We start from the raw sequence: 72,089 nt of genomic DNA, 5'->3' as shown, positions 1-72,089 counted from the left end.
GAGCCACATCCCCAGCCCTATTTTATATTTTATTTAGAGACAGGGTCTCACTGCGTTGCTTACTGCCTCACTTTTGCTGAGATTGGCTTTGAACTTGTGATCTTCCTGCCTCAGCCTCCGGAGTTGCTGGGATTACAGATATGCGCCACCAAGCCTGGCTATCATCCTGATTCTTGAGATCAGGCCAGAAAGATTCTAGACATGTCACTCAGAGTAACAGGCATGAGTTTATTAGTAGGTATAGAAAAGGGGATAAAAGGACACTCTTAAGGGAGAGAGTGGGTCTTCTCAGAGAGGAGAGGGATGGTGTACCCATCCTGCCCTCCCTATTGGGAGTTCTAGGGAAGTTTCCAAGTCTGACTTTTGACTGACAGCATGGGCCACCTCCCAGAGGGAATGGCATGGTGCTCAGAGTTGGAGTTTTTAAGGAAATTAAGTCCCCTGTTGTTGCTTTAATTTTCTGCCCCTTTAATCCCATTTAGTTTTCTTTGTGAGGGTTTTGGTGTTTTGGCTATCAGGGAGATGAGGGGTTGTTGACATAGTTTCCATGATAATGGAGGACCCTAGAGACTTTGTTACATGAGAATATGATGACATGGACCAGAAATGGTAGTGTTTCCTAACTGAGACCACGGGAGATTTTGACATACCATTTCCCCATCTTCCAGGTGTTTGTTAGATAAAGCTACCTGTGGGCTTCCCCCGCCCCCCCAGTTCTCCTCATTGTCCTTCCCCTGCTCACCCATTCATGGCTAAGTATCTACCTAATAACCTTCCTCTTGTCCCTGTCCCCACTCCAACACTGAGTGGCCAAGTGCTTCTCTGGGTACACCCTGTTCCCCAGGAATACTATCAGAATACTGATCACATCAAGTCCCAATGGCCTGAGGGCTCTACTAGTGTTTCTGGGACACATGTACCTTCCAGCCACATCCCTCCACCCCCTCCCTGCCTCATGGAGGCATTTGTTGTCTGTATTCATATCCTAGAGCCATGACAAATTAAAATAATCCAAAGGTAGTCTCCCACAGTTCAGGAGACTGGAAGTTCAAATCATAGTTGTGGCAGGGCCTCTAAAATCTCTAAGGGAGAATCCTTTCTTATCTCTTCAGCTTCTGCTGGCTCAAGGGTTTTTGTTTCTCCTACTCCTTGTCTTGTGACTGCATAGTTCTAATATGTCTCATCTTCTGTGTGTCTCCTCTCCTGAATTTTTTAAGAACACTTGTCATTGGACTTAGGACCCACCCAGGTAATCCAGAATAATTTCATCTCAAGATCCTCAATTACATCAGCAAAGACACTCTCTCTCTCTCTCTCTCTCTCTCTTTCTCTCTCTCTCTCTCTCTCTCTCTATATATATATATATATATATATATATATATATATATATATACACATACACACACACACACACATACACACATACACTCACATTCACACACACACACACACACAAGTTGTAGTTGGACACAATACCTTTATTTTATTTGTTGTTATTTTTATGTGGTGCCAGGAATCAAACACAGTGCCTCACGCATGCTAGGCTTGCTATCTACCACTGAGTCACACCCCCAGCCCCTGCAAAGAACCTTTTTCTAAAAAAAAGTCTCAATACATGTTGGCGGTTAGGAGGTGAATTTATCTTTAGGAGTCCACTTCCCAACCCACCGTATTCTCCAACTGCAGAGACCCCTGAGGGATCATCTCCCCAGCATAGACATGTTAGACCACATGACATGATGGTTGAATGTCTAGATGAGTCACTGAGAATTTGTTATCTGGTCACGTGGCAATGATTAGGAATACCCATGGCTAAATTCGTTCTCTTTAATTTTCATTTTCCTGTGCTCACACGATTCCCTTTCTCTGGAGTTTTCTTATCTTTCTTTCAGTATGGGGGATGGAACCCTGGGGGCTTCGACCACTGAGCTACATTACCAACCCTTTTAATTTTTTATTTTGAGACGGACTCTCATTAAGTTGCACCAGGCTGGCCTCAAACTTGGGATCCTCCTGCCTCAACTTCCTGAGTAACTGGGATTACTACTGCACCCAGATCTGAATTTCTTTAAATGTTAATTTTTTGGGAGCCTTTTAAACCGCTCACTGAGTGAAACGTTGAGGTTGATATGGAAGAAGCCTAATGGATTCCTTGTCCTCCCGGGGCCATCCTTCCTGATAGGGAAGACACAATTGCTTGTCATGATGAATGATAAAGGAAAGTGGTGGCTTCGGAAAGGGAGCAAGGTTAGGCTCTGTCAGGCTCAATTTCCTGAGCTGTAAAGAGAGAAAGGAAGGCTGTACTCTGAAGTCAAAGAGTTTTCAACACTAGCTACTTCTCTGTAAGTCTCTGGATGGAGGTCAAAATAATCAAGGAAAGTTTCACGAAGGCCTTGGATCCTAACCGGGCTGTTAAACTAGACAGAGCTTCAACAGGAGGAAGGAAAAGGGGAGGACAGTCCATCCAGAGCACGGGGACAAGAGGTGGGTGAGCATCATGAGGAAGAGGCACTTGCCTGCTCTCCAGGGAAGGAAGAACTGGCCTTGGAACGGAAGCTCAGGGTCTGGAGTTCTAAAGGGCAGGAGATCAGGATGGATAGGATCGCAGTTGTGCAGGGCCCAGGAGGCCAGTGTGCAGCCAGTGTGGAGGCAGAGAGCTATTGACAGAGCTTCCAAAGCCGGGAGGAGTAGGTGAGGCTACAAAAGAGCCACTTGTCTTTTAAGGAAAGTGTCAGGACACCAAGAGAAAAGGCTAAAGACCAGAAACCTGAAGCCAGTGAAAGAGGCAGGTGCCCAGGGTATGGAAGGGTGGCACCTGCATTTCAGGCAGCAGGGATATTAGAGACCTGGGTGAATTTTTGAATTATTAACTGGTGTATACTTTAAAAAAAAGTCAAATAACAGCAAAGTAAAGAGAGTAGGAGACACCCCAGAAATATGAACCCATGGGAGTTAAGATTTAAAAAAAAAAAAGATGAACTCACTTTGGGACATGTTGTGCTGTGGCAATGTCAGGAGATTCAAATAGAAGTGTCCAGCTGTTTGTTAGAGATGCCTCGTTGCCACCTTGTCACTGTGGAAGCATTGTCTTGTCACAGCCCGGCCTAATGGGCTGTCTCTCTATTGCTCCTGGGAAGGCAGCCTCCTGCTAAAACTTCACAAAGGCATCTTGCTCTTATCTTGAGTGTGACCTTTCCCTTAGTTTATAATATCTACTCCTGAATCTTTTGTTGTGTTAGCATCTATTTTCCACTCTCTAGTGACTGAAGAAGAGGCAGGAGGGGAGGTCAGGAAAGCTCCTGTTTATGTATTTGTTAACTAGATATTTATCAAGCACCTATTTTGTGCTAGGCACTGTGCTAGGTTCTGGGTATCTAAGAATGTGTAAAAGAAACCTGGTTACCTTCATGGCGGGCAGAGCAAGGGCAAACTAGGTGACATGCAAGAAAGGGAAGCTCAGGATTCTGAAGAGTATGAAACAGCGATTCCTCAAGAACTCAAATGCATGTTCATTTCAGCTCAGTTCTTACAGGGACCTCTGAACTGATGTGAGTTGAAATTGACTCATGTTAACTAAACTCATAAGGCATTAATAGATATAAACCTTGTTTGTTAATTTTCATGAGAAATTAGAGTATCTGTCACGTAGGCCAGAGATTGACAGCCCTGAGGTGCTGACTCATGCTAACTAAGCTCCCAAGACATGAATATATGCAAGCCGGCATGCGGGTGTGCTAATTTTCTATGAGAAACAGAGTCAATCTGTCAAATAGACCAGAGATTGGCAGCCCATCCTCTCTGTGTAGGGGGCTCCCTGGAAAGCTTGATTATCTCAGGGTTTCGTAGCGAGCCTGGGATCAGAGGAAAGAGCAGATAGTTACATGACCTGAAGATTTATGGACCTGAGTGTTCATCTCTTCTGGGGGTAGGCTCAGTGGGCTTGCTGGGGAAAGGGGCAACGAGGGGGCTGAGCCCATGGTAAACTTTATGCGTCTCTCTGCTCCAAAGCTCATTAACCCTTCCGATTCTTATCCTCTCCTGCTTAGGATTGACCTATTTACTGCTTAGCTTTATGAAATCGATCATTTGGGTTGATTTTAGTGATTTAACCCCAGGAATGCCACCCCCATTGTTCAGGTTCAGAGTGCCAACTTTCTGTTCTGCTGTCCTTAGGCCTCTCCACACTCACAAGCTGATTTAGTACCTTGATGTCATGGTCTTGGTGTTATGTGTCATGTTCTTTGTGTTCTGTGTCTCCCAGAGTTCACCTATTTGAAACCTAATCTCCGTTGCAAAGGTGTTGGGAGGTGGGTCTAATAGGAGGTATTTTGGTTAGGAGGGCTCATGAATAAATTAATGCTGTTACCGTATGTGTGGGTTAGTTGTTTCAGGAGTGGGTTCCTGGCAGAACCCTTCCTCTCTCTCATGAGATGATGCAGCAAGAAGGCCTCAATAGGTGTGGACCCCTCTACCTTGGACTCCCAGCTTCCAGAACTGTAAGAAGTAAACTTATATTCTTTATAAATTACCCTGTCTCCAGTGTTCTATTACAGCAGCACTTGTCAGTAACAGCTCTACGGAATTAGGAGAAGCTGAATGCAAATCAACCTTAGGAAGTGGGGTTTTTATGAGGTGATTATAAAAAGGTAAAAAGCATCATTTAAATCATCCTGCCAAGGTTAGAACTCCTGCCCCCCTCTGCTGGTGCAACATCTGCTGCTGGGGTGGGAATATGCTCAGGCTCTGGCCTTATCTACACTGAATACTGCTTAGTCTGTATACTTGATGTTGTGGGCAGGTACTGATATGACAGAAACCACAAAGTAGATAAATTATAAACAAATATAAGTTTATTTGGCTCATGGTTCTGGAGGTTGGGGAGCCTAAGATCCAAGAGTCACATCTGTGAGGGCTTTCTTGCTGTGTCAGAACATAACAAAAGGCATCACATGGTGATAGAGCACATGCATGAAGGAGAACTTTATTAAAGGACTTAATTAAAAAACTTTATTTAAAGGCAGTAAAGCCATCTATGAGGGCAGACCACTCATGGACTAATCACCTCATAAAAACTCCACTTCCCAAGACCATCGCATTGGCAATTCAATTTCTCTGAACTTTGGAGGGGACATTCAAACCATAGCACTGGCCAAAGACATCCATATCTCATCCCTGGAACATGGGCACATGGACCTTCAAGGTAAAGGGACCTTGCAGATGTGACTGAGGGTCTTGGAACTGGGAGACGACCATGGACTGTCTGGACTTGATGTAATCACAGGTCCACATAAAGGAAGGAAGGAGGCAGATGAATAAAAGAAGATGTGAGGATGGAGCAGAGGTAACACATTAAAGATGCTACTGTGCTGGCTTTGAAGCCGGAAGGAGGGATTTTGTGCCAAGGAAGGTCATGGTCGCTAGAAGCTGGAACAGGCAAGGAAACCAATTCTGTCTTGGAGCCTCCAGAGAAACAAGGTCTTGCTGGCATCTTGATTTCAGATACTGATAGATAGAACTATATGGAAAAAAATCATATTATTTTACACCACTAGATCTGGGGGATGTTAAAACAAGAAAGGGTGCAAATCCACTTGGCTTTCCCTGTCTCCAAGACCCACCTGATGGCACCTGCCTTTGAATGTCCCCTTGCTCTGCCCACATCGGAGAAACTCTTAGTGTGAGACAAGTCACCTCTGTGTGCAAAGCAGAGGGTCTTATTTCTCACAGAAAAGTGCAGCATTAAAATCCCCAGCTCATTGCTGCCTGTGCATAAGTGGTGATTCCAAACCTGGGACCAAAAATACATTTTCACTGTCCCTGTCACTGTCTGTGTCTGACACAGGCCTCCTGGGGCACTGATGAAGAGGCAGGCTTCCTTTGAAGCTAGTTGTGCAGATCATCTCTACAGGAGCCTAAAGCAAGATGAGAGCCAGGCCCAAGATTCTCATCATGATGCAGGTTTCGTATCAAAATGCACAATCAACCAACTGGAACAGGAAATAATTAATCAGGACATTACAGAGCAGTTAAGTATAATTAATTCATATAAAAGAATGTGAGTGTGCAGTTTTCACTGCCAGAGTGATTTTATTTCCCTGCAAATTTAGTTCAAGATAAACAAACATCAGAATAATCTTCAGATTTTTCATGACTCATGGGTTATTTCCTCCCTTTTAGTTAACAAAAAAAATTATTAAATTCATATACCAACACCTCTAAGTTGATTGTATTCTGGAAAAAGAGATTGTATTTTCTGTTTGTGGTTGAGTGGGAAATTAACTCTATCATAGAAATCACTTTTCACGTGTGTGTGTGTGTGTGTGTGTATGTGTGTAGGAAACTCAGCACTTGGCGCTGAATAAAACCTGGACAGGGAAATTTTGATGTCTGCCCAAACATCTTAAAAATCTAAGAAGAATACATAAAAAATTTATGTGGTGAAACACCACTGGAGAAAGTGGCTTGATCTCAAGGGTACATTTACTGATATTGTGTGGGTTTTCCTTTCTTTTTTATCTTTTTAATTTTTCTTTTCCTCCCCTGGAGCAGGGAGCACTTTATAAGGAAAGAGGTGAAAAATCTAAGGCACCATGAGCTGGCTGTAGGAACAGCGTTATTGGTCTTCAACCTAGTTCTCCTGTCGTAGACAGGATACTCAAAAAGCCAAAAGGACGTGCCCTGTGAGCAGGGCTTTATATGGATGTTAAAAAATTCATCCGTAGGAATGTTGGAGGGGATATTTTCTCCCCTTTGTGGCTCCAGAGAGCACAAGGTGCACTGTCGAGCTGGAAAAATAGAATCGGGTTGGTGTGATGGATGGTTATTGTTTAGCATTGCAGATCTATCAAGGCCACAATAGGGGAGGCAGGTCTCCCCGACAGCTTTCAACAGACCACTGGGCTTCTCTCCCTCTGATGGATTGCTAGAGGGCATTGATTTACTTCCCTGGTTAACTCCATCACAAATTACATGCAAAGGGCTGCCTGATCACCTCAATCCTATAATAATGTCCTATCATGTGATAAATAAGGACGTGCTCTGATTTCTGATCCACTTCGCAGTATAATGATGCTCCAGTTTCTTTTGAGTCTTAATTCTTGCAGCTGGAATCAGTCTGGTTCCCAAGAACTTTACTTTGATGTCTTCAATCTCTACCTTCACTGTAGGATGTGGCTTTCAAGATGAAAGTTATGATCCACCTATGCATTTTGAAATAAATTTAGTGAGTCACAACCGGCATTTTAATGCTTTTTTTTTTAAACAAAGGAATAGAATAGAAAAGAAAGTACCAGAATATATCACACACAGCAAGGATAGTGTGTGAAACTTGAGTTTCAAATAATATGTGTGTTATCTGTATTTATATCACACCAAACACACTCGTCTACACACTTGCGGGTTTGTGTGTACTTGATGAAAACTTGTCAAATTGGACCAAAAACGTCAGGAAGCTTCTGCAGTATGTACTGGATCATTCTGAGCCCATGTCACCTCCAGGGTAATGTGGAAAATGGCTAGAGCCCCAAAGAAAGGGGCAGGTGGAGATGTGCTAATAGTGGCTGCACTGGTCCCTGCTGCCTCAGACCCAGTTGAGGTGCCCATGCTCAAACACTGGGTCTTCCTCTGGATGCCTGACACCACTTTCCTTTTTCACTATGTGTGTTCCTGGTGTGAGTTTCTATTCGCTAAATGGACATAACATGATTGACTAACTAGAAGACCGGCAGAATCTCTAAGGACTAATACAGAACAAGAGTGTGTGGGCAGAGGGGAAAACCTGTTGGTTAAGTGCCACAGCTTCTCGTTGTGCTGGAGTAATGGATCTGCGTGGAAAGTGCTGCCCTGTGATGTCCTAACACAATCTTGAGCAAGAGCGAGATGCAACCACATGCTGCATTTTAAGGTGTCTGTTTCAGGGTTCCAGCTATACACAACTGAACCTGATGCTTTTGTTCTAGAAATTCCTGCAGTTCTCATTCCCCTACTTTGGTCCCCCTTTGGTTAACTGAAACATAAGTATGTATAATGCTTTTTTGTTTAGGTAAAGCTGTGTGGGCACACGGCTCTCACAACACCGGAGAGTGCTGTGGCTTCTCCTATTACTTGGACCAGCTCAAGGAAACTGCTCTTCCTTTAATCAAAGGCATCTAAGACTGAACAGATAGCAGAGTCAATATCTCAGGTTCATTATTTTTCATGTGTATTTGTGGGGGAGTTTTAGTAAATGGGACTTTCATTTCAAAAATGCTGGTTATGACCTGAGAAGTCATCATCAATAGCTCATGACATCCAGAAACAACCAGACATTGGTCATCTCTTGAGAGAATCAGGAAAAATCCATACTACATCTTCATAAACCTCCAGTACTAAGTACCAATGAATGGGAAAGAAAAGAGAAAAGGACACATGTTAAACAACGTCATGGGGATGTCATCAATGCCGTGCCCAAGCACAGGAAACTGCCTGAAAAACAAGAAGACCTGCATCCTTTAACATCAATAGCAACAATAAGAACAAAATAAACAGGGAAAAAGACTATTGGACTTATTTAGATGCCAAAGCAAATAATCTTTCAAAAAAGAAAGGAGGGCTGGGCGCAGTGGCGCATGACTGTAATCCCAGCGGCTCAGGAGGCTGAGACAGAAGATTGCAAATGCAAAGCCAGCCTCAGCAATGGTGAGGTGCTAAGCAACTCGTGAGACCCTGACTCTAAATAAAATACAAAATAGGGCTGGGGATGTGGTTCAGTGGTCTAGTGTCCCTGAGTTCAATCCCTGTTACCAAAAAAAAAAAAAAAAAAAAATTAAAAAATAATAAAGAAAAAAAAAGAAAGTAGGGATATAGTTTTTTTTTTATTATACAAGAATTATTAAATGGATATTTGATGCTATTAAAAAATTTATCAATACATCTTTGGGGAGCTGTGATGACTTTTAGGGAAGTGTGATGACGTTATCATAGCTGTTTTCAAAAAGGGTGTCCTTGTCCGTTACAGAAACATACTGAAACATTTACTGATGAAATGCTCTTACATCTGAGATTTGCTTCAAAACGATTTCGAGCAGAGAGGGAATTGGGAGTGGCAGAGGGAGTAAGATAGGCCATGAGTTGAAAATACTGAGGCTGGGTGAAGTATCTACTCTATACTTTAGGTCTGCTTGGAATTTTTCCTCATCAGAAAAGTGTGGTGTCTGTTTCCTTGAGGTACTTGTTGTTTTAACAGCATGTTGAAATCACATTGCACACCAGGTATTGGGTAGATGGAGACAAATTAGCCCTCTGGTTCAACACCGTCATTGCTTCCCAGTTCCTCTTCCTAAGATGTCATTGATTTTAAGATACACAATTATTTTAATTGCAGCTTTTGAAGTCTCCAGACTTGAAGGTCAATGCTCAATTGGATTGAAAGAGGGGAAGAGAACGAAATTCTACACTAAAAATTATACACTGATTTTAAGACACATGCTGATTTTAGGCTATTCATACTATGTATCTTAGAATCGAGGAAGAAAGATAATTTCTATTTTCCTTTGGATCAAAGAAAATATTTGGCTGTAAATATTTGGCCATGTTGAGCCTAACTGTATGTAGTTTTTATATTCATGTATTTCTTTTTTTCTCTAATGTGTCAGAATCTAGCTGTCAAGTTGAAAGAGGTCAATCTGGTCTTATCGTCAGCAGCTGTGCCTCAGTCATCAGGAAGATGCTGACACAGAAGTAACTTGGTTATGGTCTTTAGGAATACAGTTGTAGAAATCACGTTTGCAGTAGGTTTAAACTATTTCCCAGAAATCAAGGGGAATTCAAGCGTCTGAGAGCAGAAAAGCTTTCTCTAGCACAGCCTTCCTTGGCACAGCCATGGAGAATAGAGCCGGGGCTTCAAGCCAGAGGAACTGGTTGAAACCTGCCTGTGTCTGTTACCAACTCTGTGACCTTGGGTGTGCTTCTTTTTCTCTGAGCCTCCTGTGCTTCACAAATAAAATATGTCTGAAGAAACCTGCTGTTGTGTGAATAACAGCATACCTAACATGCTTGGTGTAGTTTTTAGGATATAGTAGAAGCTTAAGTTTTTATTCTACTTCTTACAACATCCTGGATTCCAAAGTGAGGCTCCATTGGCATCTACTCTGTGTGGAAGATTTGGACCCAATCTTTTGACTGGTACTTACAGTTAACTGCTCATTTTTTCAAAGCAATCTTTGGTGAATTCATCGTCCAAGAATTCATGAGGGTGGTATCTTAGCTCAAGCTGCTATAGCAATATCCAATAGACTGGGTGGTTCTGGAGGCTGGGAAGTCCAAGATGGAGGTGTGTCAGTTCCCATGTCTGCTGATGGCCTCCTTCAAATAGCTATCTTCTTGCTGTATCCTTACATGGTGGGAAGAGAGAGTTCATACCTCTTCCTCTTGTTGTTAGGGCATTAATCCCACCAAGAATGCCCCATCTTCCTTAATTACCTCCCAAAGGCCAAAGGCCCTATTTCTAAAATACCATCACATTGGGAATTAGGAACTTGACATGAATAGGCAGGTGGGAGGGGACATGGTTAGTCAGTCCACAGCAGGGGAACTTCTTGGTTCAGACACAGAAATCCTGGGACTTTCTCAGGATTTTCTCCAGATATGATTCATGCTCAGCAAACAAGCATCTCTGTGGCTCATGTGGCCTTAGCCTGGGAGGCAGGGGAAACTGTGTAGGTACCCAGTACATACAAGGTGCTCATCAAATAGGTTGAATGAGTGACTAAAAAGAAACATTCTAGAGTCCACGTTCTGGGCTATACTTTAATTCCACTAATCTCAATGATGTGAATTTTTTATTTTTCTAGGATGTTTATACAACACTCTCTCCTTAACGTCAGGGGACATGTTCCAATAGCTCTAGTGGATGCCTGAAACTAGATAGCACTAAATCCTACACATACCATGTTTTTTTTTTTTCTATACATACACACCTATGGTAAAGTTTATAAATTAGGGACAGCAAGAGATTAACATTAATAATAAACTAGAACAATTATAAGAACACACTATAACAAAAGTTTTGTGAATGTGTTCTCTCTTGCTCTCTGAATATCTTTAATAGTGCTCACGCTGCTTCTTCTTGTGATGAAATGATACAATGCTTACATGATGATAGAGGTGATGTGAATGATGTAGGTATTGTGATATAGCATTAGGCTACTGCATAAGGGTTACTTGAATACCAGCACTGTAGAATCACAGTCAATTTGTTAACTGAGATGCCTACTACACAACTAATTTGTAGGTAGTATAGGTAGTTGTATATGCTGAACAAAGGGATGATTCACATTCTGGGTAGGATGGTGCAAGATTTCATCACATTCCTCAGAAAGCAGCAGGATTTAAAACTTATTAATTTTTAAATTTCTGGAATTTTCCATCTATTATTTTTAGATGGGGTTGATCATGAGTAACTAAAACCACATAAAGTAAAACCATGGATAATAGGGATACTAATATATACCCTGTATACATCATGATATTACTACCCCAGCAGAGTGGACTAAGTTCCACTTTAGAGCTAGGAAAGTATTTACCTTCTCCTCCAGCTCTCCTTCTTGGGAACTGGACCACACTTGAGGGCCAGAGGCAGAAAATGGGGGAATGTCTGGTCATCCTCATCCCCAAATAGCTGGTGTTCTCCTGAGGAATCCAGGACCCAGTTTTCACAATCAGCCTGCATTGGCAGAGGCCATTCTCTCAGGCTGGAGGCTTCTCTTCCTGCTGTGCCCCATCTGCTAGATGAAGTGACACCTGAAGGAGCCCGTCAGCCAGCTGAAAACTGGAGACCTGGTGTACGTGTGCATATTGCTCTCATGCTGGGAGGACAGGGAAGGGGACTTGTGGAGGGTAACTTTGCCCTCCCCAGGGAAAAGAGCAAGAAAAAGCACCTTTCCCCTTTCTAGACCCTTTGGGCAAATTATTTACCTGCCTGAATCTGAATTTCCTCATCTCTATGAAAGATGGAGAAGACCATAACAGAAAAATATGTTATTTGTATTCCAAGCAAACTAAAGGTTAGTCTCTCAAACCCTAGCCTTTGAAGACTGATGGATGAGATTCGTTAAGTTTGCTGCAGGTGGTGAAACAAGCAAAAGCTAAAGACACAGAACTCTTGCCAAGGTAAGGCGCCAAAGCAATCCCATCGCAACCTGGGAAGGAAGAAGGTTTGGAAGAATAGTTGCAAACTATCTGCCGATTTCCATCCTCCAAGTTTTCCAGGGAAAGACAGCAAAATAAAATGAATGCCTTTAAGAGCCAGGTAGGTAATGTATATGAGTGGTGCGTGCTAGGGGGTTGTATAGTAAACCTTAGCAATAGTCCTCACTTTCAAAAAGATACTTTCTCCTTTTGTTGGTAAAATGCACAGTCCTCTGGGTATATGTTTTGTTTTCCAACTTTTTGTAGATTTAGGAGCACAGAAATAGTTTTATACTACAAGCAAAACACCAAAATACAGGTTCAAGAAGCAACTGTGGAAAGAGCCATGGAGAATTGGGGAGCATGTCCTCTTCCCAAAGGGGCGGTGTTGTGCAACTCCACCTAACCAACGGGGAAGGGGTAATGTGTGCCCAGTAAAGCCAGATCTTCTACTTTTCCATTTAATAGAAGATGAAAATCCAGATTTTAAAAAATGTAGAATTCCTGCTTTTATTTTCTTTTTTTCGTTTCTTTTAATGAACAGGTTTGTAAGAACAAAATAAAAACTTCCTGTACACGAAATAGAACCAAACTGCTGTGCCTCATTTATACACAAGGTCCCTGCTGAATTTTGCAAAGGCATTCTGGGCAACTCTCCTCATGCTTTGGAATCCTTATGACTAGGAGACCCAGGTCTTTGAACTTGATTTGGGCCTGGTGTCCTCAGGGGATGCCCGGGGCCTGGTTCAGGCTGGACAGAGGTGTAATTTCCCTTTTTCACCAGAATTCCTTTCTGGGGTCTTTATATCACCTGGAGGTAGGAGCTAGGGTGCTGGCTTCTTCTGTAGGTCACTGCCTGACCTCTGCCTGGGTAGAGGGTAAAGAAGAAATGCAGTCATGGAGTTCTGACCACTTCATGTGGGAGGGGATGGATGATTGGCACTGGGATGAGCAGTTAAAGAATCTTGGCCAGCTCCTCATTTTATACAGAAATAAAGTGAGATGCACAAAGCTAAAGTATACAGTCTGGGCCTACAGTTGATCAATGACAGCTGAGGGCTGAGATGCTCTGTCTGCTGTATGGTGTGGTTCCTGCCTCCACTATGCATGCCCAGCCTCTCTCAACCTTCTCCAAGGTTTTATCAGCATTGAATTAACTCAGTAAACTCCAGATCTGAGGCTGGGGCAACTGGGTAAGACCAGAGGAAAAATGAGGAATGTGGGGGAATTTGGACCACTGTTTCCTCCCCCCCCTCTGGATATGAGCAGAATCCACACACAATCTATCCAGTGAAGAGTCTGTTGCTTGTTGATAGGCACCACAGGCACGCCCATGGTGCCTATCAGGGACCTACGATGGGTACCTGGGACCTAAAGGCAGATCTGGGGGGTTTTAGCACACATCTCCACAGGTTTACACAGTGCAGCTCTCTCTCTGGCTGCTAGGGAAGCCTGTGCCATGGCTTTGGGCACTTTTAGCCCCACCTCCCAAGGCCTGCCCCTCCTGGAGACCAGAGGGTTTCTAGGTGCCTGAGACTCAAATAAGTGCACTTCTCATGCCAGAGATGGATCTGTGGGCTTGATGGAATGTGTCCTGGCTTGTCCTGTGATTTCTGACCTATAAACAGCTCATCTTTTTTTAAATCAACACCATTGGCTTCTACCCTTAAAAAAACAACCTCAAACCAAAAAACTTAAAAAATGGGGGAATGTAAGGATTTAATTTTTTTTTTCTTTTCCAACTTATGAGTGGGGAAAAAAGGAGTAACATTTTTTGAAAATCTTAGTGATATTCCACTAGGCACTTATGTACTATAGAAGAAAAATCTTAGGCACAATAAAATTGTAGAGTTTATTTAAGAAGCAATTCATGAATTGGGGAATACCAGACAGAAAGAGGTGTAGCGTTCTTACAACAAAGCAGCAGAGTATTTATAGGGAAAATCCGGAAGCAAAAAATAAATTATTTGATTAGTTGTAGTTTAAAAATTCCCTTTTTTATTTTACACTGTTGGAAATTCCCTCATTACAAAATCATAAGTTAGTTAGTTGCTCATGACTAAGTTTCAGTTTTATTTCTAACATTTTTAAGCATTTACTAAAGATGACCCAAATTAAGTTTTGCAGTTAAAGTAAGGATAAGTTATTTTTAATGTCTTATTGATTTTATTTGCTCAGGAAATGTTCAGGCCCAGTTTGTCTTTTATTTTATTGATTTTTAAATTATCTTTTATTTTTTAGGTCCTGGGGATTGAACCCAGGGGCACTTAACCACTGAACTACATCCCCAGCTCCCCCCACCCCCCACCTCCTCCCCCTCACCGTTTTTGGTTTTGAGACAGGGTCTCCCGAAGTTGCTGAGGTTGGCCTTGAACTTGGGATCCTTTTGCCTCAGCCTCCAAGCTGCTGGGATTACATGCATGTGCCACTGCATCCAGCTGCCTTTAAATTTGGTTTAACAATACCTCATATTGTCCTGAAAACATTTCCAGAAGGAAATAAAAATGTTTTTAATTCTTATTTTTACTTTTTCATAGGAACAAGTGAAGGGATTGAGGTTCATAGAAAGTACGAAATGTTCCAAATTTCTATACTGCGTCTTGGAGAGCCTGTTGTCTGGTGGATCCTGTTTGGAGTGGCAGGCTCTTACATGGTGTATGGCCAGAACAAGGGCTCAAAAAGTAATTGCTGATAATGCTATTTCCAGGGCGAATGAACCAGTAAATGATCTTTCAGAGAGGGGGGAGGGGAAAACTTTGTGAGATGAAGAAGAAAAGAGAGAAGGCTGCATAATTAACAGTGAAATAAGAAATGACAGTGATTTATATATCATACCATCTTTCTTTCAAGGATTTTGCAGTATTTGACATGTTATCTCACTTGTCTTTTCACCAATCCCAGCAATATTCTTGACAAGTGAGGGGGAAATGAAGCAAGAAATTATTCAGTAAGGGCCAAACACAACTCCAGGGCTGGACTCCTGGAGCCTGCTCCTGGCCCGGGTCCTTCTTGTATCCCCTGGGCTCTAGGGAGAGGGCCTTATACCTCGTACCCCATCCTGTCAGCTCCTCTGAGCTTCTGTCATTAAATTCAGCATGGAGGATTGACTAAATTTGGGGGTTTTGGTTAATGGGTAGTTAGAAAGAAAACAACTTTGAAAACTGAGTGTGGGAAGGTATCTAGACAAAGCAGATGGGAAAAGCCCCCTAATGCTGTCTTTTCTACCAAACTAACCTTGAATGTATGCTGCAATGCCTTAGAATATTGCAAGAAATTTAGCCAAAAAGAAGCAAAATCTCAAGTAAATGCCTTGATGGGATTTGTGTATTGCTCTTATCAGAAAAAATAACATACTAATAATTTTAGCTGTAGATATGATATAGGCTTTGCTTATATTGGCCCAATATGGTATCTTTTCATTAGAACCATAGAATAGAAATCAGAATGGAAGTGGCATTAGTCACAATTCTTCTTAGGAGATTTCTATAACCAAACTGGGGAGCCCTATATGTATAAACTGAAAGCCAGTGGAAGTTTGTATGAGACTCTTAAATATAGTTTTGCCACTACCCATCTTAAGAACTCTTCTGAGACGCAGAAGTCTTGATTAAATGCAGACGACAAGATGTCCTGAGTTGATTTTTCTCATTTAACATTAGACTTTCTTGATTTAAGCAGCTCAGTAAGAAGCAAGACATAATTGGGTCTTGCTTTTAATTAAACATACATATATTTATTTATTTACTAGTTCCACTGAGATATTGCTTAATTTTCATTAATGCTGTTGACTTTTTCTTTCTGTAGAACATTCCAGTTAATCTTGCTTGGATGCAATTAGTTGTCCTGTGTTTATCTTGCTGGCTGTGTAGTTAATTCCAGTATAGAACAAATTGACATATTTTTCACAGCTCAGAACATTTTTCCCACTGAAAATTCGTTGATAATGTCACTCTTCACAGTGCACTTTTATTTCTGCGTGGAAGGAAGTAAGGAATTGATTTGGAGGAAGAAAGGAGAGGCAGGTATCTATAAAATAGATACATTTGTTAGATAAGAATGGCAATATTCTGAATGAAGGACACAAGTGTCCACTTTTTGATATAATTATAGTGCTGTGATTGACTTTCTGTATCACTTCCTCTTCCTCAGAGACAGATGATGGACTAAGAAAGAACTCTAGCATAGTTATTGCATTTCTAAACACTGAACAGACACAAACAGTGAAGCATCTTTTAATGCAATGTGACATATTGATTCACTACACATCTCTGGCCAAGATGGAAATCCAAGCTCAAATGCTGACAGATTAGGACAGTTCAGCCTCCCTCTCTATGAGAATACATAATACTGTAAGCATTCAGGGCTTAATAGAAAACCATGCCTTCAAATGAATTTGTGGCCCTTAACCAGGTACTCTCCAAATCAAGTTTCTGCACTCCACTCAAAGAATGCAGGCCAGTTAGCTGCATGGTGTTTTATTCCTGTTTGAACTGAGCACCATCCCTGGCCATATGAGTAGGCGGAGAAAAAGTAAATAGAAGCCACTTCCAACTCACAGCATGCAACCAGCTGCCTTTCTCCTTTATTTATTTATTTATTTTTTGGCATTCTACAGCCACTGAAAAGAACTAACAGAGCAAGGCCTGTAGTTATTTCAAAGAAGGGAGGAGGCTGATTATAGTATAACCTGGGATCAAGATATCCCCCAGCTCCATGAAAGGCTTCCATTTGCGAAATAATATTTATGGAGCCTCAATGTTTTCAATATTTTTTATCTGCACTAAATCTATATGCTTGGATTTCATTTCTGTTGGTTATTAGCCTAAAGACAGCTTTAAGTTCTTAATCACAGACTGTCTGGCATGATTGGAGGGCTTGCTCTTAACACATTTTCAGAAGTCTTGAGAATCAATCATTGGCATGAATGAATAAATGGATGAGCTGAGTAATGTTGGCAGGAGTGGGGTTCCAAAGACAGACAGGCTCCTTCCCTTTCACCTTCTTCGCATTCAGGGAAAGAGTAAATAGGCTTATCTGCTGCCTAATGTCATCTTCTGTCCTCCAGTTTCCCTAAGGCAAGTAGGGGGTATCCTAACAGGAATATTGAGGTTGGAACAAACATGTCTATATTTTAGCCATACTTGTTATTTTTACACTCTTGGTCATTTCATGTTCTATTTGCTTCTCTGATCATAACTCAACATAGGAAAACATATATTTCAGTATATGTTATGCTCATCTCTATACCCCTTCATGCTAGTTTTTTCTACCTTGGCCCGTGTATAAGAAGAAAAAGAAGTAACTTGTGAGCCAAGTACTGAGCTACTTTATTTGCCTTTTCCCATTTGTCTTCACATTCTATCTCAATTTTTACAAATGAAGATGCTGAGGCACAGAGAAGTTAGCTAAGTTGTGCAAAGTCACCTAGCTGGTAGGGCTAGGGTTCTGGCACCTGCTGAGCACAGTGTCCTTAAGTGCCTGCAGGTAGAGTGGGTTCCGAGGTCTCCTATCAGGATCTAGCAGGGAAGAGATCTAGATGCGGAGGAAGCTACCTTTACTACTAGAAGAAGAACCTATTATCAGGAAACATTGAAGCCCCTGTGGCCTCCTTTCAAGGATAAGAGCAAATGTGTGGGACCGCCCTTTGGGGCACTAGTAACTGGGCTGCTGAACAACACTGTGGCTATTATTGTTTTCTGGGCTGACACTGGGCCCTTCTTTCTCTACTTTCAGGCTAATAATTAGATTTAAATCCCTGACAGGATTCTAACCATCACCCCAGGGGTTCTAGATTTCTTTACTATTGCTTACAAAGATTTCATTAAAAAAAAAAAAAGCCCTTTGAAACTCTAAGTAAGTTACACTCAGCAATAGCTTTTTAAAAAATCTATTATCTTATTGAGTCTTTTGAAGAACACATGCTGCTCTCTCCCTCCTCACCTGGAGAGGCCATACCTTATTTTTAATCTCCAATTGGAAGAATAAAAATACCCTGGAGGAGGGGGGCAGGTATACTCATAAAATGTTTCATCAGCTCCTGTGCCACTGGCAGTTGGATCTGGAAAGAATCCAGGGTCTCCAATGTGTGGGTTCAGGAATTTTGGTTTCATTTTTAAATCTATATTGGTTTTCTGTGTATGGTGAAAATTATTGTGATGGCTTTGTTTCTCAAGGGAAACATGAAAAAAGAATCCTTTATATGAGTAAATGAATCTCTCAACCTCTGTGTCCTGATTGCTTTGAGCAAAGCAGTCAGAGACCAGGCTTTGCTTGAGCCGTTTACCCACACTGCTCTGCTCTCCTCCCACGCCCATGCCCTGGAGCCCACGAGCCTCAGAGTGCCTGTGATCCTGGGAAGCAGTTTCTCTCAGTGGCAAGCGTGACCCAAATGGAACTCTTTAAGTCCTTTGAGGAACAGGATAGAGCCACATAAATAAGCAACAAACTGGCTCAGGTGGGGGTGGAGTGGTAACACCAGCCTCATTAGCACACGTTAAAGCAAATGAGTGGCCTCCCTGGAGGCCCCTTCTCTCAGGAAGAATCTGTTCTGAGGCCTATCACTTCAGGACTCCTTTGTATTAGGTAGAAAGTCAGCCTTCAGCAGATGGGTGGTGGGGAGATGACTTATTTTAAAATAAAGGGAGATAACTTACAGGAAGGACATCAAACATACATATCAAAGTGAGTCCATTAGTCAAAGGAATGAGAATCACAAGACAATTTTATCAGAGTGAACAAATATCTGAAAAAATGGGAATTGATATGTCAAACCTCCCCCAGCCATAATTATAACCCCCTCTTATGACCAGGTCATCAGGACCGACCCTCACAAAGAAAATTGCTGAGGGCTATACAAAATAACAAAGGACAATCACAAGCGGGATTATGAGAGAATAAGGCAAGAACAAAGGGATCTAAACCCCTTAAAAACCCATGCTCTTGTAAGAGCTGCTGCTGTTTCCCCCAGAGGTGGTCTCCTACTCTCACCCTCTCTAATATTCCTGCCTGTTACTCTGCACAAGTCATCTGAAATCCTTCCTGCAGGATTGCAAAGACCAGACCCTGTGGATTCCTGAGGTCACCTGGGCTCTGCAAACTGGCTCTACAGTGCTTTGGAGATTCCAGCTGCTTTGGAGGAGTGGCAAAAATCTTGTTGGTTTCTCTATTTTAAGTCTAGTCTATTCATAAAATAGAGAGAAACAATTCTACCCAGAACATCAAAAGATAAGATGTGGTGAACAAACTCCAGCCAAACCCTTTAGCCAAATGTTTTTCTTAAAGAAGGTATTTCATACTTTTCCAGAGACACAAAAAATAATACAAGAATATTTAATCTTACTAAATGTGATGCTTTTGAAAAAACTTAACTGGAATTGTTTTGGCTATGACTTCAAGTACAATTCTTTTAGACAAGTAATAAATGCCTCCACGATCTACCAATGGTCTTAAAGAATAAAGGTTCCATCATTTTTTAACCACTTTCTTTAATCAAGAGTAAGAAAAATTAATACTTGATGCTTTCAAATATATTCCTGCACAGGATCCAGGGTACTCTTTTCCATTCCATTTAGTCATAGTCATTACTAGAATAATTCCCATCGATAAGCTAGGCATATCTAAAGGTGTGAGGAGACATGGGTTCTATTGAGCCCAGGATTATAAAATATGAAAATTCAAGATATATGTCTAACCAATCCAACTATGAAGTACACTTGATTAACACTGCAATAAGGAAAGGTTTCTTCAGGTAACCAAATATATGCATCTGCTAACTTGCCAAAGTGAGGCTTATGAACATCACATTCTAAAAACGTCTGGTTGATCTGGGGGTGGAAATTCCTTGGAGAGTGAGAAACATTCCTAGAAAGAGCTGCCTAGGAGGTGGGGTTGGAGGTGAGCCACACAGGGCTCTCACCCAAGGCGGTGGGATAAGCTGTTCCTGCTAAGGGAGGAGGTGGCAGCTGTGGAGAGAGCAAGGGTTCTAGTACTTCCAGCTGCCCTGAACATGCCAAAATTATATTTCCCCACAAAAATCTATTGCATTCATGATGATGTATGTACACGTAAGAGTTCACTCTAAATTTAGTGCATCTTAACTGATACACCCCCCAAAATAGAGAGCTCCATGGAAATTATATACCGTATTTTAAGCAACATGCTTAATTTTTTAAAACAATCCATTTGTTTAAAAGGCTAACAGCTTACAGGATGTTGCTTTAGCATGCTTTAACATGGAGAAATTTCTCTGGCAACCCAAATAAAATCTGGAAACAAAACTATAAGATTTTTTCTTTTTTTAAAGACAGATCTCTGATCAAATATTATTATTATTTTTTTCCAGTAGAGACTTCCAGAAAGCCTAGTACTACTATGGTACGGGTGATGTAATAGCTGCTCATTAAAAGAGCTGGCAATGTTGTTGCCATTCTGTCATCAAGACTGACAGCAGACTGCAGTTTTCAGACTTAGAAAACATTTATCTCCAAATTAGAAGAAATGCTTACCCGGAGTTTCTCATCATCCAAATTGGGGAACTATACTTGTTTTTTTCCACTCTCAGAGGTGAGAAGTTGCTGCCTGCTAACTACATGACTAAATAAGTACTTGCTAAGTAAGTAGTAGAGTTCTGATTACTTCTATTCGATCCATAGTGCTGTCTTCAACATTAACTAATCAGTCAAATTATCCATAATTTAGGGTTAAATACTTCATTTCCCACTGATTTGATGGATGGATATGTGAGCTTAAAGCTTAAGAAAAATAAAGACTGGGTGTGTGAGTTCTGAAATAGCCAAACACTGCCACTCAAATCCCCAAGCTACTGCCAAAATCATGTCCTACCTGGATGATGTTACCATAACCTATTGTTTACCAAAGTTGTCAAACCTGATGCCTTGGGATGGAAAGGTGCCACACAAAAGTGAAATCCAGCTGCATTTGGAAGCCTACAGCTCCGTGGGAGTTCTAATCAGGCTGAGTACAGTTCTGTGCAAGAGAGAGCAGTTTTCAGTGCAGGAGGTAGGTCATTAAATGCTTTCTGAACCCCATTAGTTACTCCTGCTGAGAATGAAAACGTCCTTGTAAATGCATAAAAAATTAAATTGCCTATGAGGTAAGGAAAGAGATGGTACTCTGCTGCCGAATGTTATTTTCCATTCACATGGTCTACAATCACACATAAAATGCAGAATCATAGAATATAAATCTGAAGGGATGCAGCACTGACTAGGAATCCTGTGCCTCAAATCTAATGACATCTCAGCACCTAGGAACCATCCCCTATCTTTGCTTCAGGTGAACTTGTCCTTGCCTTCCACCCCCACTCAGCACTGTGTGGGTGCTGCAGATACAGCTTCTACTGAAGGCTAGATCTGGAAGTTAGGCTGGTCCAGTCACAGCAAGTCTCAGTGATCCAGAGATGGCATTGATACAGTCAGAGGCCCTAGGTGCAATCTCGAGTGGACAGGACCCCTTTGTTTTCCTTTCACCCTCTATTCTCCTTGACTAGGAAAAGGTGGGTCTGGGACTACAGTTAGTCATTTACCACCGCAGAAACCTGGGAAGGAAGGCCATATGGAGGTGAGAAAAGTGGGAGGCTGATGAGATACTGGTTCCCTATGATTTGGTTTGGAGGTCCAGAATCCAGTTGTGCATCTGAATTTTTTGGCTACATTAGAGTGTGTGTGTGTGTGTGTGTGTGTGTGTATTTTCTTTCACTTGCAGTAAAAATAATCCTAACAACCAATTAAAATGGATAACATAATAGTTCAGTCCTGGCAGAGGCTTATCTTATTCCATAGGCAATCACAGTCACTGTGGCACAGGCAAGAGGCTTGCCCAGGTCCTCTGCTAGTTAGTAGTATTGCCAGGACTAGAATCCAGGTCTCTTTCTTTCTCATGTGATGTTTTCACTATACCATGGGGAAAATTAATTAAAAATTATCAAATACATTTGACTTCTTACAACTTCTAATTAGAACTTTGCTCCAGCTAAAAGTTTATGTATTGGGTACTACATTAAAAAAAACATCTTTGCATTGATACATAGAATATGGACAAATTGAAGGTATATTAATGAATTAAATTTCTCAGAAATGTTCATGTGGTCTGCTGTCGGAATAGAAACAGCCCAACAAAATAGCTTAAAATGTTTTATTAAGTATATATAATATTACAGGGTAATATTTACAAAGTTATGTCTTTTTTAAATAAAAAAAGAACCTTGGCAAAGGTTGCAGATATTCAAAGCTTCAAACAGTGATAAATTGATTTAATACATATAAAAAAAAGAAAAAACCTTTAACAGTAACACAGCTGTAAAACAACTTTGGTCTTTAAATCACTGCAAAAAAATGGCTACTGACAAAGAGCACAACTTTAATTGCTATGCAAAAAAGCCCCCAAGAGAGCATCTAACACATAGCAACACCAGAGTTCTCTTTATTGAGAATGGTTAATGGATATTTGTATGATGCAGGATCTACTTCTTAACAATGGCTTTTTGCAAATAATGCTTCATTTAATAAAAACAAAAATGTTTCCCTCTCTCAACAATCTTGATAACAACACTTTGAAGATTCCACTGCTGTTGTCTTACAGAGAAGCTTATTACAAAGGCTTGCTTTATTTTTTTCCTTAAAAGACTGGATTTATGGAAAAGCTGGTCTTACAGGATCATAATTAAGAGCTATCAAAGTTAAAGGCAGGAAAACTTCCTGGTCACTGCTCATCTCTTCAAAGTTAACTTGGATTATCCCTATTAAACTAAAAGGACCCCCAGTGGGTGATGGCAGTTAGTGATTTTGAATATAAGACACACATGCAAAACTAATATTTCTAAATAAACCCTCAATCAAATAAAACACAAAGAAAATGTAAAGAGTAGCCAGACAATTATTTCTCCAGTTTCCAACAAGAGGTAAATAAAGGTATGTATTTCCAGACATAAACCACCTATCGCCACTTTTGAACACCCTTTGTAAGATGAGAGACATCTAGAAGGTGATGTAGCCTTTTTTAAATTAATGAGATGAAGGAGCAAACTTATCACTTTTTGAGCTTTATTAGATCACAATTCGGTCGGACACTTACTAAATTGGCAAGAGAAGTCTGAAAAGAGCAATACTCCCAATTATGGGATAGCCAAATTAACTCTGATATTCTCAAGAATTTTTAACAGAATGGACCTGAAATTTCCAGGTTAAAAAAAAATCATTTCCCTTTAAGGTTTTCCGAGCATGTGCAATTTGTCAAAAAAGAAAAGTCTCTAGCTCACCCTATTAAAAATAGTGAGAAATCGAAATACAGCCAATCATCAAACTTATGTACGGAGTATCTAATGTCCGCAGAACACCGCACACAGCAGCAAGAGAGAAAGGAAGAGAGAGAAGCTCTTGCTATGGAAGCAATTTTAAAATCCAGTGAGAAAAGCAAGACAAAAAACCCCGACATAACTAAAGCCAAGATAAATGAAGTACTAAGGAAGGGTAAGAAAGAGATGAAAGAGGCTGCTAGACAGATGAGGACAGACTGCAAAGGACAGCCAGTGGGGGAGGAAGGGCTGGAGCAGTATGTATTGAAGGAAAAGAAAAATGTGATTTGGCCAAAAAGGCTGAAAAGGTTGTTGCAGAAAATGACAAATGGTGTCACTTTGAGAATGTAGAATAAATAAAACCGAATGGAGAAGATGATGGCAAAAATTGGGATCAGGGAGTAAAAAGCATCTTATGGGGCAAAACAATCTATGATGCTCAAAACACTGTTAGCAAGTTATATCTGATGTGACAGAATTGGGAGCCATTACAAGTCTGATTTAAAGAGAATAAACTGTCCCAATGATGCCCAGGCAGAAGGACTGCTGCTGCTGTGGTCCCTTAGCTGGAGAAGAGGATGGTTAAGAGCAAGAGTTGATTGCGTCTGGCATTTCCCCTGCTACCTCGAGTGGCATTGTCTGGGGCAGTGAACACCTCAAAAGGCAGGTAGCATCAAAGAGAACACAACAGATGGTCAGACTTGAGACTGAACCCCAAATAAAGGAGAGTTTACAACATATTAAAAGGTACAACTTTAGTTCATTAAAAAATTTTACTATAAAGATTTTCATACCTGATTTTCTTAATGGAGAATAAGAATTTGGATCTTTTTCAAGTCCATCTGCTTTTTTTGCTCTTTTCATCAAAACTAATTTCTAAAGTAACAAACGATATTAGCAAAGTGCAAATATTTTCAGGAGAAGAGCAGCAGGAGCCATTAGATTTGTATAAAGAAATACAGCTCCCTCTCCATAGACTAATATTTTGGACAGCTACTCAATCAGGGAAGAACTGTTTTGATAGTATGTTCAATTTTCTGAGGGGCCTCAGCAGGTTATAAGTTTAGGTCTGCCATGGGCAAACCACTTGGTCCCAACGTGAAATATGACAATAAATTTGGCATAAAAGAGGCACATGGAAACATCCAGGAGACTAAGAAATAACTATCAGTGATGGCACTACGAATATGAAAGTCTCATTACACAAACAGGAAGAATCACTAGTATTTTTAGAGGGCATTGGTGAGCAGTCAAAAAGCTTGGCGAATTACCTAGAAGTTTTTAAAGTTTTAAGTGATCAAATATTTGCATCAAATATAATTCCACCTGATAAGGACCTTTTGTTTTTAAATGTTTTTATTAAAAGCACAAAGTCAGCACTGGCTCTCCTGTAGGTACAGCACTTCTGTCCCTACAGAAGCAGCAGGAGCCTACCTTATACATGTGCACATACAAACACACATCCACAAACCAGGTAAAAAACGAGTGCTAAGAATCTAAAAGTACTCCAGGCGATCACACTGTCAGAACGTTATTTTTTTCTTCTAACTGGGGTAGGAAATGTGGTTCTGTTTTACTTTTCAATCTCAGGGGAGGGGGAGCAGGAGGCAGGACTACAGGAGGAAGCAGATGAGTGGTTATCATGCAACAGAGACACAACAGGAGGAGCGCCCCCCTCGAGGGCTGGCCCACGGCCTGATGGAGACACACAGAAGGTTGCCATGCAGGAGACTCACAGTTCAGATTTCAGTCTTGCTTTTGTCATGCCTCCAATCAGAAAATAAGTGAAGAAACACCGTAGAGTTTTGCCTTCAAACCAGAGGAAGGGAATACATATGTTACAACCATAGCTATTTTTGCCGAAAAGTGTGAACACAGTGCTCTGAAAACAAGTCTGGCTCCTTTCTGCAACTGATGCTACTGCGTCACTGGACCATGTTCAGAGAGGAGAAAAGGTGCTACATCGGGTACAGCAGAAGCGAGTCAGAGGAGGGCAAGGAAGGGTCCCAAGGGTTGTGTAAATTAAAGAAAAACACACCCGTCAATAAAAGCAACCCATATCTGGGAAGTATCTGTCACACTGTAGGCTGAAGGGACACTCTGCGAATGGCAACCCCCAAGAATGAAGACCCCTATATCCAGTGACGTCATAGCACAGGTAAGTGGCATACATGATGTTCCCAACCAAATTCCTGTCTCCACTTAAGTCACTATTCCCGACCCAGAAGTGGCAGACACCTTATTCAGCTAACAGCCTAACTGCCATGGATGCTGGGAACCTGAGTTTACTAAGCTTGGATGGAAGCCACTGATTTTCACAGATGTTTCTGGGTGACCATCAGGTTAGTGTTAGGTCATTCTCACCCTGAACCAATTTAAACCCAGAGTCCAGAGGCCCGAGGATATGGAAAGTATCATCCTTGGAAGTTGCTCCCTCTACTTTTGTCCCCAATTAAATAGAAATAACAGAAAATTGGATCTCAACCGGGCACACGACACAGATCATAAATCTTTTATTAACTAAATTACAGTTGTTTTGAATAAAAACTGTGATAATCATTTACGGGTCAATGACTTATTTTCTCTTACAGACGAGTACCAGTTACTTTTCTTTTTTTTTTTTTTTCTTCTTCCCAAGAGTGAATCATCAAGGCCGGGGTCTTTAAATACAAGTGTACTCCTTCAGGTTCCATGACTCTCCAAACCAGAGTCCTTCACTTCACTTCAGTTACTCTGGAAAATTGAAACACGAACATATGGTCACTACTCATGTCTATTTCCTGTGCATTAAGAAGTTGATGCATTTTTAAAATTTGGAACTGTTTTTTAGATACACAGTATCTTCAAAATAAAGAAAATATGTCTACAAAGGCCATAGACAGAAACCAGGCAAATCATTAGCCTTTTCAGTTTTGGTAAATAAAATGCAGTCAATGCTAAATGAAAATAAAAATCAATAGTCTGATGATCTCCCTTTGTTGGCTGAGTTAAAGAAGCCAAAATATTGATATTTCAAAGAAAAGAATACTAATCCTAGAATAATATTCCATTACATTCACTTTAAATCTACACAATTTGTCTAATGTAAGTGAAATAAACATGATAGGTACAGGTAGGAGGAACACCCTAGGCAGGGACGGGGACCTCTTTCCAGAAGGGTAGATATGCTAGGAGCATCAATCAGGCGGGTGTCAGCAGACAGAACCCGCCAGAGAGACATCCAGAAAACAAACTCTGACCAGCTAATATTAACAAAATTAAGCACATTTCAAAGGCCATCATAGATTTCATCTGCTATGAACAAACAAAAATTCAAGGCAAAAGTTATATTTTAAGGGAAAGTTCACAAAGAAAGATGCCACTCAAGGATCTTATACTGGTTTTCTGAAAATGGAGAAAAGTTTAGTTTCTTCCTACAGAATGACACCACAGTAGGAGAGAACAAAGGAGTTGAGAAGCCAGAATTTAAGCATGAATAAAGATGCCATAATTCCAGATACGGATCTTTTCAAATGTCTTTTAATTTCTTCCTACTAACTATAATTGTTTTAGGAGCTAGGGACTTGCATAACAAAACCTGATTTAAAGGCTGTGGTACAAACCTACAGAAATGGGATCATTCAGTGGCTCCTGGGTGAACAGAAGCCTAAACATTGTTTTAAATTTGGTTCAACAATGACTGGAGTGTTTGAATCTTATGCAAAAGTTTATTGTAACCAGGGGAACAAACCCTCCTGTGTTAAATGCTGTGCTGTTTAGAGGTGAGCGGGCAGGTCATAGGCTTTTGAAACTGTAAAGCAAATCACTGACATAATCAGGGAATGATTGCAAATATCGAAGATGTGAAGACATTTTTGGAAATAAGGAAAAAATATAAACACAGTTACTAAATGCCAGTGGACCTGAAGATTGCAGCATATGCAGGGAAAACCAAAATGAACGCTAGCAGCACTTGATGTTTCAGATTTGGTTATCTTTAAAATTTAACAAATCCAGGTCTTTGAAGTATTCCATGAAGATTAGAGGTTATATTAGTCTAGAGTTCCAAAAATAGAAGTGAAAGTGGGAGTGACTAAACATTGTTCTTTGCCTTTCTCTGTAACCCTCTACCAAAAGGTCAGAACCAGCTCCTGCTTGGAAAAATAGAGATATTAAGTCCCCATGGTTGAGATGCCACAAAATCACCAACACAAGCATAAAAGAGACTCTGTCAAAAATGATAAAGATTTGTGCCAGATTATGTCTGTGCCTTATAAAAAGCATTTTTAAAGTTAGATACCAGGTGCTGAATCTGAAACATGTCTTACAAAAAGGGGCGATTTCACTTTGCTCTGAGCCATGTGACTGTGGACTCTGATTCTTGAGGCCCTACAACTCTTATGTTTAAGTTTTTTAGCAAAACAGATTTAAGTTTTATCCATCAAGAAAGGTGGACTTTTATGATTTGACAGTGTCCCTTTTATTTAAGAAAGTCATATTTTCAAGAAGTATTTTTATTTCTTTTCAATATCCACATTTCAATCAATCTGTAATTACAGGAATATTTTATACTTACCATCATTCATCATTCCTTTTGATTCTTTAAACGCTAAGGGTTAGTAACAAGCCAAAGAGGCAGTTAGTAAGGATCCACAATTAGAAATCATTTCAAAACAAACATGCAGCAACAGCATGCCAACTATTCTACAATTACACAGCCAAATGAACTTTAAGACTATCATTTTTATTGCAAAGCATTTCTGTGGTTCACACCTACAGTATCCACTAGGGAAACAGATTCAGTTGGGAATACAGTTTCAGATCTACATAGACAACAAAATGTTCTGGTCTGGTCTCACTACATAGTGATGACCTGCATTTTTCTGAAGTTTACAAATTAGAAATTGGGAATAAGATTCTCCTCTAAGGGGGTGCCATGGCACTTTTCATTTTGGCCCCACATAAAAGGGCAATGGTGTTCTTGCCCAAATACCACTTGGCTAAGGTAAACCAACTCCTTGAGGGACAAAGCATGATCCTTTTTTTCCCAGAGGTGAGAATATTACAAAAGCAATACTCCTGATTCTTAATGAATAAGCAAAGAAAAAGAGGACAATGCAAGGGAAAAACCAAACCAAACCAAACCCTAGACCCCTCTCAAGAAATAGATGGGCATTCTAACTTTTTCAAGGGCCATTTCAAATTATGATCTGATAATAGATCAAGAATATACAAGTTTGTAATAACTACATACCATTAAGTGGTTCCTCTACAGCTTTCTGTAAAATATTTAAAATATATTTACATAAAATATAATTTGTTTCATGTCCTTATATACTAAAACTTACATATTCTAACATTAAACTATACAGTAAACAGTGAATCCTTTCATCTAAAACCAAAATAAGGCAGTAAGGGCTGAAGCAAAGCTCGCCAAGTTGAGCTGGTAGTTTGGTAATAATTGTATTATTCTCTTAATATGCTTTTCCTATGCAGAATTTCCTACCACACCCACCTTACTCAGTTCAGAAAATCCTAACTTCTCACAAAAATATTGAAGTGCAAGTATGTACACAGCAATAGCAGAACAAATAATACAGTTAAGCAAGAGAATGGAGCAAATCAGAATCATTTTCAAGTTGGCAAAATGAACTCAGCAATGGGAGAAAGAAAACTGTTAGGATTTAAAGGTACAGCGGTTGGGTTTTTTATTAAGAGGCACTTTAGAAACCACTGGCTGCTTGTGACCGGGTAGCTATGGCAGTGATCTTTTTAGAATAAACAGCCGAGGTGAAACAAACACACCCTGAGCCAGCCTGCCCCTTTGGCATGCCTGCGGAGGCTCCTCAGACTCAGGAGCACTTCCTGCCACAGACAGGAGACTCTCTCTGGGAGTCCAAGTAGATCCATCATCAGTCTTTATAGGAAGCTGAGTATAATATAGTCCTCTCTAGATCTTATTTCCATAAAAGAGCTCTGGGTCTGTCATTGTGATGAGTCTATATTTATCAAGATAGTTTTCTCCTCATTCATCCTCTCCTAAATTTGTTCCTTGTTTTTGGAATTTTCTCAGAGAGCTTATTAAAATATCCAAAGTACGGTGAAACCTGCAGTATAGTTTTCAGGAAGAAAAATGTTTATAAAATGGTGTGGGGTAGATAGTAACTCAGATTTTTCAGCAATATTTACATTCATTTTATAAATTATGATTTTAATGATGTCAATTTAATATAAATTTCTCTTCCTCATTAAGCCTGAAACTATCGTTTTGTGTATTTACATCAAATGGATCCAAAAGGTGAGGTAATATATTGGAATCAGCTTCCTTCTGATGGAAGAAATAACAACCATTATTCCTACTCATAAACTTTCCAATTCTGGATATGAGAAGTCAGTACAATTTTATATAATAATTTATTCCACCCCATTAATACTTAAATGAGCAAACATATGTTTTAAAATAGAATTGGACCCATTCACACAAAGGTCATGAAACGACTTCAACATTTTCTTAATTTGATGTTACATGAAACAGAGAGCAAAATAGTTCAATATTCCAATTATCACTCCTCAGTCTAACCCACCAAGAGATCATTCCCAATTCATTTAATAAACTTTAACTTACCCTAGGAGCTTGTATAGTCCTCTGATTAGAAGCTGATATAAATAAAAAAATAAGAATATTAATTTAATAAATGAAACAAATTAAGGCAATGAAATGTTTATTTTTAAGATAAAATGTTCAGGGCTAAAACTAGAGGGTGCCAGAGACTCCAATGAAGGAGTTCCAGCTGTGATAGTCTATTCAAAAATACAGAATATTCTTGATTATATGCATTGAGAGAAGAAAATGAAGCGTTGACCCACCTATATCGGATAATAAACACACATGTTCTCTCATTTGTGCATGCCATCTCGCCCCCCAAATCAGCCATTTGCTACACTTCTTGGTGGAAAAATGCTGTCATCCATCATCCCTACCATGGGCTTGCCATCTCTTCCTATTCCACCCAGGCAGGACATGTCAGAATGTGGCAATGACTGGTGTCCCCTCTACTCCACGTTCTTTGGCTCCTTGCTCTCATTCCCCGTAGCCCAATCTTCCCACCTCCTTCAAAACCTTCTCAGCTTTCAAAGCTTCAAATGGCTAATAAAATAAACATTCATACTCCTCTATGCTTAAAAATTTATTCTAGGCAGCTAGAGGCAGCCACACTCAAGCCCTCCCCTATATAACTCCTTCTTAGCTTTTGAGTTGCCCTTTTCAGTTTCCTACTGGAGAATTAAGAAAGATGAAGGAATACAAGGCAGGAAGAAAAGGACAAAAGAGAAAGGAGGTACTTTAGTTGGGTAGGGGAGAGAGAGGACTGCCTTGAAAAACCAAAGAGGATGCCCAAGAGCAGCTAAGTCCTTCATACCAAGCACGGTCCCACAGTTTCAAAATGTCAGCTAGCAACATTGCCGGGTCATCCAGGAGTAGGGTTTTCCTACTGTATTATATTCTCTTACTGTTCTTTCTTTCTTTCTTAATAGAATTTCTCATTTCTCTCTCAGTTTAAGAAATTCTGATTTCTCACAAAAAATATTAAACATGGAAGTAGCAACACAATAAATCATACCATTAAACAAGAGATGGGAGCGAAACAGAATCATTTTCAAGCCATGTGAACTCAACTCAGTAATGGAAAGAAAATGTGTTGGGACTGACAGGACTCCACTGTGACCTGGACTGGATGACAGCACTGGACTTGCTCATCAGCAGTCAGGCAGCCCCAGTACAGCTTTCCTTCTCCATGCTATTTATCTCCTACCACTCCTCACCCCAAACCTATCAAGCTTCTACAGCTGATGGGAAATGGGGTGGGTTCTGACCCAAGGTCAGCCAATCTAGAGGCTAGCCGACAAGGCTCACTCAAATAGGAAAATGGTACCTGACTGGCCAGGTAAGATTCTCACTCCCCCTGGAATCCAAAGGGAAAACAGAAGAAAAGACTAGAAAGCTGGTGATGGGAAGGGAAAATGGAAAAGAAACAAAGTAAATGAGAACTCAAAGCTCAGAGTGATAGGTAAGAAAAGCTATCACTGGGAAGACGTGATTAGGATAAAAAAACGGGGACACAATGGAGAGGCTGAGCTACCTGGCTAACAGGAGAAGAGCCAAAGGCAGAGGAACTCAGGAACCATAACTGACAGAAAAGACACCAACTAACTCTTGTTGCTAAGGGGGGAGTGATGAACCAGTAAGAGGAAAGGTGCTGGAGCTGTCTAGCTGCCGAACTGAACACTCCCCCACCCTGTGAGGCCTATTATCTGTCTGCACTCTGGACATCCTCTGCTAGTGCAACATGTGGGTAGACACTGACCTCCCTCACTGTGGCAGCACTTGTGTCCCAACATGAAAGCAGCCTCTTTAAAGGATATAGAATGAAATGGTTTCGATACATTCCATTTAGCAGCTTCCCAAATAAATAAGCAGAATTTCATAATTTTGTTGGGGATATCAGGAGAGTGTCATGAATAGACAGCTTACTTCAACTAAACCATGCCTTATTTCTAAGGATTTTTTGTTTGTTTGTTTCTTTCCCACTGAGCCACATCCCCAGCCCCCCCCCCCTTTTTTTTACATTGAGACAGGGTCTTACTAAGTTGCATAGAGCCTTGCTAAGTTGATGAGGCTGGCCTCAAACTTGCAATCCTCCTGCTTCAGCTTCCTGAGCTGCTGGGATTACAGGCATGTGCCAATGTACCCAGCTTACATCTAAGTTTTATAAAGGACAATAGAACTAAACAGCTATCTAAATTTTTGATTGGTAACAAACATGAGGGGGTGGTCAGAGACAATATTTTAGAGTTCTATTTTTGGGCTCATCAGAATTAGTATTAAGAATAGCTAAGAACTCCCCCCCATTACATATAAAGAATAGTCTAAAATTCTAATTCCCATGAGCAAGAAATGTCACATTTGTCTAGACCATTCTGAAAATAGAAATCTATGAATAACAGTGATTCAAAAGGACAGCAATCAGTTGTGATACCTCTAAGAGTATAAAAGTAAACAATGCAGGTGTTAACTTCACCTGAGTTAATACCGTCCAATGGGGCTACAACACATGAGCCAAAAGAATGATCATGACTAATCTGCTATCATGAGCAAAGGCCAGATTTTTTTTTTTTTTTTAAATTAAAAGCCTTAAACATTCTATCTGGGCTGACTTGATTAAATCTTCTGCATTAATTGTTATCTAAAACACCTGATCACTTGACATAAACATATTTCCATGTTTCAAATTTTTCAGAAACACTTTTTATAGTGATACCATAAACACTTTTCCTCAACAATGGCCAGAAAATACATCTGAATATTTAAACAAACACAAATATCTATTGACTGACAGATATTGTGCTTCTGTAGCATTCTAAAATATCTGAGATGTGTGGTAAATATGTTTCTGACTTTAATGAGGCTAATTGTTCAAAACAAATTATATGACCTCATATTAAACTAAGTGGTAATGGCTTTAAAAACAAACAAGTGCTTTTACCCTTACATATAACAGACATAAGCATCCATTATACTAACAAGTTCAACTTTAGTGAGTTTAGCTGGCTCCTTTTAATCTTTTCATATTATTGTTCACAGTGTCTTATCTCACTTTAAAAAACTAAAATGCTTTCAGTAATAAGAAAAAAATGCAATAAAAAGAAGGACTTAGTGAAAGTCAAAATCCTATTCTTCAAAATAACAAGGCTATAAAATTTACATTTGTGAATAATGAAAAATAAAAAAATTAAAATTCTCACTTTTAACTCACTCTTATAGGGCTTTTTTTTTTTTAATGATCTGAGGCTTTTATTACATTTAAATCAAGATGCATTCATTTCTAAGACAGTGCATCTGCAATGAGTAAAAATTATTTTTGAAATATTTACAATTTTTACTTCCTGATACCAATTTGCAACATTAATGCTATATATATTCAGATTTAAACAAATTTATATAAGCAAAACACATTAATCTTCCTAGTCTACCACATTATCCAAAAAGCAACTTTCCTGTACCTTTTCTCTTCTTGCCTTTCAACTGACCGAAGGTCTCTCTCTGCACTCTGGCATCAGACAAGTTGATTTGAAAAGTTAATTTAGGATATTCTCAAAATATCAACAAAATTGAACTAAATTCTTAAAATCAATATAGTATATTTATACAATAAAGTATGATAAAGAAAAATAACCTGGGGTCCGTCTAGGGACTTTCATTTTAATTTAGAACAGTGACATTTTTAATGATAGTGGTTTCACAGGCTTCTTAGGGATGTAAGCAATGGAAAGAGCGGGAGAGCAAGGCCAAAAGGTGGCAGCTAAGCAGTGTCCACTAAACTTGAGGCAGCATCTCCAGACCTGATGGCAACTGTGCTGAACACCTGCCAGAGATGGAAGGCAAGGGCAAGCAAGGGAACAAGAGGGGGCAATACAGATAGTGAGGGAAAAGCAAGAACACGGAGCCGAGAGTCAGTCAGTGACACCTGTGAGTACTGCAGGTTGCATGCTGCGTGAGGCAACGAAATCAGCAGGGCCACCCCTTAAGAATCAGACACATGGTGACTGGAAGATTTAACCAGGGTAGACTAGCATCACCAATAAGACATTCACCATAGCAACCACGCAAATGCCAGTCTGCTTTAGGTGTCTTTCTTATTTATTTATTTAGAGGTTGGGGGTCTTTTTAAGTTGCCCAGGCTGGCCTCAAACTTACAATCCTATCTTAGCCTCCTAAATAGCTGGGATTACAGGTATGCACCACTATACCTGGCCTTTTAGATGTTTTGTGTTTTATAAACTTATGTGGCATGAAATTGGGAAATTTCATTGAGGTACAACTAAGACTCAAGAACAAATAAACTAAAAATAGGTAGATTTTGATAATGTATTTTAGTTGTTTATCTAATAAGCATTAATTAAAGGGGACAGACAATATATAACAGAACCAAATTAATTATAGGTCATCAGAAGCTGAAATTCAGAAAGAAAGGTAAATTATTTTTTTAAAGTATTATGCAAGCTATATGGGAAGCTTCTTGACTCTATCAATTCTATTAATTTAAAAACAAACAGTAAGTTTCACCTATTGAAAAGCAGAAATACTGACTTTTCTATACTATTAATTTGCAACTATTGATTCTTTTGATAGGTGGTGAAGAGTTTGCTTTACTTTATAAATAAAAATCAGATTTTTTTTTAAAAATGGAAGCTGCTACAAACCAGATTGAAGGCAACATCACTAGCTTAGATAAAAACAATCCTAGTGTTAGACACCATTAAAAGCGAATGACCACTTTCTCTCTCTCTCTCTCTGTGTGTGTGTGTGTGTGTGTGTGTGTGTTTAAAATAAGAATGTATGCAGAAACCTGTTGTTTGAAAACTGGCAGATTAAATACCAAGGTTAGAAAAAAATTGAAGCTGATTCCATATACGTATTATGAATTTATTTTAAGAGTGGTAAAATCCTAAGTTTAAAAAGTTACTGCTTTTATTATATTGGTTTTTACCAAAAATATTTTAAATGTGTGCATTGGAGGTCATCACATTATTAAATACAAAAGTAAAAGACTTTGATTTTCAGTTCCTGACACATTAGGGGAGTCCCTGTGTATACACAGTACACAAGAAGAATGGCAAGTGACATACAGGTTTCTGCAAAAGAGCTAAATCACAGGAATAATGAACAATTAAAAACCCTGTTCTATTAATTAAAATGGATCCTTCAGAGATCTCTCCCTTTACTTAGGATACACACACACAAAAAAATCTATACATTCTAATACAGAAAGAAAGCCATTTTCTTTTAAAGTAGTTCACAATCCAAACTCTTCATTAATTCATATGCCTTCCACCCTCTTTAATGAGCCTCATTTTAACTGTATTTTCTCATTTTTGGAGTTATCAATACATTTCTGGAAGAACCAACTAAAAGCATTTTTCAAGGTATATATCTGAAATTATTGACATAAGCTAATAAAAATAGGACTAACTTACCCACAAATTTCATATAAACTAGTCCAAGTAATTCTGCTAGAGCTATGATACCCAAACCTGAAATCAGAAGAGGGCCATGCACTGGTATACACGCTGTAAAAACAAATGAAAATTTCTATTAGAAATGCCTATAAAATAACTGAATTTTAAAAAGAAATCAACAAGAACTAATAATGTCAAATTTTAGGAGAGTAATTCTTGTTCTAATAATCAATAAAAATTATCTACATATATACAGAATAAAATTATTTTCATTATTATTAACTCGGTCACTGAAATAACTCCAAATTATAATAAGAAAAGCCCTCTTTTGCACAACACACATCTTATCTTATCACATGAAGACTAATGTAAAATAGCATGTAAAGTCTAAGACTTCAGTCAACTAGAGCCTGGTTATTTTAAAAGTTCTTCCATAATTACAGGTATAAAAGTTTGTCTGCTAAAACAATCAGCCCATAAGCCACATATAGCCAACATTCATAGCAATAAAAAAAATATTTTTTCCTCCAGTATTTCCTTGGAGGAAAAATAGGAGTTAAAAAAGAAATGTTCACAATACCAAATATTGGCAAATATGTGGAGAAACAGTAAGTCTTTTTCATTGTTTATGAGAGTGTAAAATGGTGAGTTGAGCAGTTTATTAAAAAATTAACCATAACTTAACATATAATCCAGGAATTGCACTCCTTGGTATTTACCCAAATGGAGTTGAATTATGCCACACAAAACATGCATCTGGATATTTGTAGTAGCTTTATTCATAGTCCCCCCAAAATGGAATGCAACCCAAATGTTCTTTCACACATAAACAATGGTATATCCACACAATGGACTAGTAGTTAGTGTTAAAAAGAAATAAGCTATCAAGCTATGAAAAGACATGAAGGGAATGTAAATTCATGTTTCTAAGTTAAAGCAGCCCATATGAAAAGGCTATATACTATGAGATTCCAACTCTAAGATATTCTAGAAAATGTAAAACTATGGAGATAGTAACAAAGTCAGTGTCGCCAGGGATTTGCAGGGAGAGAGAGATGAACAAATGGAGCACAAGGGATTTTTAGAGCATTGAAAATATTCTGTATGACACTACATTGGGGGATACATGTCATTTCACATTTGTAATAACCATGCAACACCAAGAGTGATCTGCAATGTAAGCTATGAACTTTGGGTGATAATGATGTGTCAACATTGGTTCATCAGTTGTAACAAACGTGCCACTCTAGTATGGGACGTGGAGGGAAACTGTGACTGTGTGGAGCATGCCAAAGGGGCAGGGAGTACCCAGAAACCCTATGGCACTTTCCACTCAATTTTTCTGTGGATCTAAAAACCGCTCTTAAAAAAAAAAAAAAAAAAGAAAAAGAAAGAAAGAAGAGCTCTGTTCAAGAAAAATTCAAACTGGGAATACAGGAGAATGAGACTCTTACCCATGATACAGAGACATAGTCCAACCACAGCGAGCACATAGCCCAACACCTGAGTGATCAATATGGCAATGGTAAAGGAGGTCATCCCAAAAGCTAGAGGAAGGAAAGGGATAGAGAGAAGTACCTTGAGGATACCGATGAAGCAATCACTCCTGCCTGCGTCTGGTGAAACCAAGAGCAACATCCTATGCCCAATGACTGACTGCACTTGTTAGATGGTGGACTCTTTTCCAGAGCCTAACCTTCCACACAAGTCAGCTCCAGACCCACACATTCAGCAGCCCTTTACTGTCGCAGGAGTCTGAGCAGGACTGATGGTTTTTACCCTAAATCCTAGATCAATCCTGCTTTGACCACACTTGTATGCTTTTATCCATAAATGGCTATCTGGCATGGCTTCTCCACATGCACAGAAATTTCTCTAGTGGAGCGAACCACTCTGCAAACATGACTGCAAGCATCGTGACCTCTATCTTGTGCATCTTGACCTGTGGTTTTATAGTGAATGGATGCATTTACTATGTACAGTGAGCCAGAGAGAGGCCCTAAGGTCCAGTGTTAAATGTGACTCTTTAATTATAACCAAAATAGGTTAGCAATTTGCTTTTAAAATGCAGAGAGAACAATGCTGATTATAGTTGTGCCATGGTTTACCTGTAAGTAAAAGGAACATGTTTCTACCATTTGCAATTTATAACTTCATCTTGTAATATTAGTCTTTTTTAATGTATAGGGTTAGCAAATAAAGAATGTGTTGAACACCTACTTATAACTATAAAAATCTGAAATCAGAGTATGCAGATAATCATTAAAAACTATGCAGCATAATTTAAATTATAAAAACTGGCATCAAATAATACAAAAATCAGTATTCACAAAATAATTAACTGCCTTAATGATCTAAGATAGTCTTAAATCAATCTGCGCAGGGAAATCACTAAGAATGTAATGGAAGTTCTTTTAATAAACCACTTCAATTGAACTGTTAAAAAATATAAGAAAAATTTCACCAAAAGTACCGTTTTTTAATGAAAAAAAGAGACAAAAATCATTCTGTAAGAACAAATACCTACCTGTCATAAACACATTGTACTGAAGTAATATTAATACCCCTGTAGAAATTACGATGAAACCAAGTCCTGAAGCATTCTTTACTGAATATTCTCCTGTTAATAAATAAAAACATTTAAAATATTCTCATATATACTTCCTATTCTTCACAAGTTAAAGTACTTCATTTTATTAAATATTTTAACCTCAATAATACTATTACAAACTGAAATGTTTTCCCCAAAATTCATTCAAATGAGTAATTTTTTGAGACAAAGAATATAAATCTCACATGCAAAATCCTTGAATTGGCTCTATCTCCTCCTCAACTATCTAACAGATTTCCAATGAGATATTCTGTAGTCATCTCTTGTCATTCCCTTCCTTTGCTATTTTCCATCTGTCCCAAAGTCAAATCAACTGCTCTTTCAGGCTCTTTTCTGAACTTATCTCCTTCTCCCCATGCCCTCAGTACCTCTGTAAGTAAATACAGGTGCTGATTTATGTTTTTAAACATCACACCTACACTACCGTCTCCTGTAGAAACCACAATAGTGTGCTGAATCTACCACTTGGAGTCCCAGCCTGTCTCTGCTTTTCTTCATGTGCTCCCTGCCCTTCTTTCCCACTCCCACTCCCATCCCCCCACACACAACTGTCACTTTAGACAGACATGGTTCCCACGTTCTTTCCCACTTCCACATCTTGGTCAATACAAGATGGTGGCCCTGAGGCTATTTCCACTTTCCAATCCCTAGAACCTGTGAATATCCCCTTATATGGCAAAAATAAAAGCAAGTTCCATTATATGGCCAAAGATACAATTAAGTTAAGGATCTTGAAGGAGCTTATCTTGAATTATACCAGTGGGCCCAGATTCCAATGACAAGTGTCCTTGAGGGAGTGAGACAGAGGGAAGTTTGCCACAGACACAGAGCAGAAGACAGGAGAAAGAGGAACTGCAACCATGAGGGAAGAAACAAGCTAAGCAAATGCAGAAGCTAGAAGAGGCAGGAAATGGACTCTCCCCTAGAGCCTAGGGAGGGAATGCTGCCCCCGTGACACCCTGACTTACAGCCAGACTTATGGCCTCCGGAGTGGTGAGAGAACTTCTCCTGTTTGAAGCCACTCTGTGTGCCATAATCTGCTACGACAGCACTAGGAAACGTATACACCCTGACCCCCATGTTCCCCTTACATCGACCCTGCATTTCCTCATAGCAACTGTACATCTTACCTGGGACAAAGAGAATGGCTCCAACAATGACAATTGTAGTGAGCAGTAGTCCAGCGATAAGTAAAAGGATGATTTTCTTATTTGTACAGTTGGATTTATATTTAAGTGCTGAAAAATAAAACGAAACAGAATTCAATCAATCAATAAACTCAATCACATGTGAAGCCATTTCTGTAACCTATAAGGCGCAGAGACAAACTGATAACTCACTGTAACTGAAGAACCTCTGAACAACAACTCCTTTAAGTCACCTCACATCTTTTCAAAAGCCAATGGATAATTAGGGTAATGGCAGTATACATGTGGATGCTTAATACACAGGTGACACTTTATTCCCTACACTTTAAAAGAATGAAGTTACACACGCTAACTTTCTCAACTGAGGCATCATTAACTTTGGGGGCTAGTAAGTTTTTGTGTGGGGGATGCTTTGTGCAGTATAGAATGTTATGCAGAATCCCTGGACTCTATATTATGAGATGTTAGTAGCAGTCCCCTAGTTATGTCAATCAAAATGTGTTTAGACATTGTCAATGTCCCTTGATGAGCAAAATCACCCCAGATGGACAACACAACACTGATACACATAATGCTGATGGGACAAAACTGGCTAATTAGCAATATTGAGAAAAAGAGAACTAAGTTCCACCTTACATAAAATTAGTAAAACATCTGGAAATATGGACCCATCATTCTGAAAAACAGGATAGAATAAATATTGAACAAATAACACCCTTGCAAAATCCTGATGGAAAAAAATGCTTAAAATTTTAAACTATTTTAATAAAAATAAACTACAAAGACTCAATGGGATTTATCATATAAATTATTGTTTCTAATGTTAGGTTTATTGTCAAGTATCCAGTACCTTCTCTGAAACAACAATGTAATGAATAACCTTAACAGTATTTCCTTTTAGTCTCTATTGACCTTTTTATGCATATGTTAACATTGAAATTAACTTTTCACCAAGAAATTGTTAAAGTTAAACTAAAATCAGACTGAGTAGCAGAGAGCAAAAGGATATGTGACTGAAATTTTGCTGTGTGTCATACACATAGATTGATGTGTCAATAATCAATGGGTAATTGTTGCAAAGGGGAAAATACTTTAAATGTTGTATTTTGCATTTAATTTTCCTCCACCAAAATGATGAATAGATGAAACATGGTAAAATTAACAATAATAATAATCATGAAAAAATCTATGTTTAAGGTATACTGCAGGTACCTGAAGAGTTTTTGAATCTCTAGCTACCTACACTTTAGATTAGAACCCCAAGACTATTCTGTTTAGGGGGAGACAGAGCCTAAGCAGACATCATTAGTCAAGCTGAGTAACAAATCCACATGAATCAGAAAAGAGAAATCACAGTAATATTTAGAAAGCATCATGTGGCAAGTTCCCCAAATATTTATTTGACCTGTTATTCCCACCCAGCCCTAGAAGACACGTGACTACTACTCAATCACAACCCTGCCTCCTTATCAAGCTCAGTTCTCACAGCTTCTCTGTCTTCTAGGCTCAAATACCAGCTAGAATAAAATTGAGTGCACAGGTCACAAAAGGCCCAGATACAGAGAAAGAAATTTTCTCTAGATATGTGTCATGCTTTCCATTTGAATCCCATGCATATTGTTATCTGAACAGAGCTTCAAAGTTCTGCAAAGGGTTATAAAATAGAAGCTGCTTCAAATGTCCTCTACAATCAAACAGTCATAAGAGATTCTTGTAGGTTAATTTGTTAAAGGAGCCACTAAGCAACAAGCATTTAAAACTTGACTTTGTAGGATAATTTCATGCAAAAAGGCTGACTTCTGTCATTCTTAGAATAAGATTTTGAACGTCACATAGAATTCAATACCTTTAGGCTTAGGAGAAAAATAATACCAACAAAACTCAAACCACAAAATACTATTGTTAGTGTTTTATCATAAAATGGCCTTTTCCTTTTGAGCAGAAGTACACTGTACATTGGTGGTAGCTTTAATTCCTGTTGATTGGTTCAATTACTAATCATTTTCAAGGCTACCTTAAACTTTTCTCCAATAAAAGCAGCCGTTTCCAAAAAATATATTACTGCAGTCTACTTAAGTAACCACAGGCAATGAAAGAATGTCTCCATATTTCTTCAATGGCCCTTTATAAAAAGTGTCTTCTGGCTCCTTTTCTTTGCTCACAATGACCCCATTTTAGCAGGTCCCACGGTAACTGTGCGGAAGATATCTTGCTGTTAGCACAGTTGTCAGTTTCTCAGCTACACTGAGATGCTATAAAACCCAACAATCTTCAGGCCCTCTTATTAGTTATCTTTTCCAGTCCTTTAATAAGTAGATATACCCTTAGTTATAAAATGTATCAAAACATTAGATGTGACAAATAAAATAAATTCAAGAGATTCCCCAAACACTTAGCATTAAGATAAAAATAATTTAATGTATTCTTAACAGCAGGCTTTTATCAAACTTTCTGGTATGATTTTCTGGCTGCTTAGCAAGACAATCTATGTCATTTAAAAAATCTGCATCCTTTTAAAGATTCCCCTCAGCTAAAACTACTGAGCTCAATACATAAAATGAAATACATGAGAAATGATAATCCTATGTACATTTTTAACAAAAACTTACAACCTAGGCTCTGCCTGATACAGGGTTACCAAATACTAGAGGAAACAATGTAATATTTTAACCAACAAATGAGAAATTCTAAAATTTTCCTTTTTCTATTTCAGAATAGATGTTGCTTAATTTCAATATAATTCCAGAGCATATGTGAAATAAAATAGTTAAATCCAGCAGGCTATATCTCGAAAAAATGTCAGGTTGGTTCATTCACTTTTTCTTTTCTTTTTTTTTTAAATATTTTTTTTAGTTATAGGTGGATGCAATACCTTTATTTTATTTGTTTGTTTTTATGTGATGCTGGGGATCGAACCCAGTGCCTCACGCATGCTAGGCAAGCGCTCTGCCACTGAACCACAACCCCAGCCCCTCATTCACTTTTTCTACAAATGTTGACTATGTACCTACAATGTACCAGGCCCTTTTATTAGTCCAAATCAGGGAACAAGTGGATTACATTATTAAACAAGAACTTATTGAGCACTATCAACCCATGTGACAATCACTATTCTACTCACTGACAGTGTACATAAAAACAACCACAAGGCAGGCCTCGAGGCCCTCAGATTCTAATGGGTGAGAGTGTGTTTGGGGATGTAAATGACCGGGGCTTTGTTCTCATGTCTTCCTCCCAGTTAAATAAAAGGTAAAGGTCTCCTCTAGTCTAAGAAAGTTCCTTTAGGCATTAAATCCTTCACTTTCACGTGGATGAAGCAAGTCCCTCTAGCCATTTAAAGACAGTGCTAATGTTATGAATTGAGGAGATTTTCTGGTCTCTTTGTGAGTGATAGGGAGCGCATCTAAGATAGAATGCAGGCTGAGGCTGGCAAAATCTAGTATAATTACCAAGTCAATTGGAGATAAAATTAAATCTATCATGTTACGTTTTCATGATACTCTAAAGACTGAATTGATACACTCATATAGGTCCAGAGAAAGTACAGTCTACCTAACAAGATCTAAAAATCCAAGAAGCCATGCCTGCTCAAAGATGTGATATTTAGTCCCCAGCCAAGTGATCGGTGAGTAAGCAGAGACACAAAAGCTTACCAGTGTGATAAAAATACATATTAGATGAAGAATGAATCATAAAGGGAGACAAGTGTTTGATTTAATTATTATACAGTTTCTGATACTCCAGGAAAGTACCTTAGAATCCTTTTGGTATCTGTTGAGTTATAAACCAATGCTGTCTTCAATGTAGGATAAAGTACATCTAATAACTTTTAAAATCAGATTACAATTTCAATTTTTTTAAATTATTTAAATTTGAATTACTATTTTAAAAATATTTAACACATTCATGTAGAACACACACACAAATGAAGGCTTTGCGAAACTGGTGCTAGAGAAAAATGAATTGCCATTTATAAATTGGTGACTTGCCAGAAGGCAAACAAAATAATTTTATTATAAACTCCATGTACTATCCAGCTTGCTCTGGTGAAGCAATTCTGTCAAACTGAATAATGACTGAACACCACATTCCCCTTCTATGGGACCCAGAGATAAAAGAGCTCAGGCTTTGTGCAGAAAGTACTTTGAGTGTAAACGAAGGGGATGTGCTATAGACAAATCTCCTTCTCCTGGTTCTAAATGTGCCCTGGTTTTGTGGAAAGTTTCACAGTTTCAGTGTATATGCAGGAAGCTGGGATGGAATGGTTAGGAAAGGGTCAAGAAAGCTGCAACTATATGTCTAAAACAGAGTGAAATGTTAAAACTATAGTTGTGTTCAGTTGCTCTTACAATAAAATCAGTGCATAAGCAAGACTTAATTCAGAGGTGACTGTAATGTAGACAGGACCAAGGAAAAACACTGTGAGTTCAAGATTTTTGAATAGAATTCACATCAAACTTCATTATTAAGTCCTATTATCAGGGGACAGCAATCAGGTTACAGAATAATTCTTTATAACCTATTGGAAAACTTTACCTTCTTGCATAGATACTTTCAGTACACTTCAATACATGTCTTCACCTCTCTAGAATGATCTTTTCTAACCAATGGAGAAATTCCCTGCTCTATTACTTCTCTTAAATGTGCCCTCATGGCCTAAATACTTTCATTAGTAAACTAGTTCTCAAATCTGGACTTGAAGACTTAGTAGGACCTCAAGGCTGCTGTGTGGGAGAATTTTTTCCTTGAATATCCCTACAATTATTTCCATAGGTACACCTACCTAAATACCTCTGAGCCAGTAGCCAAAATCCTTGTGGAATAATCTTGAGGAAGGGTGAGAAAATTAGAGAAAAAAAAAAAAAAGGAAGATGTCTAGGAAATAAGATTTGAACTACAGCAGTCCTCACCATGAATGGTTCTGATGTGAATAAATTCCAGTTACCATCATTTAGTTAAAAAACACAAGCCCCCCAAAGTATAGTTCTAATTTTAATTACCACATTATGTTAACCAAGTAACTAGATAAAGTACAGACTTCACCGCTATCTCTTCAGTCCACAAGTCCCTCCATAAATAGCAGATGTCCATTGTGATCAGTCACGTCACTTTTTTTGAAGACTGGTTGCTGACTGGTCACTGGTCACTGCCCATCTGTTCTTCATTCCGTTCAAGTGTATACTTGTACTATCTTCTGGTCTCCCAGTGATAAACCCACATGCTACTTTATAATGGATTATCAAAAGAGAAAACTGAGCAAGAAAGAAGAAAGAGCAAAGAAATGAAAAATAAGGATGCTAGATTTGAATTTCAATTGGGCCATCAGTGGAAAAGCAGAAGAAAACAGTGGATTGTGGGAATGTAGACACTCAAGATGTGGCCAGAGCAACTCAGTGAAGGAAACTCACTGGCAAGAATGAGGAAGGTGAGGAGGACGGACAAAAGAGAAAGAAGATGTCCTGGAGGAAGAGACTCTGGCAAAAGCAAAAACAAAAACCATGTCACACTGAAGGGACTGCCAGATATATTTCACGACTTTGAAACTACAAAGAACAAAATTTTGAAACCCTGATCCAAATGGGAGGCTGACAATTCACCAAGGCACAGAAAGGATGTGTGTTCTGTATTCAGTTACACAAAAAGAATACAAGAGTTGTTCAAACAGTGCTTAACAAAACATTTCAATCCTCAAAGTTTTTAAAATATCATGTGCTAAATATTAATTTGACTTTTGTTCCATGTTCCAATGCAATTGTTACTGATAATACAAACACTTTTAATGCTTTGAAAAAAGATTTTTAAGGCCATTATATAGCAGTAATTTTATCATTCTTTATTAAGATTTCTATGCAGAATTTCAGCTTACATGGTTGTGTTTATGGTTTCACAGATCTGTGCAAAGCAAAGACACACTATACATGACAAAAGTTCAAGGAACAGGAAAAAGAAGAACAGATAGGCCTACTTCAAAGACTTTCAAAATGCCAGCCAGTTCTTTGAATACAGTGGCACCTCAATCCTGCAGGAACTAGAGGACTAGGTGGGCAGTCCTAGTAATCATACATCAACCAGCTAAATGATGGAAAGAAGCTGTTCTGAGATCAAAGACTAAGGAAGAAGAACCGCGAAAAGTCAGCCAGGAACTTAATCGTCAGCAGAGTAACAAACTGTGAGTTGGTATAGTTTTCAGAACAAAATACCAAGTGTCTGAAAGCAATATTATTGGTTAAGGTTCAGTGCTTAATTCTAGGGAATTGAGAATGTATGTTAATACAGTGTCAAGAATCATGCAGTGGAACACAGAAACTCCTTCTCCTCAAAGTGACAGCATAACCCACTGTCTTTCCAGGAAGTTCAGCCTCACAAAGGTCTGGGTTTCATCTTGGACCACAAAAGACTCACAGGCAGAGCTGGATAAACCACTTAGAGAAATCTCCTGTAGTCAAGTACAGACCATAAATGGTCATCAGGAAAGTTAATGACAACTAAAAATGTAGAAAATAAAAGCCATGGAGCTGAGTGACTGTTAACACCCCAGGGGCTGTGACATCCTGGATTCCAGGAAATGCACAAGCATTCAGGTGGAAAACACAGGGGCTCCCCTCTTTGGTGGGATGCCCAGGCCATAACCTGGAGGCCTCTTACAATGGGCTCCAAAAGAAAAGCTGGTTCAAATCTAGGGGCAGCACAGTCAGACACACCCACCCCTCTACTGGAATGACTGACATGCAGGTCTACAAGCCAGGGGCGATGTGCGCTCACTTCCACATCTCAGTCATGTAGCCCAGTGCCCAGCAGTCAGCAGGCACCCTGTCATGGGTATTCATAGAACAAACAAAATAGGTCAACAGTCTGCTTATCAATCAGTTAACATCTACTCAGAGTGTGTACCTACACATGGTGTTAGCCTTCACAGAAAGAAAATTCTCAAATTCAAGATGGGGAAGCAGTAGAGAGTAACAGCAAACCAACAGCACAGTTCAAATCCCAGGGCTACCAGGAAACAGCTGGGTGGCTGTGGGCAAACTGCCCAACTGATCAGTGCCTCAGTTTCTCATCTACAAGATGGGAATGACCACAGTATGTATACCCAAAGTCCCTGGAGAAATCAACATGATTTCAGGTGCAGCACACTTGGCACAGTGCCTGCCCTACAGGGCAAGGGCTCCACACTTAGTCACTATATGATCAACGCCTCTAAATGGAGGGCAGGCTGGATGAACCCAGTGTGGAAGTGCCTCTTCCACACACGCACAGTCACCACATTTACTTGTTTAAGATGTGCCAAAATAACAAACCTCCACAAATAGTTCTTTAGGCTCATAAACATGTTCCTTAAAATACAGCAGTAGAAAAAATATAAAAATGAACAGCCAACCTCATAAACACAAACATGAAAATGAAAATAGGATGGTTTTTACTTTATAATCCATCAAATTAGCAGAGATTTTACAATTATAATAATGTCAGGACTGTGAGGTGAAAGGCAGGTATTCTCCGTTGCAATGGTAGGAACTGATGAGATGGTTCTGGAAAACATTTTGGCAGTGTGAATCAGGAGGCTTAAAATATCTTTGCCACCTCCTGGCTTACATATTGTTAGCAGAGTTATTTTCATAGTATCAAAAAACTTGGAAACATCCCTAATAACCATGAAGATAAGAGTTAAGTAAATGATTGTCCATCCGTAGAAGGGGAGAAGAATTCTAACAAGAGTTATAAAGACACATCCTGAACATTAGGGTGTATAAGAACATAAACAGCACGAGTCCTTTCCTAGTTTCTGTTTTTAAAACAATGATAACGAAAATAAATAGACAGGGAAGGAAATAGGCAATTCTCTAGAAAGCACCAATAGCATATTATTAGGTTGTGACACTGCAGATGACTTTTATTTTTCCCTAAAAATTCCTATATTGTACAAAGTGTTCTAAAGTAATGTAACAGCCAACTTTCCATAGCTGTGAGTTCCACATTCACACACTCAGTCCACTGTGAACCAAAAATATTGATAATAAAATTATATCTGCACTGATTTTGTATAGACTTTTTCCCAGTCATCATTCTCTAAAAAAACTATACAACAACTATTTACATAGCATCTACTTTGCATGTAGTACTATAAATAATCTAGTGATCTAGGGATGATTGAAAGTATACAGGAGGATGTGTGGAGGTTAAATGCAAATGCTTGGCCATTTAATAAGACAGGCCGGTGTCAGTGCATCAGTGGATTTGGGTATATAGTGTTCCCAGAACCAGTCCCCCATGGATACTAAGACAACTGTATTACTTTTTAAAGTCAGAACAACAACAACAAAACAATTAAGTTTATTTTGTAAAAATTTGGCTGACAGTGAACAGATTTACCTTGGCATAATTCCACTAAATGTAATTTCACTAAGGATAATGCCACGATCAGCAAATTTCTAACAATCCAAACTCAACAAATCCCACTAATGTGAAATAATTTTATAATCATAAAAATGGTTTGTTCCCAGCCCAAATCATATGACTTGGCCCTTAAAGCTAGGTCTGCCAATATGGTGGAATGCTTTCCCTAACATCACTGATGACACAATAGGCCCTGATGCTGTACCAGTTTTTTTTTTTCCTGAGATAAAAGATTTATTGAAATTTCAAGATAATTTCCAAAAGAGGTCTAGGCACCTCTTGAAGGTAAGAGCTGTGAGATGTTTTGACAGTTGCCACTGTCAGTCCTTTGTTTCCCTCTTTTTTTTCTTTTAGACAAAAAGTTGAGAACATCTCTGAAATCATTAGCATTTCCAGAGGGCTATACATTGGGAAAAGCTCTTAAAATATATCATCAGTCCCCTCTCTTACATTTTTTACATATCACTGAGGATACACACAGCTTAAACTTCTGAGGAAAAATAAAATCCATAACATACGCAGAGGCCAATCTACCGCAACATTTTACCACATTTTACTTTTCTTAAGATTGGACAATAAATTACATTAGCACTGTTTACTCCTTCTGTATAGATGCTTACTGGTCTTCAGTGACTATTTGGGTGCTACAGGGAGAGTAGGAATCTTATGTCTTCAAAGTTTAAAGTAAGTTTAGAATGTCACCTCAGAAATTCACTAATTTAGTAAATTTCCTTTACCAACCTGGTGCAGCCATATGGTTGAGTGTGAACATTAACCATACTGCATATTAACCATTAACCATACTACTTACCTTGTAATGAAAGTTCTAGACTGTTGATGCTGAATCTGACACAGCATTAAGATTTTCCCTGAGGTTTGGTTACGTGACTATCACAGTAAAGTGAGCTCAAAGAATATGGCTTTCCCGTGGCTGCTTCCTTAAGGGCTATGAGGCTGCACATTGAAGGTGACAAAACATGGTTCAATGGGACTTCTCCATGAGTGAACATGTGTCTACAGAGAAGTTCAAACGGGGAAAATGAAGAGAGGGGAATCCTAAGGCTCCAGAGGATCACATCACGCTGTCTCAACATTAATGAGGCCTGTGACCATCTGTTTATCAAATAAAATGTAGGTAAATGTTCTGTAAATATAAAAATGCTACATGAGTGTAAAGTGCTGCTATTACTAGTAGTCCCTCTATTTGTTCTTTAAAGATTTAGAAAACAACAACAAATAAATAAAAAAAAGAGACACCTTCTTAGGAATTAAAGGTGAACTGTAGCACAATATGGGGGACAATATGTACTTCAAGGAGACTGTGAGTATTGAAACTGCATTACTTCTTTACTCAAATAACACTCTTCCTAATACAACTTAAACAAAATATTTTACTAGTATAACCTCCTAGAAATAACAATTTCATCACTAAACCATAAAAGAAAAGTAGAAATAAATACTTACTTAAAATGCCAAATTGTCCCCAGAAGAGAAGTATAGCCAAAATTGGGAAAATAACGACGAGAATATTTTCATTTGGAGAAAACCATGACACTGAGAAGAAAGAAACCAAAAAAACAATAAATATTTCTTATAATTACTTTAAATCCCACTAGTAATCTCAAATATATCTTATGTAGGGGGAACCATAAAAATAATCAACTATGGCCTTAATCCATACACACATAAGAGACAAATTTGTAAAACAGACTTTGTTTAGGAAACAAAAGCTGCAGCGGTTTGAGTGTCTCTGGCCACACTTTCTCCAGCCTGAGCTCTATGGAAGGAGTCAGCCCAGCACAGCAGCTGAGCACAGAGCTCTGAGCCATACTGCTGGGGTTTGAAACCCAACCGGACAATCTGTAACCTTAGACAACGTCTCAACCAATGCCTCTGTTCAGCATCCTTGACTGTTACACAGGTATGACAGGATCTACCCCTTGAAGGACTGCTGTGACTATTAACAAAGCTAATATAGATGAAGGAATTAAAGCAGTGGTTGGTACTTACCAAGTGCTCAGCAAATGTTAACTACCACTCTCATGTGTTGGATCTCTGTATGCATAAAGAGCCTAGAATTTACCTTCAAGCAACAGTGAAGTGCTCCTGTACAGACTGGCTCAGGGGACCCAGGTGAGGGAGCTGGCTCTACCACTATGTCCTTCCCCTTAGTGTGACTAAGACAAGACAGATGAGCCCTGCCTTTCCTCAAACTGACTGTGGAATAGAAGCCTTATTCATGAATAATTAGATTTCAAAAGGATCATTTACACATAAACACAAGAAGCTTTGGGCTATTAAGGAAGCTGTTATTAAGTGGGTCACATGTTACTTATATGGTGAAAATGTATCACACATCCTATATAAAGGGAATTGAGATATTAAGACTTCAAATAAGATTTGTTGAGAACTTTTTAAAAATTAAGTTTAATTGCATCTCATAAACCCTTAAGACTGTAATTTAGCTATGAGATTTCTTCTGTAACAATAAAGCCAAGTAAATGCACTGACAGCATTTCAAAGTTTACCAGTACAGAGGGGACGTGCTGTCTGAAGGACTCCTTTCAATACAGTCCCCAGCAAGTGCTGGCATTCCAGTGAAATCAACACTAGGCGTTCAAATCCTCCCCTGCTCTGCCCTCAGTATCAGCATGTGAGGAACTTCATGGGCTTTCACTCCACAATGACAGCCATGTACTTCTATCAAGCTTATAATGTTAAACCTTGATAAAATGCTTACATTAATCCCCAGAATATAACAACATTATAAATTCTATCTTGGCCCTATTAGCTTTTCAGTATCTAGCATATTTTCCTGTCCATATTAGAGACTCAATACATGTGCTGTTGAAGGTTACAAGGCAGTTTAGTGAGTGAATGGAATATAAATTTTTGATGCTCCTTGGTTGCAGTATACTACCAGGAGAGATGTTTTCAGATACTGAGTCAATACCTTGATTTTCAACTGTATAACTGAACATCGTCCTAACCAAAGAAAACACTTCTATACAGCATAAAATCCTACTGGGAAAAAATTTTGTGCAGTATACTTAGGTTTTCCTATCTCATGCCCAAGGGATTTTGTAAAAGCTCTATGACCTAATAACTATGCTTAAACAATTTACTTTTCTTAACGCACTTTCTCTATTATTTTCCCTTGAGTTATGTACATTAACTATTTAAAAACTCACAACTATCATGAGAAATTATTAACTCTCACTTAAACCTGAGGAGACTAACACAGAGCAAAATTAAGGATTATAAGCATTTTTACCTTTCCATGTCTCAACTTCACTTCTGATGGGCCCCTTGCATACCCAAACTCCCCTCTCAGTTTTCCTCATTTCAATAGTGATGACTCCATTTATTCAGATCCACAGGGTGAAAAATCTTGGAGTTCTACCTGACTCCTTGGTTTCTCACATACCCACATCTAGTTGGGCAGCAAATCCTGCTGGCTCTACCTTCAAATAGTCAGTATCTCTGTAGGATGTGTTGATAATGAAATGCTCATTTTCCTGGTGTCCCCTGCCCCCACCCACAATCTTAAGATATATTAACAGATATCTATTACTAAAAATAAGAGGTGCATCCAGCCCTGCTCAACTACTAACTATTCACTTATTCCACAGCAGCATTTATTGGAAGCCCATCATAGCACTCCTTCCTCTAGGCTCTTGAAGGTCCAACGGTAAAAGGTACAAAGGTTCTGAGCTTGAGGAGGAGGACCAGTGGAAGACAGACTCTTGGGGGCAGTAAGAAAAGGTCTCTTTGGTGAAGAACTGGAAGTGAGCCTTGCATGGGCAGAAGCCTGCCATGTGAAGACAGGGAAGAGGAGATGTCAAAGGAACTGCAAGTTCAAGGAGCCAAATATGGAATTTAGTGATAGAAGATCAGATTCAAAGGGTTTGTGGGGCAAGATCATGCTGGGTCTTATCGGCTTGTTAAAGGAGGTTGTATGCTATTCTGAGAGCAAAGACAAGTGGCTGGAAGGTACAACTACAGAAGAAAAAGGATCTTATTTAAAATCTCCTTTGTCAGTCATGTGCAGAATGTATCCCAGAGAAGCTGGACCTGTCTGAAAGCTATAGTAGCAGTCATTCTTAGGAGATAAAGAGATATGACCAACAAACCCTTTCCTGAGTTCAGTTTTACTCATCACATTAAAGATGTAACAGAACTGCTCCAAAGGAAGGTGACTAGAATGGAGATCCTGAAACCTTCAGTAATATTAGCCTAAAAGAATCAGGGATCTTAATTCCAGGCAAGAATAAAATTGGGAGAAATGCCACAGCCTTCCCAGTCAGTGACAACTTACAAGGAACCAAGTTCTTGCCTGAGTCAAGGAAAATCAGGAACTGCCTGATAATAGCCCAAGATCTCTGGAAAACAACAGTGCCTCATCATGCCACAGCTCTAGGTAACAAGTCAGAATGACCAACTGCCTGCATGGAACAGAAGTAACTTACGAATTAGATGCTGAGATAGACTAGATGATTCTTTGATGACACCAAGATTGTATGCAGAAATAATAAGAAAAATAAAAGGACATTTCAATGATAGAGATAATAAAACAAAAGCTACTACTATCTAAGTGACTCAACTGGAGCTCTTCAGAATCACCTAGGAGGTTACTCCAGCCTCATATACTCTCCCCTCTCACCGCTAACCCAAGATTTTCAATGTTCCCTGATAGTAACTATGAGAGGTCTGGGGGATGCTCATGATTCTCAGCTTAAAGTCACTTCTGCAGATTTCTGCTGGAGTTTAGCTTCAGTCACCGACATAAATGTGCTACCTTTCTCTCTAATTCGTTATGGCGGGGAAAAAATTGAGAATCACTGAATTGGATGTTTAAGAAGCAATTAAGAAACTGTTGGGAAAAAAAAAAACAATGTTTTCTATAAAACCATTTATATGTCCATTAAGTTATTGATTTGTTATGGTACTACTGTCAGATGATCTTTTTCCCCAAAGGGAGAATGAGACAAGATACTTCTCTAAGATCCCTTACAGCTCTGAATTTCTATGGCACTAAGAAAATAAATTAAGCATAAAATGAACTAAGAACAGTATCAGATATCTTTCCATCTCGTGATTACAAAAGATACTCCAAGGGCATTCGTACTGTTATTCTGCCCAAACTCTGGCTGACATCTCTGTCCATTACCCTCCCCCAAGCTCCCATTCCTGCTCAGGAAAAGTGGCTCTCAGGAAAAAGAACTTTCTACCAGTGGAAAGGCAAAGAAATGATATTAAGAGGGTGTGGTCTGGGATGAGCATTTAACTTTTGCTTCTCTGCCTAGTGTTATTAAAACCCAGGGCCTCACTTTTCTTATCTTTATGTACAAAAGTGGGATAACTTGAAAAGATAAAGGGATCACACTCTGATCAACTAAGTGTGTGTCTCCTTCAAATACAGACATGCAAACCTCCACAAACAGAGAACACCAGTTCTACAAAAGAAGATCATAATAAAATTTACAACACAAAATTCAAACCAAATTTTTACTTGATATTTCAGAACTATATCGTTTTTTTTGGTGTGTCAACTTGGCTGAGCTATAGTTCTCAGTTATTTGATCCAACCCAGAATTCTAAGGTGGCCTCCCAAATCTCTGCCCCTAACACCCACACCTGTTTACTTCCTTCCTCTTGTGCATAAGACTGTAAATATGTTCATTTCCATGAGTATGTTGTGTCACCTGGAAGAGGGATTTTGCTGATGTAATTAAGGTCTCTAATCAGTTGACATTAAAAAAGGGGGATTATCATTGAGGAACTAAAGAATGGCTTAATCAAGTGATTCCTCAAAGATTCTCAGCTTTTCTTGGAACAATAATTCACATCTGAGAGGAATTTGACAAGAGGAAGAGTCTCTTTCCCAGACTTTAACTATGCAAGAACACATGTGGCAGACAATGGGACCAACCTCCAGGAGCTGGGAGAAGTCCCTGGTGGATATCCAGCAAAGAAGCAGGGACCTCAGCCCTGCAATGATGAGAAACTGAATTCTGCCAGTTATGTGAGTTTGGAACAGGCCTCAAACTCCAGATAAAAATACAACTTGAATCAAAGACATTATTCACAGAACTATAAAAAAAAACAACTGTCTAAAATTCATTTGGAAGAATAAAAGACCCAGAATAGCCAAAGTAATTTTAAACCAAAGGAAGAATATTGAATGCACTAGAACATGTGCTTTCTAATTACACTACAGAGCTATGGTAACAAAAACTGCATGGTACTTGCATAAAAACAGACAGACCAATGGCAGAGAATAGAAGACACAAAGACAAGCTCACACAGACATAGTCATCTGACCCTTGACAACGGTGCCAAAAACACATATTGGAGAAAGATTGCTTTTTAAACAGATTGTGTTGGGAAAACCGGTTATCCATATGTAAAAGGATGAAACTAGACCCTAATCCTTCACCCTGCATAAGAATCAACTCAAAATGGATCAAAGACCTAGGAATTAGACCAGAAACCATGCAACTCCTTCAAGAAAATGTAGGGTTAGTATTCCAGCTTCTAGGCACAGGCAATGACTTTCTCAATAGCATTCCTAAAGTTCAGGAAATAATGCCAAGGATTAATAAATGAGACAGAATCAAATTAAAAAGTTTCTGCACAACAAAGGAAACAATAAGGAATATGAAAAGAACCTGCTGAATGGAGGAAAATCTTTGCTAGCTACTCTTCTGACATGGGATTCATATCTTGAATATCTAAAGAGCTCAAAAAAACCTCACACCAAAAAAATCAAATAACTCAATTAATAAATGGGCAAAACAGACACTTCTCAAAAGAAGAAATACAAATGGCCAACAAATACATGAAAAATGTTCAACATCATTAGCAATTAGGGAAATGCAAATCAAAACTACACTGAGATTTCATCTCATCCCAGTCAGAATGGCAGTCATCAAGAGTACATACAATAAATGCTGTATAGGATGTGGAGAAAAGGACTCTTTTACACTGTTGGTGGGACTGTAAATTAGTACACCACTATGGAAATCAGTATGGAGGTTCCTCAAAACACTAGGCATGGAACTACCATATGACCCAACTGTACCATTCTTCAGTATTTATCCTGAAGAATTAAAGTTATCTTAGTACAGTGTTACATGCATACCCATGTTTATAGCAGCACCGTTCACAATAGTCAAACTAGGTGTTCATCAACAGATGAATGGATAAAGAAAACATAGTATATTTACACAATGGAATTTTATTCAACCATAAATAAAATGAAATTATGTCATTTGCAGGAAAACGAATGGAATTAGAGACCATATTAAGCAAAACAGGTCAAACTCAGAAAGTCAAAGATAATATGTTTTCTCTCATATGGAGAAGATAGAGAGGGAAAAGGAAGAGAAAAGTGGGGGTGATTCTCATGAAAATCAAAGGGAGATCAGTAGAGGAAGGGGACTAGAGGTTGAGAGGCAGGGAGGGAAGCCGGAAGTGCTGGGGAGTGACGTTGGCCAAATTATATTGTTAAATTGTGCTCATATACGAATAGGCAACAAATCCCATCAAGATGTACAACTATAAAAAATGTGCACTAATAAAAAAACGTGGGAAAAAAAGAATATTAACTTGGCCAACATCTGAATTTTAGCTTTATAGGACTTTGAGCAGATGACCCAGTCACACCATGAATAGAGCTGTGAGTTAAAAAATTGAATGAATAAATGTATATTGTTTTAAACTGCTATTCTGCGGTTATTTATTGCACAGCACTAGAAAACTAATATGAGGACCTTAGAGTGTCTTCATCATTATGAATAAAGTGTATATCATATTCACAATGATGGAACTGGAAACTCTGTTGAACTTGAATGACCTTAATAGCTTACATAGAGTAAAATAAAATTTAAGCTCTCAATGTTTTTTGTCTTATTAATCGAAATAGAAATATTATTAGCAATTATTTTTTTGGGGTGGGGGCGGTTCTGGGATGGAACTCTGGGACACTCAACTACTGAGCCACATCCCCAACCCTTTTTTGTATTTTATTTAGAGACAGGGTCTTTCAGTTGCTTAGGGCCTTGCTAAGTTGCTGAGGCTGGCTTTGAACTTGCGATCCTCCTGCCTCAGCCTCCCCAGCTGTTAAGATTACAGGCACAGTTTCACTCTGCCTGGCTTATTATTAATAATTAATCATATAAGTACTAATATTTACAGTTAGTATTTGGTTATTTACAAGGTATTTTCACACAGGAAACACACAATATGGTGATTTAGAAGTCAAAGAGATCCAGGCTACAATTCTGGCAGTGACTCTGGCCTTGAATAAGTATCTTGAGTCTCTTTTACCCCTGATGCATTAAATGGTGAGACCTGCATCCATGTCCTAGAGTTCTTGAGAAACTCAAAAAACATGACATACATAAAGTATCTAGGATGTGCCCAAATAAGTAAATAAATGTCAGGTCATTTTGCGCTTTTTCCATGATCTTAGTGGTAACATGTTAGTCATCACTAAATCAACAGCGTCTAGCACAGTACCTGTAACATAGTAGGCACTCAAGTCTTTATTAAGCAAGAGAGATATTATCTTATTTTTTATAGACATTCCTGTAATTGAGATAGTATCCTCACTGTACTAATAGAAAACTGAGGGACAGATAGGTTGAACTTCTCTTGAGTTCTGTAAGCTAGAAAAATGAACTATAGAAAAGAGCTTTCTAAATTCAAGAACTGTGCTCCTTCCATAGTGTTGTACTGTCCACTGGCACCGGAGGTCTACAAAACCATGTCTTATAGACCATGCTTGCACATATTCTATTCTCATGATCCAGAAAAGGGAACACTGAACAGTCTCCATTACCTGCATTCTATTAAGTGGGATTCAATTCTCATTGAGTGATTTCTATTCCTCATTTATACCTATTTTTTTGCACATACAAAAGCACATTATAGTAAAAATAGTGTCTAATGCCTAAGTTCCTGAAGTCTACATGATGGGTATCATTATTACAACAAATGTGCATTCCCAATTAAGAGTACTGCCCTACTTATCCTTTTGGTGCAGAATAATATTTTACTTTTCCAAAGAAAAACTGTTGCAAAATAGTGGCACCAAATCATGGCTAAGATGTGGAGAAACTAGGTCACTCACGTTGCTGATAATGTAAAATGAATGTAAAATGGAACAGCCATTCTTGGAAACTATGCATACACTTACCATATGACCCAGTAATCATACTTCTATGAATGGATCAGCAAAACCAAATGTATATCTAAATAAGCACCTGTACACAATTGTTCACAGCAGCTTCATTTGTAATAACTCATACCTAGAAATAACCAAATGTCCTGAAATAGGTGAATGGCTAGACAAGCTCTGATAAATCCATACCAATGAATACTACTCAGTTAAAAAAAAAAAAGGCAGGGGGTGGGGAGCAAACAAAAAATAAAACAAAGCAACAAAGGAACCTAAGCAATGATGCATGTAGCAACGTGGATGGATTTCAAGGGCACTGTGCTCCGTGATAAAGCCAAAATATTGGAAAGTCATCTATCAAATGATTGCATTTATGTAACACTGACCAATTAGTGCTTGTCAGATTAGGGGTAATGGAAGTAGGGGTGTGACCATAAAAGGTTTGATGAAAGAGATGTCTGTTAATGAAATAGCTCTCTCCATTCCAACGACTGTGATAGTTACACAAGAACAATGTGTAGAAATGACAGAGAAACACTCAAACACACTGAACTTCCTGCTTTTGATATTATGCCATAGTTACACAAGATGTAACCATTAGGGAAGACTGGAAGAGGGGGACACAGCACCTTTCTCTGACTCTTTCTGTGAATCAATAATTATTTTAAAAAATAAAAATGGGTGTCAAATGTTTCAGTCCTTTGGTAAATTGTTCTATATTCTCTATAATAAAATAATACTTTCTCATCTAAATATAAATAAGTTTTTTACATGGTATTTTAAAAACAAAGAAAAATAAAACAATGACATGCAAAATGTAACCTTGTCTTCATCTCAGATACTGGTATTCCCTTACCATTCATTTTCATTCTATCTTCTGACCTTTTAGGTCTTGGTTCTTACCAGTTTTCAGTTTTCCTCTCAGTGAACTACCTTGCCTCCGAAGTTACTGTCCCTCAGAATTTGTTCTTTCACTCCCATGAAACTCTTAATTACTCCAGACAAATTTCAATCAGGTATTAGATCATCTCCCTCCAGGCACTCACAATGTATGTGACTGACTGACTAGCTCCCTTCTGAAATGCGTACATTTAAAAAAAAAAATCTCCTTTGCCCATATTAATATCAGTAGTAAAAATTACAAGGTAGGCAAGATTTCTGAGCAGGAAAGCCTTCCAAAATCTTGTCTGCTCTAAGCCATTCCCTGCCTGTTTCTCCTGCGCAAAATCCCTCTCACAATATTCCGTGCTGGCTTCAGCAACCTGATACCTTTATAATATGAACATCCCAGGAAAACAAGTAACACTTGTAATACACATTAGTTTTCAGAGAACTTCTAACACATAGGCTTCATTAGATCCTGGAGAACACATAAAAGTAAGTCTCTACCTATTTTCATTCCCATTTTAGAGATGAAGCAACTTGGACTCAATGAAGCAACTTCTCAAGAACATATAGTAAATAGTAAGATGCTGATTCCCAATCCTGAGCGATGTCAAATACTTCATGAAGCTAAACACTCCATTCCCAGTGGGGTAAAGAGACATAACAGTAAAGGCTAGAAGAATAGAAAGAACCTAGTTGATCCAATGAACTGTTCTGATCCCATCTCAAAGTATGGTCAACCCCAAGATCAGCAATATGTTGGGTGATGCAAAATAAAGCTTTAAAAATGTAAAGCCAAAAAAACCCCCCTCTCTTGTGGATGAAGAAATAAGCTAGCATAGCAAGTAATAGCAAAAAGACTGTATACTCCAGCTAACTTCATGGCCTCACACAACCCAGTTTGGCGAAGAGGGCAGAATTGTGCTATAAACAAAACACAAATTCAATTAAGTTAGATCCCTGTTCCCCCACATCTTGGCCAAATATTATTCTAAGTAAGGCTCAGCACTGAGAACCTTAAGGAAAGGAATCACCCATGATAACCTCACCTTTAATATCTAGATTCTCATCCTCTGTAGAGGAAGCACAGCTTCCTGTGTTGTTTTTGTCAACTTCTGGTCAAAGTGAAAAGTTACAAAACAAAATTAATAACTGAAACTAATAATTGTAAATAGACTAAAAAACTAATCAAATGAAACAAAGTACTTCTGATGGCAGTAAACAGAAATGCAGAGTAGATGTCTCAGGACTGATTAACCAAATAGAACAACAGTCCTCAGACCAAAAGTTTGAGAGCCACACAACAAATAAATGAATGATCAGTTGATGAGTTTTAAAACTTCGGAAAATTTTAAAGCAGAGCAAATAAGATAGAAACTATGGTCTTAAGCTGGTAAACATTATACTAACATTCATTATTAATGGCTTGCTTTCTGGTTCAAAGGAGTTCCTAGTCCCAGGGTGCTCCATTTCTAATAGGATCACAGTTGTAGCAGGACAAAGAGGAAGCTATTATAGAGGTCTTACTGTCTTAGTCTGTTTACAGTTGCTGTAAGAGAGTGCCTGAGACTGGGCGATTTATAAGGAACAGAGCTTTATTTTGGTTCATACTTCTGAGACTGAGAAGTCCAAGAGCATGGTATAGGCATCTACTCTGCTTTTGGTATTGCACTATGACATGGTGGAAGGGTGCAATGTGTTTTAGAGAGCAAAAGAACAAGGGAGGGACTTCTTTTGTCATATCTCATTTTCTCAAGAAAGGCCTTAATCCCTCTCAATGACCTAATCAATCACGTCTTAGAGGCCCTACCACCCCAACAGTCACAACGGCAATCCAGTTTTGACATGAGTTTCAAAGGGGAAAAACCATATTCAAACTATATTACTTACCAACACGATATTTGAGTTCTATAACGGTTTCACCTTCTCTGGTTAATTCTGTTACTTCACATGTGTAGTTTCCTACTTTCGCATCACGCTTATCCATCTTCAAAGAAGCATCTCCTTTAAGTAATTCTGAGACTGCGATTTTTGCACTTGAAAAGTTACTGTCCATAGTAGCGTTGTCTTGGCCTCCATCATAGATGAAAATGTATTTTCCTTTAAATTTCCACTTCACATACATTTCGTTAGTGTTTTGTGCCCCCACATTAATAACAAAACATGGGATGACAACAGTTTCATTGCAAAAGGTGAATTCTACTGATTTGGTTTTATTAAATAGTAGCTGGGCTGAACCTGGAAAAGAAAAAGAAAAAGATTTCATTAATTATACAATTCTATACTATAAATCTTAGGTATGTTACAAATCCTTAAAATAAACTGCAAAGCTTCCAGGGTTCATTTAAGCAAGTAGTGCAGCAATAGGGAAGAACAGTAAAGTGAAAAACAGATTATTTCGATATTAACTTGCACAGCTGATAGATGACACTGTAACTTTTCTTTATCCAGACTCAATAATGCAAAGTATACATTACCATGCATCTTGGGAATAAATTCAGCAACTGTGTTGGAACATGCAGGTACAGTCATCTGGCTTTTAAAGCTTTGAAGTAATCATTTCTGCCTATTGATATATGTAGAAAAGTATTGTCCTTACCATGGGAAAATTTTGAAGAGAAAAATCAACCCAAATACTATATTCACTCTCAACTGCTATACACTTCTTCTACATATAACTTGCTAAACTGATATAAAATTTATCTCTACCTTTATGCTACATTCCTAAAAGAAAAAGGAGAGGGGCAGTTCTACTGTACTTTAATATACAAAGTAAATTGGATACATCAAATCACATCTTTCCACAAAGATGGAAAGTCTTAGAATACTAACGAGAAAAAAATTCTCTGTGGCAATTTTCCCATTGCAAATCTAGACAGCAATAGACATTTTGTATGCAAGCCTTACAAAGGATTAGATACAATTGAATGGCATTTTCCCACTTCTATATTTCACTGAATCTACAGAACAACAATTTCCAAATGTATATTATAGGTATTTCTTCCTTTTAGAAACCATAAACCACTCTAAAAGCCAAGAAACAAGTTGAAACCAAGAGCGAATATTGTTAATGATCAGGGTGTATTCCATCAACTCTTCCTAATGGCACAAATTGCCAGTAGCTGCAGTATACAACTAAAATGTATAACAATGTGGAGAAACTAGTTATCTTCCATGTTCTTCAGCCTCTTATCAACTCTTTTATCTAAGTGGTAATTTTTTTTTCCTCAGCAAAACACTAACGAATACAAATGAAGTGTAAATAGTTTGTCCTTAAGATGTCTTTCATCTCTATAAACTAGAATCAAAATTCATGGGCTTAGGTTGTTATTATTCTAAGAACATACTTATTATCCAATGAAAAAATTGAACGTAAGGATGCAGAATTGAATATGACCTGGATGGTGTTCATAAACTGAGCACAAACCCTATGTCTGTCATTTTTTTTCTTTGGTATGTAATCTTAAGTAACTCATTTTTCTATGCCTTGGTTCACTCTATAAGTAAGAGGATAAAAAGATCTGGCATGGTGGTAGATGCCTATAATCCCAGAGACTAGGAAGGCTGAGGCAGAAGGACTGCAAGGTGGAGGTCAACCTCAGCAACTTAGTGAATCCCTAAGCAACTTAGCAAGACCCTGTCTCTAAAAAGGGCTGGGGATGTAGTTCAGTGTTACAGTACCCCTAGGTTCAATCCTAATCACATAAAAAAAAAAAAAGATTAAAAAAAAAAAGAACATTGGGGACTGGGGATATAGAGGATGTAACTCAGTGACAGAGCACTTGTGAAACATGCTATAGGCCCTGGGTTCAATCTCTAGCACTGTAAAACAAAACAAAACAAAACAAAACAAAAACTTCACAGCAACTTCATAAAACTATGGTGAACATCAAAGGAAAAAATATATAGGCTAATGCTCTCTAAACAATACTGTGCTGTAAAAAAAAATTGACATGTCCACTGTACACTTTTGAATCACTTAAAAGATTTAAAAATGATATTTTAAATAATTTTAAAATATTAAAATTTAATAATTTTACACTATAAAAACTAGACAGTGTGGCATTTTAATGTAATGATCTTGACTCTCTCTTACTGGTCCAAACTGTTGTACTTTGGGGAACTTGCCCTCTGAAGGAGCCCTGTGGGTGTCCACAGCTCACTTCTTTCTAGTTCTGTTTCTAGCCACCCAGATATTAGGAAGCTCCAGGCAAAATCTGGACTTCAAATTGCATTCTTCAAAAACCTCAGAGTTGTGAATTATTTCCCATGAGAGAGAAGAAAGGAGGGGAAGAATCCACAGTGTATAAAGGGGCGATGATGTCGGAATTACAAAAGATGGCAAGTGTCAAAAAATATGTGAAAGAATCTGACATGGACAGAAAGATTACTGGGTGTCCTTTCGGTGGAGTGCTGAGCACTGTCTATCAGACCCTTTGGAATTATCTGACTCTATAAGGACCAGTGTCTTTCACTGACTTTGGGCTCTTTTACAATTCCAGAAGTTGTTGAAAATGGATTGTAATGCACATTACTGGTGTCCTAAGAGATACAAATAAATTTTGTTTTGCAACTGATTTCCACCTGGTGGAAAAGAACATTCCAAAAATTATGTTTTACTGATAAGGATACTGACGAAGTTTGCATCTATTAGCAACTTTATTTCAGCATTCCTTCCTGCTTATAAATCTTTTCACTCTCCCAACTCTCTTTCAAATGTGTTTTGCATCCTTGCTAGTTTGCTTTTTAATTAATGAGTGAAATTAAAAAAAAATTGACATGTCCACTGTACACTTTTGAATCACTTAAAAGATTTAAAAATGATATTTTAAATAATTTTAAAATATTAAAATTTAATAATTTTAAAAATTATTCTTCAGTAGAAGAAATGAAAGTGAAGAGTTCTGTTATCCTATCAAACTTCTTGAGAAAACTCTAGGTGAGAAGTGGTTGTTAAACACAACATAATTGCACAACTATGTTTAGAAAATAACTTTGGTAAAGAACACAGAAAGCACTGATTTCACTGCATTACTTCTTTCACAGCTAAAGTAACTTAAGTAGAAAAAATGCTGTCAGTAATATTTAAAATAAAATTGACCAGAATAAACCAAACCATGTTTTGAGTAACCTTTTACATTAATAAGTAATAAATGAGAGTAGTGTAAAAATGTCACTCCAGACCTTAATTATAACTTCATCCTTTAGAAACACATATCAAGAACTACTAAGTAGGAAAAATGATCTAATCTGGGGTTTTTCTCCTTTGCTTGTTGCCTTCTGATGAGACAGCAAAGTGAAGAAAAGATAGAAAATACAGGGGGCAAATAAAGGAAAATAATTATCATGAGTAAGGAAATTCTGAATAAACAAGATGTGCTTACAGAAATCTGAAAGCAGACAAATTGCACCAAAAGTGATGCAGAGTACAAGAAAATTAGCAAATCAAGAGGAAAAATTGCTTTATATCAAATGCCAAAAGCACTGGACCTTACGACTTTTACCAACACACTCCACCAACACAAACCATCTCAGATCACAGTCCTGAAAGCAGGTTAAAAGCTTCAGTGAAGCTCTAATCTATGGTAGTCAGAGCAGAGTTCAGCTCAAAAATTTTTAAAATGCAAGAAGCTTCTATTGAGAATTACCTGATATGATCACTGTGACAGGAGAGGGGATGATACAGTGATGACAATAATATAGGAATTATATCAGTTAGGAGCTTACAGTTCTCATATGGGGCATGGTAAGTACTTCTTACCGTGAAAGGTCAGACTGCTGTCCTTTCTGCATGGATAGAGTGCTGTGGATGGACAGAGGGGACTCTGTATCACAGACTTTTAAGAAAATTTGTGTTGCAAAAATATTTTTAAAAAGAAAAGGAAGAAAGGGAGGGAGGGAAGAAAAGGGAAAGGAAATTAGTGTTGCCTTTAGGGAATAGCAAAAGATTATCTTAGACCCCACCTGTCTAGGCCCTTAATCTTTTACCTATTCTTGTGTTCCATGTACATTTTTTCTCCTTCTTAACAACTTTTAAACCCTTCTCCTTTTCTCTCTCATCCCACACACTCTAAAGGAACCCTCTTTCCCTGCTTAATTCAAATTAAATCCTTTAGAGAAGCCAGAATCTACCACCAGTACCCCTCTATAAACTTACCTGCAATCCCAACTATCCATACCTCTTCTCCAACTTCCTACTTTTCAGACAATATGAATTAATTTCATGTGAGAGCTGGCTTCCACTTCTGCCTCCAACCCATCTATCTCAAGGACTTTCACAAAGTAATTATCAGCCTCCCTATCCCCCTCCTCCATTTACAAGATGTACATGTTTTAAAAAATGCTTGAATAACCACCAATTTTTAAAAATCCCACATGCTTGTCTTTCCTAGTATCCTAAAATTATAATCCGTGCACATCTCTTCACTTCCAGCAACTCCTTAAGTCTGTCGCCTGCCTCCACACCTACTGCACCCTACTGCTTCACTACTCAAGCTCTTGCCAACATCACCAAGGATCCCAGGTGAAAAGTCAAATGTGCACAGTTCCCTTTCTGTCTTGACTTCATGGTTCTTGAGCCAGTGGGCAGCTCCTTGTCTTGTCCTCTATGGTATCTCTTCATTGGGCCTTTTCCTCCTGCTTGTCCACCCCATCCTACCTTTCTCTCTAGAAATATATTCCTTGGCTCCCACAAATGTCAGTGTTCCTAAGGGACAGTGCCCCCTCACCAAGTATTATCTCTCACTTTCAGGCATTATCTACCTGAACACTTTTACTTCTGAGTAAAGTCCCGTCTTTCATCTAAACTGCAGACCTTGGACAATCAACTGTCTGTTGTGCATTTCCACTTGGATATACTACAGTAACTTCAAAGTCAACATGTCCACTAACCTACTGAGATCCTCTTTCCTCTCCTCTCAAATCCTCACCTCTCTAAAGTATTTTCTTCCAGTCAACCAGACTTGGACTTAGGACTCATGCTAGATTCTTCCCTTTCCTTAGTCATAGAGAATTCTAGATAGGTCCAACCTATTTAATAGTTCCTAAATGCAATGTCTGTTGAATGAATGAATTAGACACTTGTCTCTTCTTCCTTGAAATGATGCCATAACCTCCTAACTACTTCCTAACTCCATCTTCAAACATTTCTCTATCCGAGTCCCAATGTGTTTCCCACAGCTCCCCAAATAACTCTTCTAAAGGCAAATGCACACTCTTTTGCTTAATATACATTAATAACACCCTCCCCCCTCTCAGGATAAGTCCTAACTGCATTATCATGGAATACAGACAAGGTCCTTCAAGATCCTTTCCAGCCTAACCTGTATTCCCTCAATTCCCAACTATGCTCTATTGTCAGGATATTCTTGCAAACCCATGAATATGCAGATGCACTCTCATCTGTAGGCCTGAGTATGAGCTGCTTTCCAGACTACAGAGGTGCATGTCCTCCCCTAGGTGCAGAGTATGTAGTAGAGACCACATACTTGGGAGCGGGAGCCTGGTTCAAGATGCAGCTCAAGTATTTTATGACTGTAGAATCTTAAGCAAATTTCTTAACCTGTGTACCTCTGTGTTCTCATCTGTAAAATGCAAATAGTGATGCCATCTACTTAAATCAGAGAGATTTTTCAGATTTAATGAGACAATGAACATGAAGTTCTCACTATAGTGCCTTTCACATACACAGCAAATGCTCGAGAGTGGCAGCTGTAGTTTGCTTTTGTCCTTCCTGCCAAAGCACTATTGAGATGTTCACTCCTGTCCCCTTTCCCTACCACTACTCAACTGTTTTTGTCCCCTTCTGACTGCTCCCACTGTCCCTGTTCAAGTGCTTCACTGTACTTACCATCAAATATTACTGCTGTGCTATTTAACTAATTTCTTCACTAGTCTCAGAAGGTAGGACAATGTCTTCATGTGGCATCCTAAGAATCTTACTCAGGATACAGACAGTAGGATTCAGTGCATTCTTTATGAATGCACAAAGTATGAAGTATAAATTTCAAGAAAAGAGATACAAAAGTCTTCTGGGAAAGGGTTTACTCATGCACATTTCAAGAGAAACCCCCATGCTACTCACTCCTATTGAATCATGAAGATATATATTTTAAGGAAGAAATCTCAAGTCAGTTGCAGGCTTAGATATAAAAGTTCCTAAAGAAAAATTACAAGAATGTGCCTAAGAATGATCTTAGAGGGTGATGTTAAAATTGCGTCTTGAAGGATGAGTAGGAATGTGGGAAAGAAAGGACTTTCTTGGGAGCAGAAATTACATGTACTCAGAGGAATGAAGATCTCACCATTCAAGTGAGATCTTGGAAAGTTAATCAACTAAATTTGTAAAGGCATCCTTGAATGTCATGCTGAGAAGTTTGGACTTAATAATATTAGCAATAGGGAACCACACAGATTTATTTTCATTAAAACAACAACAACAACAGTGCAGCCAGCAGTATGAAAGATGTGTAAGGGCAGGAAAGGAGAGGAAAGAGGAAGATCCATTAGGAGCCTTCTGCAACAGTCCAGGTAAGTGAAACTGGAGAGAAGGCTTAAAATGACAAGAAAAATCAAAAAGCAAACAGAAGTCAGCTGTGGGAGGTAAAGAACATGAAAAGGGAAAAATTAAAAATGGTTAACTAAAACAGTATGTGAAACTACTATTCGCTTATGGATTAGCTATAGAGAAAAAAAGTTTGAAGATCGGGGAGAATATTCTTTCAATATTTGAAAGTCTGGGCATTAAAATGCCTGTGGTAGAATGAAGTAGAGATGCCTGGTATGTCCCTAGGCATATGAATTTGAATTTAAGAAGAAAGGTCAGAGCCATAAAGACTTGGGAATAACCAAGGACATAGCTGGTAATCGAAGTCATGAGCATAAAGAAGACTGACCAGAGAGTCCTTCTGATGCAAAAGAGAAGGTGACAGAGAATAAAATCTTGGGCCACACCAATATTTATGTAGCAAATTGTGAAAGGGAAACAAAACAAGGAAGTGAGAAAAATGAGAGAAAATAGAAGTAAAAAGAATGCCTTTGCAAATACCAAAGAAGGGTCTCTATTAGCTCCTTGACTGACAGCAATGTCAATGGACTGGTGGATTCAGATGCAGATTGATTTGGGAAGAGAATGTGAGCAGAAAAAGTGACAGTGATTCTCTTTCAATAATTTGGTACAATGATAAGGCACAGAGAATAAGGCAACAATTGACAGTGTGGAAAGAGGGCAAGAATTTTTTTGTGTCTTCTTGGATTTTCTGTTTTCTTTTTTAAATATGGGAAGAGTAAGCTGTCACTGGAGAGGACAAGATCTGGGATACGAGACAGAAGAATTAAGCTCATTGAGCAGGTTTCCAACATGGTGGAAAACAAAGAGTGGTAGACAGGCTGTCCTTCTCTTAGAAAGGTGAATAGGTATTCTTCTGAAACTAGGTAAAGGAGGAGAATGAGATGAAGGTTGTCTAAGATATTATGGATCAGTTTAGTAAATGGTGGGTGGGTAGATGCGGGAGTCCGAACCACTCACCACTATTTTCTGCAGTTGAGTAGGAAGTTAATTATCTGCTGGGAATGAATGTTCAGGAATGGGTGAGAAGTCCCAGCTGCTGCTAAGTTAAATGAAGCAAAGCCCTTGAGTAAAGATATCTGCCATAAATGAATCCTATAAATTTTGCCCTCAGAACTCGCCCCTGGCATGAAGAACTGGAATCTCAGACTGAATCAGGATAAGTACAGGAGAGATCTAGTCAGATCTCTCCTCAGTGAAAATTTAAAATAAGTCTGGGGTATAGTGAGGTGTCCACAGTTTTTTAGTTCTGACTCAAAGCAATCCCCCTCCCCCACACTGAATTTAAAAGTGCCCTTTAAAGAGTAGAGTGGTCAACCCAGAATTACAGGAACCAGAGCAATTTATAGTCAGTAGCATCCAGAATTATGTCCTTATGAAGAACTTCAAGTACATTAAGTTACCAATGAGGGATTAAAAATATATATATATATGCTCTCTATAAATTACATTGTAAGTTATTAAGAAGAGTACAGTCTGAAATTCATGCATATGCCCAAGAGGGCTTTGCAAAGTGCTTAGAGTATAATGTGTGTTTACACTTGCTTAAAATGAAGCACTTTTGCCAGACCATGCACTTGCCAAACCCCTTGCTTTGCCTTTTAACCTGTGTGACATGTATTTTAAAATGCATATTAATTATCCTGTTCTACATCTGAAACCTTGGGTTGACCAGATTCCGAATCTTATGCAACAGTTCCATGGATTAGGAGTAAACTATTCAGAGGAGGGAGAAGCTTCTAATTCCTGTTTGGACTCCACATAATCACAAAGAAGGAAAATCCAGGTTCTGTAGTCTTAGTCTAGGCATATTAGAATCAGATTTCCTGGGTGCTCTGTATTTTTTCCTCTCATACTACCATGAGTTAAGCAAAACTGAACCTATGCTATTCTTTTTCTTTTACCATAGAATAAACATCTATGCTAGTATATAAAGCGAAAGTAATTTTATGATAACCCAACTGTGTATTATATTAGGCTAAAACATAAAATATATAGAAATTTTTATCACATATAAAAAGCTATGACAGCCAAAATCTAAGAGAAAAAGACAGATAAAATGGTTGCCTGAAAATTATGTCACAAAAAGAATATTACTATATTAAAAACAATATCTGTACTAGCTATAGCTGAATGCACATTAAGGTATCCAAACTTAGTTTTGATAAAATAAGGCATTATTTTGGATTTAGAATAGTTATCAATGGGGGAGCAGGTAGGATACCTACTTTTCATCTTTCAAACCTGGCCTTTCAAATCTCCATTAACACCTCAGTGGCAAGGACGACACATCTGCTAAAACACATGTGACAGCATGAACAAGTGTTCTAACGCTAGGCATCTAGTGAAATGCTTTAACACACAGCCTCTAGACCGCTGGGATGGCCCCATAAATAAGGATGTTTGCTTCCTTAAAACAGCAACCATGTTTAAAAATGATATGTTCATCAGGAAAAAAAGAAAGTATTTTAACTTAAACAAGCCAAATGACTACTAGACTTGGACAAAAAAAATGGATTTAAAAAAATGTAATCATGTGTACCCTTTATGTATTTTTATATATATATATATATATATATATATATATATATATATGTTTTGAACAAAGAAAAATCATTCAGCCACTAAAAAGACAGTTCATATACATCACTGCCATTATTTAGTTAAGGTTGTATTCACTAGTTAGTGAATATCACTGAAGCTGTTGATGCACTTTTAAACAAAGTATAATTGGACATATGGGGAAAACATACTAATTCATTCTCTATCTTGTAAACCATTACAGTGAGTTTCATTCTGCCTTTAATTGGCTGAAATAGGTATCTGAGAAAACTTCCTTTACCACAAAGGTCACTGAAACGGTAGAGGTTACCAAGAAGTAGCCTCTGATTACAAGTGCTTTATAAATGAAACTGAAAGCAAAAATCAAGCTTCAGTACAAATGAATGTATAAAGCTATGTTTCTTCTTTACTCTAGATTCTAAATTCAGTCTTCCAAATCCCTTGAATTATAACTATTTGTGTTTTGAGAGTGTTAACACAGTACACATTCTCTTGAAGCTACTTAAGAAACACACAAAAATCCATTCTATCTTATAACAAACACTATCACTTCCTGTTTTGTATCCAGCACTTAAATTCAAATGCATAATGCCTGTACTTGTTTTTCTTTTCCAGGTTAATATTAACAAGTACAATAAAATACTACAAATTCTGAATTCTTCAGGGATTTAATTGCATTAAAATTGTATGAAAACGAATGTTAATTAAATGGGATCTTAACTATAACTAAGGAAGGCCTATTCCCCAAAGTACATTTGCAACAGTCCTTTTTCATTTACATGAAAATAGGACCCCTGCTTTAAAAATAATACATGGTTTACACTTTTTACTCTCAAATAAGCTTTGATAACAATGGTATGAATTGGTGATATTTTATTATGAATTTATATCTGGTTCAATGTGAAGGCTCTCTGATTACACAACAGGTATTTGAAAGCAGCATCATTTTAGCTCTAATGATAGTAATGACAACAAGCATACTAAAGATGATGACAGAAAACACCTAACACCAACCGTTTAGATAATAGAGATCTTGATTATTAATAGCTGCAACATCCAGGATGCTTGGGAGGGAATTAAGGGCATCTTTCAAATAACTACAAGACACAAGCTTTTTTGAATGACACACTGAGACTAATAAACAGTTTTAAATCCAACTAATTTAACATTTTAGGATAAAGGTAACAATTGCTGTTAGTCCTACTCACTCAATTCTGAATCTTACGAAAGTTCATAAAGGGTACAAATATGAAGTATGACAGGCATTGTAGATCATCGAAATTCCTATTCCTTCCTCGGTTTTCACAGAGGAAGCACATATTTCTAAAAAGAGAATTAAGTGCAAAAACCGTGTGTGTGTGTGTGTGTGTGTGTGTGTGTGTGCGCGCGGGGGGGGGGGGGGCACTCCTTTGACGTCAAAAGACACCAAATCCCACTCTGCTGCACATGTGTTTTGACTCGAGGTTACTGTATTCATATTTCAGACGAAATCTGGTTAACTTTTTAAACGGTTCCCCCAGTAAAGTGGGAAAACTTCAAACCACAATTCGGAATGTATTAAAGTGTGGGGGCTACGAGAAAAGAGTTTCAAGGAAGCTTATTTTTGGATTAAAAACAACAACAAAAAAGCGGTCACAAGATTCTTCTGATAAATGCTGGGTCGGAAATGAAACTTAACTGCGTCCTTTTCATCTCCATTCGCTCCGATGCTCATGCAGTAGGGCAAAACCCCTTCTGGTCGACTTCACCAAAATGCGCACTTCCATCACAAGAGGCCTGGGCCCTCCCACTCTCCCTCCTTAAACCCCAAACGCAAGTAGGAAGGGAGAGGGTGCGAAAGAAGAGGGTCCTTGGCAGCTGCCACCCCTCGCCTCTGGTCGCGCCCTTTCTTTACAGTTCGCGATTGCACGAGTTGTGCGTTTTCCAGTCTTCCTCGGTATGTGCATTTGGAGGTGCAAACGGGGTGAAGGAGATGAGTCCGCTGTCACCCGGGCGAAGAGAAAGAAAGGAGGAAAGGAAGGGGGCGCCCGATTACCCGCAGGGCCCTCCCACGTCCGCACTCCGGGCGCACAGGGCCCGAGCATCCCGCGCCCAGGCCACCCTCTCCCGGGAGCCTCCTGCGCTGCGGGGGCGCAGCCCACACGCCTGCGGCGGACTCCGTAGGGGCGCAGAGACAAGCTCAGGGCTGAGAGCCAGGAACCACTTACCGCTGCAAAACGAACCCAGCAACAGCGCTGCCACCAAGGGCCACATCTCCGCGCCGCCGGGGGGTCGCCGCCGCCGCAGGTGTCTGGAACAGCCGCCGCCTCCGCGGCCGTTTCAGGCAGGACCAGCAGCCTCCACAGCAGTCACAGGCAGGACCCGCCGCCCAAGCTTCCTGGCCGCGCGCACGCTCGCTCCCGCCGCCCTACGCCCGCTCCCCGCCCGCACGAGCCGCGCACGCGCACTCGACCCCACCCCGCCACCGCGGCTGTAGACGCGGCGCCCTCCCTACTCTCTGGCTCCTGTCGGGTTCCAGCGCGCTCTGCTGAGGGCCCGCGCTCGTTCCTGGGTGGTGGCGCGCGCCTAGCTTCCCGGTCACGTTCCGCCGCCCCCGTTCTTTCCCGGGTCCATGTCCTGGTCCGCCACAGAAGGTTGTGCGTTTGTTTCTAGGCTCACCGGGGACTTCACAGTACCTTCCGTCTCCGCTGCTCTCTTCCCGCCTCTAGCACAGTCCAGGGCCCCACAGTTTTTGCTCCGCGTTTCCTTGCCTGGCTTTCACTCCAACCCGCGCGCTTCAGGGGCCTCGTCAGGCACTGCTCATCCTGACCTGGAGCCCATCCCTGCACCGGCCCCTGGCTCTTTCCTCCCGGGCTCTGGACCTGGACGTTTCGGGTCTCTCACCTGCGCCCCTTTCTTTGCCACTCAACGCCACCGCCGCGACCCAGGGCTCTCCTAGCCTAGGGGGTCTCCACATTTCCACGCGGTTTCTGAGCCCGAGGGCGCCACGCCGAGGCCAGGGCGGTGGCCCGATCCGCGCAGGATGGGAGCTTCAACTCACAGGGTCCTCCTGGGCCCTGCTCCCTTCCCTGGCCAGGTTGGTTTCAGATGCGGTTCTCATCCCTCTTTCTGACTTTGTCTTTAGTGTTTTCATCCTCTGGACAGGGTTAGTCGAACAAGTTCCATTTATGATAGTGAACATTTTAAAATGTGAACACGGAGACCACAGGGACCATCAGGGCATAGTTCGAAACAAGCTTCAATAGTGAGTAGACAGATAGTAGACAGTC

The 72,089-nt window shown here is 39.0% G+C and overlaps 1 protein-coding gene across 8 annotated transcripts; it reads right to left on the bottom strand.

Annotated features, from left to right (window-relative positions):
- Nucleotides 1-22,303: 22,303 nt before the first annotated feature.
- On the bottom strand, nucleotides 22,304-71,215 carry Cd47 (CD47 molecule). Of its 8 annotated transcripts, XR_006856067.2 has the most exons (12): nucleotides 71,028-71,214; nucleotides 59,583-59,930; nucleotides 49,088-49,177; nucleotides 39,212-39,319; nucleotides 37,998-38,090; nucleotides 36,925-37,017; nucleotides 35,489-35,581; nucleotides 33,515-33,561; nucleotides 30,081-30,112; nucleotides 28,710-28,734; nucleotides 28,032-28,064; nucleotides 22,304-26,209 (listed from the first exon to the last, which is right to left on the bottom strand). XR_006856067.2 is itself a non-coding variant. In XM_046464021.2 (11 exons), the coding sequence occupies exons 1-11, from the start codon at nucleotides 71,071-71,073 to the stop codon at nucleotides 26,205-26,207; spliced, it is 966 nt and encodes a 321-aa protein (XP_046319977.1). In that variant the 5' UTR covers nucleotides 71,074-71,214; the 3' UTR covers nucleotides 22,304-26,204. The 8 variants fall into 8 exon arrangements, 4 of the variants coding, with proteins under 4 accessions (XP_046319977.1, XP_046319981.1, XP_046319978.1 ...); XR_006856068.2 differs by lacking the exon at nucleotides 28,032-28,064; XM_046464021.2 differs by lacking the exon at nucleotides 33,515-33,561.
- Nucleotides 71,216-72,089: the final 874 nt, after the last annotated feature.

Source organism: Marmota monax, unplaced genomic scaffold, assembly GCF_021218885.2.
Source record: "Marmota monax isolate L192 unplaced genomic scaffold, Marmota_monax_Labrador192_F-V1.1 WCK01_AAM20220418_F8-fsc00156, whole genome shotgun sequence".
Taxonomy (NCBI): domain Eukaryota; kingdom Metazoa; phylum Chordata; class Mammalia; order Rodentia; family Sciuridae; genus Marmota; species Marmota monax.
The sequence above is the reverse complement of the archived record's forward strand: the minus strand, read 5'-3'. Positions and strand labels throughout refer to the sequence as shown.

What these genes read in the sequence shown, in the direction of transcription:
- Cd47 (XM_046464021.2), bottom strand. Translation starts at nt 71,073, where the DNA reads ATGTGGCCCTTGGTGGCAGCGCTGTTGCTGGGTTCGTTTTGCAGCG. An exon ending in AGAACTCAAATATCGTGTTG is followed by an intron (nt 49,178 to 59,582) that starts GTAAGTAATATA and finishes CTTTCTTCTCAG; the next exon opens with TGTCATGGTTTTCTCCAAAT. An exon ending in GTACAATGTGTTTATGACAG is followed by an intron (nt 37,018 to 37,997) that starts GTAGGTATTTGT and finishes TCCTTCCTCTAG; the next exon opens with CTTTTGGGATGACCTCCTTT.